The sequence below is a fragment of the Hirundo rustica genome, chromosome 10 (assembly GCF_015227805.2).
Source record: "Hirundo rustica isolate bHirRus1 chromosome 10, bHirRus1.pri.v3, whole genome shotgun sequence".
Lineage (NCBI taxonomy): Eukaryota > Metazoa > Chordata > Aves > Passeriformes > Hirundinidae > Hirundo > Hirundo rustica.
The window spans coordinates 18,750,970-18,822,623 of record NC_053459.1 but is presented as its reverse complement, the minus strand read 5'-3'; the positions used below and the strand labels follow the sequence as shown (position 1 = coordinate 18,822,623).

Genomic DNA, 71,654 nt, shown 5'->3' with positions numbered 1-71,654 from the left:
TGGCTTTTTCTGTCAGGGATTGAAAGGGCCAGAGAGGAGTGCATTTTATGGCCTGAATATTCCTCATTATGAGGGAGTCCTACCTCTTTCTCGTTAAAACAGTGTTGAGTCAGGCAAGTCTGTGCACTGGGACACAAAAAATATATGGATGTTGTTTAAGAAAGATAAATATCCCATTTCCAGTCCCTACAGGAGTGAACAGTAGGCTACCACAGTTCTGCTGCTGCAGAATTTCGTCCTTAACAAAGAGCACTCAAGGCAAATCCCATACTTTTTTTTGGATGCAGCTTCTCCAGCTCAGGTGTACTGCACTGGATGCTTTCCCTCTTTTCAGGGGAGGAATAAACACTGCCTCTGTACTGTCCCAGTAGAGCAGTCAGGCTTTGTGCTAAACCTGTCCATTATGCACTTATCATTACCTTTGCAGGTTCCTGCACTCAAAGCAGAGCTGTGTTTTTCCTACACCATCTCCATGCCAGATTTCTCAGTCCTGCTTTCAAGCTATATGGCAATCCTAATGGATGCACTAAATCATTTTGCTGTGGAAAGTGAGTCTGTTTTGTCTATTAGCTGTGATTAGCATTCCCCCTTCCTGCTTTAAATGAGCCCTCTGCTCTGGGATCCCCCTCTAAACACAACGTTTTGCTCATTTTAGGTCTTGCTTCCCTCTCTAGTAAATAGGTACCTTGAGAACTCCTCAGCTATCATAGCTCATTATTCCTCAAGACTGGGAGTTTATGATGAATTTGTACCATATTTATATAAACAATGGCTAACACAGTTGTGCAAATTATTTTGTTTTGAACTAAAGAATGGATCATTAGCGTGAACTTAAAATCTGTTAGTTTATGCTTTACACATTGAATTATCATTTATGTATATGAGATATGACTGTAAAAGTCTTCCAATGATATTCCCTTCGCCTTGTGCACCTCTAGGGATCAGCTTATGCCACATGTGAAAATAAATCCTGTTGAGATAGATAATGACCTTTTCCAGCTCCATTCTGCCATTCCAGGGAATAAGTTTACCAAAATCCCGGCATGTCTGGGGATTTCTTGTTAAACCTTGGCCCTTCAGGGTGGGAGAGTGACAAAGTGGCAGCACGTTCTTGGCTGCCTTCTGCCTCCTGTCCTTGGACTGTGATCTGGGAAATGCCCTCAGCCACAGCGTTTCCCTTTCTGCAAGAATATCCCTTTGGGGCTGTGCCAGCCCGTGATGCACCAGAGCAGCCTCTATTAGATGGCTCTGTGCCATGAAACCGAGCCAATCTCCAGCTGAAGATGAGAGTGCAGAAGATTTAAGGTCACTTTACCCAAAGCTGTGCCTGCTGAGGGCAGCTTGGAGCACTGGGGATGCTACAGAAACCTGCTGACAGCACCCTTTAAGTGTGTTTGTTATGGGACTGAAAATGCCATTGGAACACGGTCATTTACATGGGAAATGGTAACTGTGCTGATGGGCTGTTGCATTTTATTTATCCCTTTTGGGGGAATCCACTGAAATGGGTTCAGAAAAGGAAGGGTCGAAAGGAAGAATAGGAATTTGAAGGGGAAGGGGACACTTTCTTTTTTTTAGTTTTTTTTAAATGAATGTTTTCTCTTCAGTGATTGAAGGCAAAATAATTGAAGAATTGTAAAGTGAAGAAGAGGTTTGGACAGGAAAAGAAGGGCAGTGCAGAACATCCAGGCCACGAGCAGTGGGGAGCTGTGCAGAGGTGCCCTGTCACAGCTCAGGAAACATGAGATGTCAGAGCAGCAAGGTTTGGGCTGGGATTTTTAAAGTACCTCATGTGGTTTGCACTGGAGCAGATAAGCAATGCTCATCTGACCCATTTTGTTATTCCACCGCAGTGAAATCCATCTGAAGGTGACTTTACTACAGCCTAAAGCAGTGGTGGAGCACGAAGGATGCTTCTCCATGGTGGGGGAAGCTCAGAGCTGGGAGTGATCACTGCTTCAGAGACACTGTCCAAAACAAACATCTCTGCCACCATGTCCCCTGCCCTCCATAACACCTGTGCCAATCTCCACTAAATTCTGACCTCTGCAGTGACAGCTGCACCCGGGAACCAGGGAATGCAGAGATTTGGTCAGCACCAAACAGGCCTGCTTTGGATTAAATATTTACCAAAGTGTTTGCAGACAAAGGGACTGGCAGAGCTGTCTGCTCCATCTCCTGCTGTTTGCACAGTAAATTACCCAGGCATGCAGCTGTCCCCTACATACACAGGTGCTTTCAATGCAGGGAAGCACAAAGCCTGGTTTTCTGCCTGCGTGGGTGGCCTCTAAGACACAGACAAGTGAACTGATTGAGGAAATATTCAGATGTCCAAGGAAACTTCCATCCTTCATAGCTCACATCACATTTCAGAGAGACGGCTCTTCCACAGAACACCTGCTTTTTGGAGGAGGAAAGTAATTTCTGAATGCCCAAATACCTTGGTAGGCTAAAATCTAAGTAGGCATACATTAAAACACTTATAATGTAACAAAAAATATGTAATTGCCAGGTTGTATGGAAAGAAATACACAGCTTGTTAGACTCAGTGCTTTTCCTTTTTAAACAAAGCAACAGCAGGATGAACAGGCAGAACTCTGTTTTTGCACATGGCCCCAATCCCACAAGCTCAAACAGGGCAGCCTTTCCCCACGGTGGCTCTCTGCCAAGGTGATGGGCTATTGCCATGGCAAGCAGGGAAGCAGAAATAGCAGAACCCCTCAGATAACTCACTCAGCACTTGAACTGCTGTTTAAAAGCATGTCCTCAATCCTCAAGTATACAGCAAGCTCAGACAAATCTGTCCACAGCCAAAATTTTGTCCTGAAAACACTATTTGGACTAAGCTGAGGGTGGCATTAGAAGGTACTAAATATTTATTTGGTGATTCTGATGATGCTGAGGTTTTTTGTTGGTTTTTTTTTTTTTTTCTTGTGGAAGCTCCTATCCCAGTGACCGTAAATGAAGAATGGAGCAGATGGTTCAGCAGATGGTGACTTGCTCCTTTTTTAACCAGGCTTTTGTGTAAATGGAGTGTGGCATGGATCTCTGTATGCATTTTGACTTTGAGAGTGTGCATGTGTGCTTTTGGTCTTTAATAAGTATTTAGTTATGAAACCATGTATCGTGATGATGATTTGGATTTTACTGGTTTTTTAAAGACTTAATAAGTACTTGAAAATGTGGCTTTTTTACTGATTTATGAAACCAACACTATCAATGCCAAAGAGGTGTTTTGGTTCTGATTTTTAATTAAATGAGAATAGCTACAACCCTTGACTGTGGGACTGGACAAAGCAAGATTTTGTAACAGCCTTGATTTTTTTATTTTTTCTTGTTTTGGTTCTCCACCAAACTTTCCTCACTGCCCAGAGCATTAAGGTTGCAATGAACCTTAAAGAGGTAACTGAAGAAGGGTGAGGTGTGAGGTTCACTCTGCAAACAGTTCTCTCAAGCTGTCAAAAGTTCTACAGTCCCCAGCACCTACTTACCATTCCTGGGCTGGAGGGAACAGCCCCCTCAAACATGCCAGCAGCACTGCTTCTGAATGCTCCCTGGCCCATTTTATTCAAAAATTAGATGGGTTAGTGAAAAAATGTACTGTTGAACCATTTCCACTAATGTGCCTTTTTTAGACTGATAAAGGATAAGGAAAAGTCACCTAAGCAGCCTGAGCATCGGCAGATCTGAGGCAGCATAATTTCTACAGCAGGAAATCTGAGGATTTGTCATGAGGATTAGACTGAGTGGCAGGATATTGCACTGGCCCAGCTGGAACAGAAGAGCATGTCCTTTTACTGCCTAGGAGTGGCTAAACCAACACTGTGTCTTCTTAAAATTCATATTCCTGTAACTCACCTGTGTATTTACTCCTAATTTCACATCATTTCTCAAGGTCACAGGGTGGTTTTCTAGGATCCAGCTTTGTAAGTTAATGAAATTGAAGGTGGTTGCCTGTCTCTCATTTCATGTAAATTTTTTCAATCTTCTTTTACCATTAGGTGTTTGTTTTGTTGCTCATTATTGTCCCAGGTAGGAGATTGTGGAGGCAGAGTGGTGTTTCTGCTGCCAGAGCTCACAGGTTTTGCAGTCTGTTTTAAACTATGCTGAAATATATTTTGGATTCCAAGACAAAAGACAAGCTACTTGCAGAATTGTCCAGCTTTACTTTGTCTCCTGCTTGAAGTGCTTCTAAGCTGAATATAATGAAGAACTATTCTAAGAATTCCTCAGGGATCTCTTTACACAGGATCTGGAATTGATCCATGGGTTTCAACACTTTAACCAATGCACCGTCTAATATTGATTTCCTTCAGAAGTCAAAGCAATTTGTTTTTCTTCCCTGGAGACTTTGGGTTTCTACCTTTGGCTGCAGTCCTTGAATTAATATGGAAGTTGAGAACATCACTTAGGACTAGCCTCACATGCAGGCACAACGTGCAGTCTCATGGAGCCAGGTGTTGGTTCGGGCACTCAGAGGATCCCTCGGTCTCCTCTGGCAGCTGGACAACCCACACAGCTCTTTTCTCACCCTGCTCTGAGCTCTTGTCAGAGGAGCAGAACACCAAGTGACTTATTTCTGGTCTCCTTTTTTATCTTCCCTCCTTCCTTTTGGTCATTCTTTCTCATGTCACTGGAGAAAAGGCCAGCACAGTTCTCCGGAAATTTTCCTAGACTGGTGAGGTAATAGGGAGTTGATTACAAGCCAGAAGGCAGCTCCATGGAAAGCAGCCATTTCTCCCATCATTAATCCATAGTCACCCACAGGTGACTGTCTAGCAAGACAAAAGTTTCAGATTTACAGCTAAAGCCTAATACCTTTGTGCCAATGAGCCTTTCTAATCAGAGCGTGATCATCGGGCCAGGCTCCTTCCATCCCTTGGGGGCTCGAGGCTGAGGGGCTCTCACTTGCTTTACACCACATAGACCTGGAGCTGAAACCCTGGGGAGTCAGGTGTCCCATGAGGATGTTCCATGCTGGAATTCCTGGTGTGAGCCTCGGTACGACAGGGGCCTGAGGAGCTTGTGCTGTGCACGTGTGGAATCAATGGAGCACGGAAACATCCACGGCACCACGAGGGCAGGGGCACTCGTGAATTTGTCACAATGCCAAAGGAGCTGAGACAATTCCTTTGGAACACAAAGGCACGAGAGCAGGCAGGATGTAACCTGCTAGGACGATATCCAGCCTCATTTGAAGGGTAACCTCTTGGTGGTGTTAAATGACAATCTGTTCTGAATTTATCCTGCCCATATGTCATCAGTAACAACCTACAAAACACACCTCTCATTTTAGATCCAAGTTTGCATCTGTTCCAAGCAAAACATGGACCATCTCCCTGTATATTCCTAGCTAGCCTATATTAGACAACACAGGAGTAAGCTGAAACAGGAGAAATTCCTTTTGGTGTTATGGCAAAATTAATCACAAGTCACTCTCATTTTGATCTGGCTTTGCACGAATATAAAATTTCAGAGGAGAAAACATCTCAAAATACTTCCCCATGGTTCCATGGCATGTGCAGGGTTATGGTGGCTCAGGTACTGTCCCTTAGCAGAAACATTCTGATGTTTCAGCTGTGATTTGTCCATCTGTGTTTGGTTGCTGCATCGTACAGCTAAAGCACACCTTTAAAATGAGGATCTGAGCAGTGAGAAATCTATCCCTGGATACCGAGATGCCAATAGCTGATAAGGTTTATGAGAGGCTATAGCTTCAAAGGAATTGATTTATAATTGTTTTCTATTTTTAAATACATAGCTGGACATCCTGTATGATCTACAGAAGCACCTGACAGGTTTACATGCTTAATTTACATCAACTAAAACCAATGTTTAGATGCTTCTATAAATCTCCTGGCTGTTTGTCTTGATCTCTAAGCAAGTAAATGCTTTGGAAAACTGAAGAAAAAAAAAAAATTAAGGCCTGATTTTCAAAATCTCACGTCTCATATGACATCAATGGCCAGAAATTTAAAATGCTCATTTTTCAGCGTCCTGAACTCTTGCATATTATACTCATTTGCTGTCATAATTTGATATATACGTTTTCACTAATTTTGCACTTGTAATCTGAAAGAAGTCAAGCCATATTGCGCAGAAATCTGCAATTCCAGATTATAAACATTCTAACACTAGTGTTTACAATTAAATGAGGATTTTTTTTACTGTTACTGTCATGCAGAAAAAAACCCTCTAAAGTGAAATTCTGCTCTAAGTAAATCTTGTTGGTGCTTTGTTTGCTTAGCCTACTAAGTTTTCTATGTCAAACACCCTCACTTTACATTTTAAAATCTCTTTTATGAAGAGAGAAGTCAAGGAAAAAAAAATCAAATGTCTTTTCCTATGTTACTGTCAAGAACAAAACTTCTGGAGGCTGGACTCTTCAGACTTCTAGATCAATGCCATCCCCTGTGCCTTCAGGGAGACCCTCAAAGGGAGGCAATGAAAATGTAGTGATTCTTCTGTTGTACCAAAATTTTCATCCTCTCTGATGCATCAGTTCCAGGAGGAATGGGAGAGCAAAAGTTTACTTGCAGCATCTCAGTGAGACAGCAGCCTTGTTGAACAAGAAGGTGCCTCGAGAGCTCTTCAGAACAAGCCTGCCTTAAAGGGTTTAAATAACTGTTTTATTCAATATTCAGAAGAGATTTGAATTTCCAAATATTTTTCTAAGGAATACTTCTGCTGAGCTGGCACTGAAATTCCAAGCTGCAGAACCGAGGAAGTGTTTTAAGATCCAATTACAATGAAAAAAGAAAGCAAATTATGTCCTACAGAAATGCTGGCACCAGCACAAACCCAGCCATGTTCCCAAGTGCTGCCTTTGTTAATAACGTTCTTTTTTACACTTTTGTGGTATGAGGTCATGCATGATGAATTTTTTGCTGGAGTGAATATTAATGTCTTTTAGAGTTCCTTCCCTTTCCCCATCACCCCTTCTTCCTGTTAGCGTGTCAAAATGAATCAAAATTAGGCCAAAATTATTTTGATGACAAAACCTGAGTGTCAAAATTAAAATTATATTGCTGAACTGTGAAATACTCTGCCAGCTTACTGGGAGTGGCTGAAATGAGCTGCACCATTTCATCCATCTGCTCCCCAAAGTCTCCCCAGTAGGAGAGACGGAGAGATGCTACGAGCTCCTCGCTGTTTCACAAGGCTATAGTTAGGGCTGCAAGCTCCTATTTTTGGACACTTTGGTGACTACTGTGAGAATTTGTGCGATAAGGAAGGGAAAATTCACATCTTCCCAAATTAGCAGCCTCTCTGCACCCGTTTTCCTGCTCTTTGTCCCATTTTGCACGGGACCAGCTGCCCCTGCCAGGGTACAAAGGAGGTGATAGCTGAATGCAGCCAGTGTGACGTGTTGTGGGATCTAAATGGCTCCTCACAAGAGCTTCAGGGTGCCTAAGTTATAGCTAGGGTGGGGTAGCAGGAGGGTTATAGTGTGGCCTGCAATTTATTTTGTCTCTTTTGCCAGATTTTCATTGGTTCCCTGACGTTTCTCTAAAACTAGGATCAATACTTTAAAACCAGACAACACAGTCAGGAATATCTTGGGGACAGCTCCATAACTCAATAGAGAGTAAGGAAATACTCAGGAAGTTTAAAAATCCCTATTTTTCATATATTCAAAGTCCAAGTTTAGATTTTAAAATCACAGCAATTCGATTTCATTTTAATGAGATTCCAGGATATTTTCAAAATCCATAAGGACATAGAAATGGCTTCTTATTAGATGATAAGCACATATTAATGTGACTTGAGCCAGTATAAGATTTCCTAATTCAAAATAACCCAAATGCAATTTAAGCTCAATTATGCATGAAAGTGACTCAAGGAATGTAGAGTTTAATTTTTTTCAATAAATTATGTATAAAATTGAGCCATTCCACGACGTTGTTGTCACAAATGCAACATGTCAAGGACACCACGTTAAAAAAACTTGTGGATAAATATAGAAAACACAAACTATAATTGATTCTGACTGCTTTTAGACTCAGATTTTTTCTGCCTGATTAAAATTTAACTGAAATAAATTAAAAATAATGGTAAAAAGATTGCCCAGCAACCCTAAACTCCTTCCCAAGATTTGTGCACTTGATGAAGTTTTCTTCCTGTAGTTGCGTTGACTTCAAATAGATCAGAGCTGTAAATTTTCCAGCAGATAAATGTGGCATTTTTGTAAAGGTTTGATTAGGAAAAGGTGAAGAATGAGTTCTGTCCTGGCAGAGCACAAAACACTTGGGGGAATGCCCAGGCAGGAACAACGATGGGCTGAAAGGAGCAGCATCAGGCCATCTCCTCTCATACCACAGAGCCTCCTGCAGCACACGAGAGCTCCCAGCCCAGCTCACACTCCAGCACCTCTTCCCACCCTACCCAGCCCCTTGCAGTGAGATTCAGCTCTTGGTAATTCCAAATCAACACAGTCACACCCCTTTTAATAGATGGGCCCAGTCAGCTCTCCCTTCCTTCCTTCCTTGTCAAGCGGGAGCAGTTCCAGGGGTTTGTTGGTGCTCACTCTGGACTGAGAGGAGGAAAGAGTTTTGTGGCAGAAACAAAACCACCTGCAGGGAGGACGAGCTGCAGCCTAATTAAACTTAACTGTCCCCAAGTGCTTTCTTGAGAATAGTTGCTCAAAATTACCTAAACTAATCCACATTCTCAAAACCCCCTGAGGTTTTGTTTTCCTCTCCTTCACTGGGATTCTACCTTTCTAATTCCCATGATTGTGCTGGTGTTGCCTTTGATTTATGCTGAGGAACCTGCAAGCAAGATCTGGCCACTCAGCATTAAGGCTGAAATGCTCATCTTCAGACAGCTCTCAGCCTAAGGAATGTTTTCGTCCCTTGCCCACTAAGATAATCACAGAGCTCTCCATCTGATAGCACAAGGAAATTGCAAGCTAAACCCTCTATTAGAAGTTTTTGAGAATAACCAGAGTTAGGCAGTGGAAACAAAAGTTCCCACTGAATATACTATAGTAGATTCAAAGACCCAGAAAGAAAATGAAAAAAACCTTTCTTGTTAATGAGAAAATATAATTGTCTGTTTATGTAACTCCTTTTTTATTCTAGAGAGCTTCATCAGTTTGGGCTTGACCTTCTCTCTCTCCCTATTTGTTCGCCACTTAGATATTTCCTCTGCAATGTCTCACAGCTAAAGGGACTGCAAAACCAGAATTAGGCCCTTTCTAAGCGGGTAGCAATATAACTATAAATGAGTGATAATCTAGCACTTAGGAAAAGCCTTTGAGAGGGCAAAAGATCACTGCAGTGTTGTGTAAGGATTGTCACAGCTGAGTTCAGGACAAGAGGAGGAGATGCCAAATGGAAAAGGGAGAATTTAGGGGCACAGTTAAAATGAAACAAGCAAAATGACATTTGGCTGTGCTGACTTTTCAATACCAGCACGTAATAAGAGCTCATTGGAAATTTTGAGGAAGAATTTTTTTCCTTCGGAAAATGCTGATAGATTTCAACATCAAAACCTTTGGCTGGACTGTGTTCTATGGCACTGCCCTCCCCAGAAATGAGACAAGGCAGGGAGTTCTGCCACATCCTGCACAGCCCAGGCCAGAGCTCGCCCTTAGCCCAGCTCTGGGTTTTTTCCCTGAATTTCAGGCATGGACCAAAGATCCATTCTTCATGCCAGAATACAGAATTATTCATGCCTCCCTTTTTCAAGCCACTGTTAAAAGAACAGTTCAGGTGCTCATGTCCCCCATCTGACAGCATCACCACATCATCCTGTGCCATGTGGGCACATCCACAAGTTTCCTCACCCTGTCCCATGTGCTCCAAGGGGTTCTGTGTCCTTGGGAGCAAACAGAATTTGTCCGACACTGAAGAGCTGCTGGCCTGGAGAGTTTCACAGAGATGGGCCAAAAAGCTGCTTCTCAGTTATTGAAAAGATGAAGGGAATTTTCTCCCAATTTAGTAATAATAATATTAATGTTTAACCTCTCAGTAAATGTTGAAATTTATATTTCCATTAAGAATTCATAGTTTGCTTGGTGTGGGGTTTTTTTGTTTGTTTTGGTTTGGTTTGGTTTGGTTTCAGTTTTTTTATGTTTAAAAAGAATAAATTATTATTTTCAGCAAGAATTATTTCTTTGGTCTAATACCACACAATTGAGCTTCTGATTTCCTAACAATCAAGTCTCCAGACTTTTAGTCTTTCCAGAAATTCAGAGGCTTTGACCACATGTGTGTTTTTTTTAGCTTCAGGAGCAGATTATGGGTTTTATGAAGCCCGATTGATGCATATATTTGGCCCTTGCCCTCATGTTTCATTTCATTTGTATTCCATTCATTTTCCCGTGGTTTTAATGAACATATAATTTATGACCCTATTTTTACCACAGAATTGCGCTGGTATAATTTAATAATGAATTTCATCTAAGATGGTTAAATCATTGGAGAAAAACTCAGGTTTCTTTAGTTCAATTTGAGTGGTTTATTTTGTTTCATTTTATTTGAAATTGTTAGAAGTATTTTAATCTGGTTGACAACAAGCTACTCTTCTCAGTAAATAATAGGGTATTAAATCTTTTGCTTCGCTGTAATTACACTGGTAGGGAATCTGTTTATCTTATATGAATGCTGCTTTCTCATATAATCATCCTTTGTTCTCCAAAATTGTAAAGAAACTTAAAGATTCTCTTGCTTCTGATGATCTATTTGAGAACACTTGGCAATAGAAAATAAAACAGCTGTAAAAAATCTATTTTATCTGCTTGGCTGCCAATTTTCTGTTTAGGTGACCCTGAACAGTCATGCAAAGGATTTTTTTTTTTTTTCCATTTCAAATATATAGGACTGTGGCCTTGTGGACCTTTTCCTGAAATACAAGATGTATTCCTAAGCATTGTATTCTGCCCTTGAAATGTGGGTTTATACAAAGAGGTAACACTTCTGCTCACAAAAGGAAAGCCTGGTGCCATCTGCATTCACAACCACTCTCCAGCCTCAGCTGATGCAGCTCTTACAGCCTCAGAGTTTGGCAACTGGGAACATAAAGAAGATAAAGTAGAAGCAGTTGTGACCCTAACTGGTTTATGGACGCCCCTGGACACAGTTTGGTCATACAGAATGAACACTTTGTAGGAAAACATGGAGATGAGAGACACAAAGAGGATAAACACAGAACTATGCACCCAACAAACTAGAGGAGATTATTTTCCTATTTCTCAGCTGAATAGAGCTGAACCCCACTAAGTTCAGTTTCTTCGTAGTGGGATTCTCTGTGTACTTTAATCAAAACCACAGGAAACCACTAAAAAAAATACAACTCTTTCCTAGCACCCCCTGTTATTTTGACCGGCTTTGATTTCTGAGGCAGCTGTTACTTGAAAACTTTAAGAAACAGATGTGTAGTTAATAGCAAAGGAGCTAAAACTGTGAAACTCTGAAGATGTAAGAAAGAATTTTTGATAAAGGACTATAAGTTTATCTCTTCAAGACAAACACTAATATTTACCAGTTTTGTATAACATACCTGGCACACTAGGTTCTGCCTATTTCAGGAGGATTAGTTTCTGTGGCAATGCCAGATGCTAATTTTGGGAACTTAAATATCATTTTCAGGTTATGAATTGACCTGAACATCAGTAATTTCATTTTTAAATTCTTCAACTCATCAAGGTGATGCCAAGGTTTTGAAATCTGCTCTTTTCACTGATATTTCTGACCTGCTGGAGGGTTTTAGGCAAATTATTTCACCTCTGTGTAGCTTAATTTTTTGCTACTGAGGATCATCATACTTCTGTATATTACTTTGAGACCTAATGATTGCAAGTGCTGTAAAAGGCAGTGTCATTATTTTTTTTTTTATTTATATTTTTTTACAATACCTTTGAGTTGCCAATTAAAACAGTTTGGTTTTATTTCAAAGTGATAAGAGACTTAAATGGAACAGGGCAGTTTGTGGCATATGAGCTTCACATTTTTGTTAGGTAATTATTTTTCTGTATGAATTTATACTTTTCTTTGTGGATTTCTTGTATAGAAAATCTCCCTGAAAAAGGGCTCTCACCTTCCTTAGGCTGTATTTTTTTTTTTATTTCTCTGTGCAACAAGTTGGACCTTGTTTTGCATCTAATGGAATTCTTAGAAGCCTGTTTTAATAATTTCAGAGCATTGATGATAGTTTTAAAGATGAAAAATATCAAAAAGCCTGATATTAAAGTACCTAAAGAAAAAAAAAATACATTCTATGTCTCCAGCAGACAATAATCTCAGCCAAATTCTAGCTGTGAGTCGGGTAAGATTTACTCTGTTTCTCTTCACAGTCAGCAGAGAGGGAGTTTTTGCCTGTAATTAGATCCGAGGAGCTGGACTCCCATTAAGAGTTTGCTCATCAGCAAGAGCGGTGAGTTCTTGTTGCTGGCATCTTTGCTCTTCACAGCTGGGACCCGGCACTAACAAGATGTTCTGGAGGTAAACAGTGCCCTGGTGACACGAGAGGGAGCAGGAGCAGCAGCAGTGCTGTCCCAGGTAACCCTCCCCAGCCTCAGGCTGCGCTGATCAATCATCCAACACCTGGAGAGAGAGCAGCCAGCAGAGTTTGGCTCTTCATCCCTCTCTGATGATTTCCCCTCTGCCTCACGGTCGGCGCGTTTGAGTTTCGACCTCGTTAGATACGTGACTCAAAGCGTTTAAGCCTCGGAGCCCAGGCGTACAAGCAATTAATAGTGGATTTATAAATGTCACCGGCTGCTCGCCTCATTGTTGTGGCACACAAAAGGCTGTTCTGAGCTCTGGATTCCTTTAGGCACAAAATCAATGAGTAAAATGGTTTACAAAATATGAGCCCATAGAGCTTTATGTCCTTGTGGTTCTTGCCGGAGTAAAACGCATTAGTTCCCCGGGGAACTGTGGGAATCACATTAATTTCCTCAAGAGAAGAAAATTTGAAAGCCCTCAGCGAGAGCTCAGGAAATGGCACTTTGCATTTGATGCTTGGCCACAATAAAAATATTTATTTAGTGGAAAAACTGCAAGAGAACATTTTAAGAGCTTTCCTTTTTTATCTTTCTACCCAAACTTATGTCAGAGGCCTGTCAACCACCTGAAATACCCGTTACAAAGACATGTCCAGAAAGTACAAGGAAATGATTTTTTGAGACACAGGGAACTTCTGAGTTAGATTTTTTTTTTTTTTTTTTCCTTTTTTCTGTTTCCATTGTGATATTTGGAAGTCCAGGTCTGCCATTATTGGTTTGTGAGGGTGACCTGGCTGTTGACTCAGAAATGGCTCCTGAATTTGCTGTTCCAGGAAGCAGCAGAGTCTGTCAAGAGTTCAGCTGTTTGATCTCCTGCTACTAAAATCTCCATGCTCTACGCCCTGCTCTAACCTGTTTCTTATCACTTGTAGCTGAAGCTATTTTTGAGCCACTCAGCAATTGTATATTGTGTTACTTGCTACAGATCTAACTAAAATAAGACTGGTAGAGGATCTAGTTATGTTTTTCCCTTGGAAAAGTGTTTGCCTGAGCTGAAATAGGGGTAACGTGGAGGCCACAGTGGGATACATTTCAGCCCTACTTTGCCACCTAATACCAGGCTCCTGAGATCAGCTTTTCTCAAATGATTCTTTTGCTCTAAGCCACAGCAATGAGCTGAAATGGCTGCTGGCTGAAAAAGATATAACTGATACAGATATCCACTGAAACTAGATTTTAGAGAGAACATTCAGTCAATACAGAAAGGAACACCAAATTACACCTCATTAGTCATGGGTACAGTTCCATGTAAATGTTTTGAAATAAATATAGTTGTGAACTAGTGCGTTTGGGCTAAAATCACTGCTATCCCAAGTGCTGTGACTTCAGTAGTGTTTGCTATCCTCAAACTCTGACCTTCCTCTATCAGTGTTATCAGAAAAGTTGTGGAGAGTGATGTAGCTCTTGGAATCCATGGGGATTTCAGCATGTTTTGAGGAGGCCCCAGAACACTGCAAAACACACTCAGAGAAAGATCACAGGACAATGCAGAGGCCATTCCTTAACAATACATCCCTGTTCGACATCACTGCAACATATCCTTGATCCAGAGGCTTACAGATTGCACTATGATATGTCCTGATCTTTCCTGATTTGTCTTGTGTGTGATGAAGTCTGTAGGTTCTGTTGTCACATCTGACACAGAAGAGAGCCCCAGCCAGGAGAGAACTTCCCATGCTCAGGTGTCATCATGCATCTACACTTCACAAAAAAGTGGAGAGCAGTGAAGTTTCTCTAACACAATGTTCCTGAACTAATGATTCTGCCTGGGAAGCTGCTGCTCTTCATTACCTCAGACGTGGCACCTCACCAAAGGGGTTTGGTTGCTGTCAAGTTCTCAGTGCTGTGTGCACTGAGTGTCCAATGCTGATCACAGTGATGGGTTCTCCTCATAGAGTACCTCATGGAGAGCTGCCTGCAGGAATTCCGTGTAAAAGGCATATCAAAATTGAAAGAAGTATCATAGATAAGACTGTGTATTGAAGGGAGGATCCTGAATTTTGTCACAGCCCATACAGAGCCATGGGGAAGGTGTTCCCAGGGACTGGGTGACAGGCACCAAGCACAGGAGTCACATTCCAGGAGCACAGCCCACCAGCACTGCCCCAGCTCTGTGTGAGCTGTGGGCTGGGGTTGCTGTGCTGCATCACCTGGAGGCACAGCACTGGAGGTCACCGTTCATTTTTCTCGCCTGGTGTTTGGCAAAAACAAATAATAGCTGGAAGTAAAATGGTTAGCGCAGGTTTATTACCTTTGAGGGAAACAAATCACAAAAGGGTAAATTGAAATTAACTGGGTTGAACACAAGGTAAATCGATAGGATTATACCAGGTTCACAAAAAGGGAGGACTTTCTTCTATTCTGTGACCTTTTTTTGAGGACAAGTTGGAGGAAAAACACGAGAATGTAGAGAGAAGATTCTGAGCTCTAGATAAATAGCAGTAACCAGATGTTTTCAGCAGGTGCTGTAAGCCCTAAACAGTGGGATTTTACTTCATGGAGCCTTATTTGTGCAAATCCAAGAAAATACTTACACTAAGGCCAGATGGCTGCAAGTGGCCATGGGCACTGCTTCCAAAGCTCAGTGGCATCTCATTTGCTCTGGTGTGAATATGGAAAGAAAATTTCTTCTCAACAGACAACTCATCTAAAAATAACTCCCTTAAACAGATTTTCAGGCTTCTTTTTGTATGTTGATATTAAGAGGAAGTAGTTTATGACTACTGAGACAGATTTTGTTACTAGGAATTTGCATTTTAAGTTGAATTGAACTGGGGAAAATTTCCCTCTAAATTATTTTCCTCTATTTTTAGTTCCTGTTTTGAATTTTAACTTCATGATTTCAGGTCACCAGGTTATGTTATGGCTTCACAGTGCACTATAGCACTGACTACAGCTGCAAGCTTGCCAGACCTATTGCTGCAAGCAACAGTTGCTGCAGTATCTAGTACTAAAAACTGGTTGAAAGATGAACTATGAAACGATGACTATGAAATATAAAATTTTCATCTGTGCAGTGAATCATACTAATTTTCATAAATACATCTGTTCATATATACACCAAAATTGCAGAGGTTTCCATTCCTGACATAAGATTCAACTGCTGTGATACCTTTTAATGTTGCCAAATGGTTGGTTGTTTCTGAAGCTAATGGTGAGTCAAGAGAAACATCAAGATGCAGTTTGGTAAATGGATGAGTGCTGGGTTAGAATAAGGTGATTAATTGTAACTCCTGAGAAAATACAGTCACTAAGAACAGACAAAGAAGTAATTCCCATGTTAGTGAAACTTCCCTACATGTCCTTTGGATGCACTCCGGATGAGTTAGGGAAAAAGTGCAGAAAGAAACTGGGAAGCAAATAATCTGTTTCTTGGAGGTCTTAGAATCTTGATTAAAAAAAAAAAAAATTGAATTAAACCCAGAAAAATGTCAATTCATCTCAAGGAAAGGAGTTCACGTTGTACATACTAACTGTGATGGGCAAATTTGGGAAGGAGTAACGTGAAGGACTGAGAAACTGTTGGGATGCCTGTGCCCATGCAGCATTGTTCATCTGCATATAACACAGGCAGAATACATGTGTTTTTAGGTAGCTCATTACAACAAACAAACTGAGGGTCATTCAGTATAGGGCAGGAAAAACTACGGAGGGACTTCTGTATAGACAAAAAAGGAAGGTTGGAATGGATCAATATTTATAGGCTGGTGAAAAGAAGGTTAAGTGGTTGAGAACAAAGAACTTGCCAACAGCCTAACAATGGGATAAGCAGCAAGAAATAAGAGGAATTCTTTAGACTGTTCTAAGGCAGAAAGGAGGAAGAAATTAAAATTTAAGCGGAACACCGAGAAAAATACTCTGATACAGAAATGAACTCGTAAAAATCTCTCAGGGAACTATTTGAACTTCACTGCTTGAAGACTTGGACACTGTCTTGACTAAATATATTTCTGGGGATAATTCATTTCCATTGGTATCAGGACATGACCTTCTCACCAGCTCCCATTAATCTCCATTGTGTAAGTGCCTTATGAGGCAGCAGCAGGGACTGGCCGGGCTGTTAATGCTTGGCTGGGGGACAGAAAATTCCAAAAAAGTGCAGCTCAGACCCATGGCAGGGCCTGGGACCAGTCCCATCTCCCAGATGAGTCCATGTAGATTTATTGAGTGAGTATCCCCCAAAGACTTTGAAACTCATAAGTCATTTGTATTAGAATAGGATCTACAGTAATTAACTTCTCTATCTATAATAACTCCAAAGTGAAATGAGATTTAAAAAATAATGTCTGTCTTTCCTGTTTGGGAGTTTGCAGATTTTGGCTTTCCTTCTGGACTTTTTGATAACTCGATGACTTTCTGTTCTGGTCCCTAGGGATTTTCCTCATGGGAGCATTAAGTGTCTCAGTGTCTTTGCCTGGGCTTCAGAAAAACCTCCTGACTGTCATTTTCACATTCCTTTTGTGTACCAGTGGGACCTTCTTCACCAAAGAAGCTCAGCTGCTTCCTCGGGAAGGAGAAGTCTCCCTGTGGGCTAGATGGGTCTGTTGAACTTGGACACTCTTTTAAGGAATATTCTCAGACTGAAAATGCCCAAATCAAACATTTGCTGTCCATTGCTACCTCCCATAGTACTCATATCCCACCTCTAGTTCAGGCAGGTTCAGATAAAATTAAAAGCCTCCAGCCTGGTATCATGTGAAAGTAGTTGTGACCTCAAATCACGGATGATGAAGATAAAAAGTGCTAAAAGACACTGCTGTTCCTGGCACTGACTTTCAGCTCTGTTGGGAATCACAGTTAGGTGTGTCACCTAAAGATGAATCAAACACAGATTTTCCACGGGAACCTTTGCAACCTAGTAAGGAACATAAGGCCTGTGGGGGGAGGTTTTGCTGTTTGTGTTCATATGCCGAGGCTACATTGCATGTTCACCTTCACATTATTATTAAATTTAAAATAAAAGTCTATGCAATTATATCCAAAATCATTTTGGATGAGTAGCACAAAAAGAGCTGCACCTTTCTGGTGGTTTTGTGTTCTAGGACAGTGGAAGGGACCATTTTCATAGAAAGCATCTTTTTAGTTTCCCAGTATGTTTTGCCCTGTAGAAATACTCTCTGGTGTGCTTTGTTGGGGATTTTTTTAATGTCCCTGTGGGAGTACAGTGTGTGCCTGGGAGAAAATAATAACTCTTAAGATGATTAACATGTTATTAAACTCTGGGATAATCGCTGTCCTGTCAAGTGTCAGCTCTTGCATTTCATCAGCCCCATGTGACAGTGCCGGACTGCTCATTGCTTTCTTTGATCTAAGGAGAGTATTTTTCATGATCAGCTGCTGAATGTGACCCCTTTGGAACTGCAGATAGTATAAAGAAAACAAAAGTGGGTAAACATTACCAAGTCACCCAAAAAATAATACTGTTTTTATGCCAGTTGAAGTAAGCCTAAACTGACTCCTCATGTGGCAACGTATGGGTGGGACTGGTAACAGTGAACAGCTGGGGGATAACAAAGTGTGAACTTTGCAAGAAATACGGATAATTCTGCTTTTCAGACTGGCTGCTGAGTCACATACAAGCACCTGCATGATGAAATGGACCTGTGCCATCTGCTACAGATGCTTTTGCATTGGCCAAAATCTGAGCCCGAGTTTATGCCAGGGCCTTGAGTACACATCCTAATGGAGTTTAGTTGGATGAGTTAAAGGCTTTATGGGCTCAGCTCAAGATCAGCTTCTTCATTGTAAAAAACTATTATGAATAAAACTAGAAGTGAGGGCCTGTTCCTGCTTTACCTGGGTAGTTGCTGTTAAGTTGAGGGTTCAATATAATTTTCCCCGTATTATTTTGCAGCCCTGTTGCAGTTGTGTCTGCACTGAGCTCTGGCCTCCAGACTTGAACCTAGACCCAAACCCACTGGCTGCTTGTCCAGTTGGAGCTGTCTCATCGCTGAGGGCCCACTGGGCAACCACTGGGCTGTGTCTGACCCTGATCACCGTCCCCAGCCCTGATCCTGACACTCCTGTCATGCTCCTCTTCTCTTCCACTCTCAGGTGGCCTTTGCTGCTCTTGCTTTGTCACTGTTCTGATTTCATGCCTCTGAGTAACTGGGTTAACTCTGCTTGGTTTGGGCCTTCCAAATAAAATAAGTGAAGGGATGTAATAATTGCTATCCAAGGTCCATCACATGGTCAGCAGCTGAAATCAAACTTGTAAGTAACGGTGCATTTTACCCCAATAGAGGAGTGAGACCAAAAGCAGATAAAGGCACCCTGTGAAGTGGTACATTCAAACTACAGTTCACCTGCTGAGTGACTTTGATTTCTACCATCATGCTGCTGCTTCTTTTCAGCTGTGAGAGCCACTGTACAAGAGAACAGTGGCTTTCTCCACTGAAAAAATTCATTTGTTTTGTTTTTTGGGTTTTGCCAGGGAGCCAGCATTTAATCACTAAGATGTGTCATGCTGCTAAGCTGTGTGACAGCTTGATGCACCGAGGGATGCTCCCCACTGAAAATGTAAACAATTTATGCTGTGTATTTTTCCACCTAAAGAATCTACAGGTTTTTGCTAATAATGGCTTTCCCTTTTTCCTGTTACAAAGCAGTGTCCACATTATTTGCTATTAAAAAAAAAAAAAAAAAAAAAAAAAAAAAAAGGTCAGTCTTTATTTCCATTCTGGTAGTGGTGAAGTTAAACAGCTCTTGTACACTTATCTTACTTTACAATATTTTTTCTCTGTGATCATAATTTTAAAGTACAAAGCAATAATATGTTTACTTGGGGAAAAAAAATAATAAAAAAATTGTATATCAGAATAGCCAGACTGCTGTTTTCTCCTGCTCTTTCTGGCTTCTAACACAGCTATTAGAGACCGAAATGACTGTTTCATCTCTCAGCTGTGTGAGGTGCAATTTCTGAAGTTGAATGCAGAGGGTTATGGTCCATTTTAGATATCAGCAGGAACTATTTCTCAGAGCCTGCTATAATATCTTAGAGTTTCACAATAGCCCTTGTTATGTTTCAATACATTCATTTGGTCTTACCGAAAATATTGTGGATCCTGCTCTACTCTCCCTATCCTTTCCCTGTCATGTATCCTCCCTTTGCCTGCTGCTGGTAGAGTGGGGGTTTTGACAGCACTTTGCCACAACTGATTTGTCAGAGACTCTCGCTAGTTTCTGACCCTGTAAATGATCCTTACAAGAATGGATTTCTACCTCTGGGTAGGGAAGGCTTTTCCTTTTATCTTGGCACTCAGTGCCAAAACAACCCTCACAGTCTGGGGAAAATCCCTTCCCCCTTTTGATATTTCCAAACCTCTTCTGGATTGCAGGAGCCAGAACTCTCTTTGGATGCTGAAATTTATTTAAATTCACCAGCTTTGAAGAAAACCTCTTCTTCATATTTTTCAGATGTATTTTGTGACCACTCCTAGCACAAGGCAGGCTTTCCCATCTTTAAAGAAGCGAAGTGCTAAATGTACAAGATGAGATTGCAAACCAGGTTAGAGAGATGAAATATAAAAAATAATTGCAGGCTGCCTTGAGGACCTGACAATTATCTGTCTTCCCGGCTGCCACTAGAATTTCTCAGGGGCACGTTCTGGCAGGGGGGGCCAACCAGGCACCTCAAGCACATCAGCCTGAAGTGTTACTTTTCGGGACCAACCTTTTCCTGGGCTATTAACCTTCTGTTTGAACTTCCAATTGCACATTCTGTCTGGCACTACCAAAGCTTTACAGCATTATTTGAAAGTGCTACATCATTTCCTTGAAGCTTCTCAACTAAGGAAACATTGTATTGGAGCTTTGATTAACTCTTGCTGTCAGTATAGGTACAGATTAGAGCTCGAGTGGCCTGAATTGTGCTTCCAAGGGTTTTGTTGATGCCTTTTTATAGACAGTGTGCTGACATTTTGTACAGATGGAAAAATCTGGATTTCTTTCTCCCACTTACTGTTCTCCTACGCACGTACACACAGTCTCCCATGTATATATTTACCAGTTGTGGGAGGATCAGATCATCACAATTACAAGAGGGGAGTTTTAGACACCAGCGATTTAGATTTGTGTGTTTATCTCTCACTCCCAATCAAATCAGCACAGAGATACATCTGTGATTAGTAGTGGCAGCAAACAATTCCATTTGCATATGTAAAATCTTAATTTTTTGTATACTAATTATCATCCATTCTTAGCCCAGAATCACAAAGGTATTTAGATGCCTAACTTTTTTTTTTTCTTCTTTCTTTCTTTCTTTCTTTCTTTCTTTCTTTCTTTCTTTCTTTCTTTCTTTCTTTCTTTCTTTCTTTGGTGATTCCTTTTGTGATTTTAGCTGCCAATATCTTTAAAAACACAATTTGGTATCAGAGTTGTAAAATGTGATACAAGAGAGAGATGCATGGAGTGCATAACTTGCATTTCAGGTTCTCTGCATTTGGTTTGGGACACAGAATTGGAGCTTGGGATTTGTTTGGTTTGGGGTTTTTTGTAAGAAAGCAGTTCTGGCCCTTGTTGTACTTTTGGCAGGGATCCCTTTCTTCTGCTCTAAGTAATTACCTGAATACATACACATCTTTATTTCACAGTAGTATTCCTTTTTCTCACATTTCAAGCTACCTCCTCCTGTTCCTGCTTTAGATTTTCATCTGTTTCAGAGCCTCTATTCCCCATAATTATGTATTCTGTTCAACTGCCTTAATAAGACAAGAATTGGGAGGAAATCAACAGCTGTATATTTCTTATATTCCAGAAGCTCCAGCTAAACCATGTCTCGACTTTGACACTTGATTGCTCTGATTAAATCATAATTATAAACGGCAGGGAAAGCAAAGAAAGTTTAGTTACCAATTCCTGTCTTTCATGCTTGACCTGAAACCTGCTGAAGCCAGCAGCAGTCCATGAAATCTCCATCCAAAATCCCTCAGAGGCACAAAACTGCCCATTAAACCAGTGGCAGTTGTTTTTGCCTCAGCCTTTGTAATTTCTTCACTGAGCCAAAAGATGGACTGGAACATCAGGCAACAGGTTTTACTTACAGACTTAAAAAGTTTTATGATAGAAACAGGAAACCTCTAATAATAAATTACAAATAAAAGGTAATTATTAAATTCAGATCAGGTACATTTTTTTCCATAGCTTGTGAATTTACTTGCAAATCATTGCAACCTTTTGGATTTTACTCTGTGAGGAATTCACCAAATGTTTAAATAAACAAATATCATATATGTACATCAGTTTGGCTTTCCAGTGTTCCATCTGGCCTCTGATTTTGGTTGGTAGGAAAAACAAACCTGATCTGTTGAGAGACTAATGAATATCTACTTATGGTTGTTACTTATTTGAATTATAACAACCAGATAATTGTGTAATTAATTTCTCTTTCTGTTTCCTTAATCATTGCATTTCCAAAAAAATTCTTATTGAGATAAAAATTAATTGGAAATCATATCACACCAATTCAGCTTATCATTTTTTATGAGAGATTCATCTGCTAAAGACAAAAATAATTTCGGCACATTTAATTTGTTTTCAAGGTATGCTTATGCATTAAATAGGGGCAAACACAAAGGTAGTTAATCTGTATTGTGGATTTGTGTCACTATCGGTTTAGCTTTTCATAAGTTAATTAAAGCAGTTTCAAATTTTTAGTTTCAGTGTAGTTTAAATAATGACAAATTTAAAAGAAATGAGGAGGCTGCTAATTAGCTTGTGACAATGGTTACATGCCTGGTTCGTTGCAAGCAATTGAGAAAACAACTTCTGGGTTTTGTACATTGCTTTTTAGGCAGTATTTATTGCACATGTTGCACAAATAGAACATTAGAGCAACTGACCATGAGCTACATAAATAAGAGGTTGTTTTACCAGAAATAGAACTGCAACTGGTTTAGATCTTCAAAATATTTTTAGAGACTTCTTTGAACAACTTTTGAAATTTCATACATGTTCTACGACAGTTATAAAGGCACAAATTTCTGGAAAAAGCATTTTATAATGAAAACGTGAATATTACTGCTACAAATGAGAGACTTAATAACCAAGAGAAGTTGCATGCTTAAAGATATCCTTGTTGTTCTTACAGCCTTGAAGTCAAATATTCACATGGTATTTTGCTACACCCTGGAAATGTAATTTTGAGCTCTAAGTAGTGATCTACTCTGCTGACAGGAAAGTTTTGGTGCCACTTTAAGGTGCAATCACTCTGAAACTTGAAAACCAGGATGACTCCCCCTTGCTATAAAGCAGGAGGTGCTGCCAGTCTGTGGAGCGTTAAAAGCTGGAAAATACATGAAAACCTCACAAAAACCTGTCTGTTCAGCATACCTGCTGCTGAGCCTCATGTATCACAGGAATTTGCTCTGCAGGCAGGATTTCCAGATGCTGTACAGGTGGGTGCGTACATATTGTCTGTGTCGTGATTGCTGCTAAGTTGCCTGACTGGGGTTCCTGCCAAATAAGCAAACTTTCATTCAAAACAGCCTGGTTTTCACATTTCGGGTAAAAAAAAAAAAAAAAAAAAAAAAAAAAAAAAAAAAAAAAAAAAAAAAAAAAGTCAAGGGTGATGTTTCCTCCAGCAGCCTTTTCAGTTTCACCTGAAACCTCTAAGCACTTGTCACTACTCTGTAGGCATGAAACGCTGCACTGGGTGCTCAGTCTGAACTCACAGCGTACAAAGACTCAGCAGTGCCTCTGCCTGCAGCCTGACAGAAATCCACAGGACTCGGAGGGGGGTCTCCACTGACATTTCTTAACTATTATTTCCACTGTACTGTCGATTCACAGCCCCGGCAGTTTCCACAGTCTGTCTTTGCATATTTATAACATGTAACTGACTATTCTTTCTCTACATGTTTCTAGAAATCTGAGAAGTGCAAAGGACCTTGACACCAAAAACAGGCGCTGAGCGCACTCCAGTTAAGTGTACATCACTGAAACCATACTCTCTTGCAGAGACAATGAACTCGTTACAAAGGGAAATGCTTGAACGGCCGTGGCTTGGGCGGCTGCATCACTCTGAGTTTGGGGTTGTCTTCACATTTTCTCATCATATTCGGTGATTATACCTGCAGATATCTTGTTTTCCTCACAGTAGGGCTATTAACTGGCCAGCAGTTATTCTGTGTTGAGGATCCCTTTATCAGTCTTGAGCTAAAATAATATCTTGTATATTGGACAGTCTCTTTGCTGCTTCATAAATTAGCAAGTCTAGGCAGCAGGCCCGCTTTTGGCAGAATTTTCCATAAGGCTAACACAGCTGGAAGTACAACTCTTCACGTTCATTTTCATTACTACTAGTAACTTCCTCTTTCTCAGCCCAAAGGACAAATTTAGTGTCCTAAAATATATTATTTTGACTATTTCACTCCTGTTTGCAGCAGGCTAAAATTTATCTTCAAATGTGCCCACAATTTACAGAGAATAATACTTTGACATGTATGATATTGGAGAATCTAAACTTTTTGTCAGTGATAAAATGTGGCTCTGGGCACAAAATCCTTTCCTCCTTGAGATTTTCTTGTAAGCTTCACCAGTGACATTGGGTACTTGGAAATATTTGAGGAGCAGCTTGACCTTGTCGCATTCAAGCTGTGCTCACTGGATTTGGTTGAAAATCTGCTTATTATTTCACATTGCCACTTTGAAGTTTTATCATGCCTACCGGTGTTTGGGTTGTTCAGGGGCAATATCACTGTGAGTTTGACCCTGGGTTCAAAGCTGGCATGGTGTAAATTCATCATCTTTTTACTGTGGGAGTTAAAGGCTGCAGGATGGATTTTGTGAGCTGTCTTTTAGCATGCTCTGACCTGAACCGTCAGCAGATCTACATTGAGTGCACTCAGACACGCCTGGTTTCAAAGTACCTGGAGTGTTCCTCCTCCTGCAGGGTGGGATGTTGACTTGTATCCCTTTCTCCTGCAGAATCAGGACACTCCTGCCCACCCTGTGTTTACTTAGCAGATGGGATCAGGCACTACCACTCCAGGCAGTTCCTAAATCAATGGAACAGAGGATTAACAGCATATGGAGCATGCCCCTTCCTCAGGCCTGGCATCTCCTGAGCAGTGTATATAGCCATGGCTTTACTCCAAACTATTCCATTTATCTTTATCCCTGTCTGAACTGTGGTGGCTGCTATTCTCTTCTGTCAAAAACATTTCCTATCGGGCAACTGAAGTAAAGCAAGCAAAGAATGAAAAGAAAAGCAGAAAGCTTCCACCACTGAAAAGATGGAGAGATATTTTTTAAATCACAGTGAATATCCCAGAAACATCCTGTGAGAGAAAAGGATGCAAAAGCTTGTGTGTGCCTTGGATAAGGTGAAACAATGTACAATATGTCACAGCCTTACATCTCAGCTCATTACTATAACCTGGAAAATAGGAACAAAAATTACAAGTTCATGGTCACATACTGTGCTCTGGCAAAGCTGTTTCTGAAGCTGGAATTATTTGGAGTAATTTAGCTTGCTTGATTAAGATAATTTCAGGATGTGTTTGGCCCAGATAAAGAATATGAAGTTGGTCCTCATGTTCAGGGGCAACTAATCTACCTTCTGTGTATCAATGTGTTATAAATTACTGAATTTCCTGAAACACAAGTGAGTTTACACAAAGAAGAAAATGCCTGTAAGAAGAATCTGTTGTTGTAGGTGGTTGTGCTTTGTGCTTTCACAGTGATTTTTTGCTGCTGTTTTAAGTCCAGAAGTTGTAACACACTGGAAGTCTTTACTCATAATGTCTAATTTCTTGTACACTGTGCGTGTGTATCTGCATATGAGACTGAAGAAATGCTTACACAAGCAGAGTTCATGCTTCAAACTTTTTTTTTTTTTTAAGCTCTTGTATTTACTAAGCAACACCAATTAACTCTTACTCAAAATACCATTCCCTCAAATAAAACTGCCACTATTTGCAGTTGTGCCATATGGCTCAGGATGCTGCACTTGCCACATAAGTCATCCAGGAAAGGCTCCTGCGTGCACTGGATCCATGCAGGAGCATGAACCTTCCCACATCACCCTCTGTCTAATCAGTCTTAATGTCTAGAAACTTCCATCTGGTGTTAACGGTGCTTCCCCACCATGGTAACTGGCAATCTAAGAGCACACCTAGTCTCATATAGATCAGGACTTTAAATCAAAATCTTGGCAGCTGTTTGGTACATAGCAACTGTTGTGTTTCCTTTATCTTCTTTTATATTAAAACAGGGGAACATGAAATGAAACTAAAATATAAATTTGCCCTTCCAGTGTCTTCCCCAAGTCTGCTACACCAGTGATATCCCTGCTAGCTTTGAACTGAGCTTCTGAGACCAGAGTCTTTGATATGATCCTTGCCCTCTCAGTCATGCTGCTTCCTAGAGGAGTCCGTGTCCCTGATCTGCTGACATCCAGGTTGCTATTTTTGGTTCAGCATTGTACTGGGGGGAGAAATGACATTATGCTGTTTGCAGTGGGTCTTTTCCCCCATCCACCTCCCCTTTTAAAATTAATTATTAAATGCGATGCCAGGGACAAATTATTCTCGGGAGCTGAAAAACTGTGATCTTTCTAATAGATTTGGATTATTTCCAGCTGGTTTTAAGCACCTTTCTCCATTAGCTGGAGAGGTGATTAGCGTGAAGAGCCTCCTGAATGAAGTGTCTTTTTAGCATCTAAAGTTAGCTCTGGGGAGCAGGGCAGCTGAGCTCGGTGCCAGGCCCCGGCAGTAGCTTGGTTGTGCCCTCAGCTCATCGCTTCTCCCAAGAGAATCGCCTGTATTCCCAGTTTCAGTAAAGCCAGGACATTCCTGCCCGCACAGTGTCACCTGTGGGCTGTGCCGAGGGGACCCTGGCCAGGGACAGTGCCAGGAATGGGGATTGGGACATACGGAGCTGAGCCCCAGCCCCTGCCGCTGCACTGGCTCACGCTCTCGCCTTTAGCCACAGAATCACGGAACAAGTTGGGTTGGAAAAGATTTCTGGGATTATCGAGTCCAACCTGTGGCCCAACACCACCTTGTCAATTAGATCATGGAACCAAGTGCCACATCCAGTCATCCTGTAAACACCTCCCGGAACGGTGAGTCCACCACCTCCCTGGACAGCCTGTTCCAATGTCCGACCACCCTTTCCATGGAGAAATTCTTCCAAGTGTCCAACCCAAACCTCCCCTGGAGCATCTTGAGGCCGTTTCCCCTCGTCCTGTGTCTGGTTCCCTGGGAGCAGAGCCTGACACACCGGGCTGCTCCCTCCCAGAGAAGGTCCCCCCTGAGCCTCCTGTTCTCCAGCTGAGCTCCCCCAGCTCCCTCAGCAGCTCCTCACGGCACTTGTGCTCCAGCCCCTTCCCCAGCTCCGTTCTCTTTCTCGGCACTCGACTGCCGTAACTCGACACGGCCGAGAGCCGCCCGTGCTGTCCCCGGGCCGCTCCCTCAGGAGAGAACACGCTCCAGGCAGCGCCTCCTCGAGCGGCCCCGGGGCACACCCGGTTCGGCCCATGGACACCGCCGGGTTCGGGCCATGGACACCGCCGGTTCGGGCCATGGACACCGCCGGTTCGGGCCATGGACACCGCCGGTTCGGGCCATGGATACCCCCCGGTTCGGGCCATGGACACCCCCGGTTCGGGCCATGGACACCCCCGGTTCGGGCCATGGATACCCCCGGTTCGGGCCATGGATACCCCCGGGTTCGGGCCATGGATACCCCCCGGTTCGGGCCACGGACACCCCCGGTTCGGGCCACGGACACCCCCGGTTCGGGCCATGGACACCCCCGGTTCGGGCCATGGATACCCCCGGGTTCGGGCCATGGATACCCCCGGGTTCGGGCCATGGATACCCCCGGGTTCGGACCATGGACACCGCCGGTTCGAGCTCCTCTCTGGGCGCTCCGGGCCGGGGCCAGCGGGGGCGCAGCGCCCCCTCCCGGCAGTGCTGCAGCGGGCACAGCCTGCACGGGCCGCCGCTGCCGAGCCGGGCAGGATTCCCGTGGGGAAAATCTGTGTCATTTGAGCTGTGTGTTTTAATTATTCTCCCTTTAATTACTCTCTGTTTATAAACTAGAGACGCGCCCGCGAACAGGGCGGGCGGCACCGCCGCCGCTCAGCGCGGTCCTCCCGCCCGCCGGGGGCGCTGCGGCCGCCCGGTCCCGCCCCGTCGCCGTTCCCCGAGCGGCGGTTCCCGTTCCGGGCGAGGCGGCGGCGTTGGCGCCGGGATGGATCGGGAGCTGCTCCGGCAGGCGCTGAGCCACCACGGCCCCGCGCTGCTGTCGCTGCTCCGCGCCGAGCAGCACGACAACCCCGACTTCCGCGGGCTGCTGCCGCCGCCCGGGGCCGCCCCGGAGCCGCCTCGCGGGGCCCCGCCGGCCGCCTGGTGAGGGGCGCCGGGGCAGCGGCCGGGCGGGCCGTGAGGGGCCGCGGGGCGCGACTCACCGCGTTCTCCTTCCCCCAGGAAAGAGAGGGCGAGCATCGACACCGAGATAAAGCGCTTCATCGCCAAGAAGGCGGATCTGCTGTTCGCGCACTCGTGGAAACCCAACGGGCCGATCGAGGACACCATCGAGGAGAATGAGGGTGTGTGAGTTGAGGGGGCTCGCTCTGTAAGGACAACACTTGAATTCGCGGCATCTTTAGAATCAGGCTTAAAATTTTTGCTGTTGAGTTTTATGGGCCATGCGTAAGCTTCCTGTTAGCACACACGAAAAAAGAATCGTATTTTCACGTGTTTTGCCGTCAAATATGTTGGGATCTCAGGGTGTAGCGTGGCCGTTTGTAAGTGGCTGTGCCCTTGTTGCAGAGTGTTACGCTGTCATGCCGCCCCTGGAGAGGTTCTTGGAGGTGCCCAGGGAGGAGAGGAGGGAGCTGTTCTTCCGCGACATCGAGCGTGGCGATATCGTGATTGGGAGGATCACGTCTATCCGTGAATTTGGCTTTTTCATGGTGTTGATATGTCTGGGAAGTGGTGTCATACGGGAAATTGCAGATCTGGAAATCACTGTAAGATACAGCTTTGGTCAATACTTCATTTTTGACATCTGTTTATTGCCTCTTGCATCTCTTAATGAGTGGAACGTGTAAAGGTGAAACAGCTTTGGGATGATGGGTAGTGTCTGAGTTTGTGGGCAGCTTGTGATACTGTGCTCAGCCAGTGAACACGTCTTGCTGTGACCCACATTATTGGGTTGAAAAGTTCATAGTTTGTGGATGCATGGATTTTTACTTGAACCAAGCCGTATTTTAAGAATTGCAATTCTGATGTGCATTAAGCTTAAAATAATCTTTTTTTTGGCTTGAACTTGGGGTGGAAAAAACCCCCAAGCCTATGACTTCATTTATGATATTCTTGCTCTGTTCTGTTGCAGGCCCTGTGTCCTGTGAGGGATGTGCCTCCTCAGAGCAACCATGGAGATCCTCTGTCATATTATCAAACTGGAGACCTTATTCGAGGTGAGTAGCTGCAGAAGTTGCCAGGAATTGGTTTGTCTCGGGTTTGAGCCATTTCAGTAATTTTATCCTTCCCTGTGTTATTTCTGCAGCTGCACTCAAGGACGTTGACCGTTACCACGAGAAGCTGGCGGTGTCACTTTACAGCTCAGCTCTTCCACCCAACCTTTCCAGCACAAAACTGGGTGTGATCACCTCCGATGACTTCCCACTGCATTATAAGTAAGGATGTGCTGTTTGGCTGCGCTTGCTGTGTGCTGTCTGAAGAGCATCTCTGACAGGCTGGCTGTCCCTTAAACTCCTCCCTGGGCTTTCTGATTTTATTGGGTGATCACATCCTCCTTGTTATTCCTCTCTCTAGCATACTTGTGTCTGGGTATGTAGTCATGGTTGGCTTTTTAGCTTCTTTCCGAAAATATAGGGAGAGCAAAAGGCAGGGTGAGATATCTGTTGCTTTTCTACTGTGTTAACAAACAAATAAAAAAACCCCCAAACCTTGGGAGACTGTAATATGAATTCTTAGCATTTTAAAATTCCTTTTAGAAGATGGAGATGCAGCTGTCTGTAATATTTATGTAATTTTTTTGTATGTCCTGGTGATAGGAGTGTGGGTGTCCATATAGGTTTCAGAAGCTCACCTGGGGTAAAGGACATAGGGGTCAGTAAATAGCAGGAGAATACATGCCTGTAGAAGAGAACAGTTTGTGAGCAGTATTACAGATGCCAAATGGCATTTTTATTCTGAAGATGAGTGTGATGAAATAAGGTAGAGAGCCTGAGGTCTCATTTGTGTCCATTGGTGCCATTTTTAAGGCGAAGCCTGGAAGTTGCCAACACAGGAGAGACATTCGAGGAGGTTTTGCATCGTTCCCCAGGATTCGCTAATCCATCGTTAGTTGAATATTTAGCAGAAAAACTGGGGCTAAGTGAGTCAAATCCACCGTCTTTGCTGAGAAGTCTTCAGATGTAAGTGGTTTTTACATTGTTCCTCTCCTGTAGCTCTGTGCAGATTATTCTAATCCATTGAAATAGACTTGTGAGTGGGAGTACTAGACCACGTACTTAAAATTTTACATTTTGACTTGCATAACTGCAGCGTATACATCCTTAAATATTTAAAAGCAAACTCCTCTAGAGTAAAACATTTGCATTTGAAATCCTATTGCTCTGAATAAGCAAGGCACCTTACCATACACAATGCTTGATATCAGATACTTATGGAATTTATTGTGTAGCTCGTGTCAGCATCTATGGATTGAAATCCAGGATGCTGAGGTTTTAGTGTCTTCTGACGGATGTTTATTCACAGTGTTTATTTTAGTAATAGGTTTGACCCCCTTTGTCAAATATATGCAATGATTGATGCTGTGGTCTGTACATACTTTAGGCTCAAAGCAGGTGTGGACTTTGTATATTTTTGTAAAATGTACTGCAGTTGTACATTCTACAGATATAGAATGGTTTGGGTAAAACTGATTTCAGAAATACGAAAGAGCAGACCTGATTGAGGGAGAGCACTAAGGCATGGACAAATAATATTTCAGTATGCATTGCATACTTTAAGCTTAACTTTGTAGACTTAGACAGTCAGCTTGATGTTTTTCTTTGTTTGTTCCTTAAAGTAAAAATTTCAGTGAAGAAGATTTTGCCCCTGCCTTGAGGAAGAAGCAGTCTGCATCTTGGGCCTTGAAATGGTATGTGATACTTCTTCTTGTCAAAGCTGTTGGGTTACAGATTATATTTCTGCAAAGAAAACACACATTGAGACAGTTTTCCCACTGCATGTGTAGCAATGTAACCAGGATCTTATTGAAAATAAACATAAAATAAGTGGGAATGTGACAGATAAAGTCCTGAGATTCAGTTCCAAAATGTGTGTCAGTTTAAGGGAATACCTGTTCTTAAAATACTTTTAATATCCTGACCCATCCTAGAGTTGAGATTAAGATTTGTGATAGCACCAAGCACACAATTTTCTGTTTTATAATTGAGTGTTGAATGACCTCATACTTGTCAAGTCATTTAAGCCTCAGACTGTAGATGTAACAAGTGCACTTGCTGTCTTTGGAACAGCAGCCCTGACTATTTACTTTTTGCTTTTACACTATTGCAGTGTATTTGCAACATTGATTAATTGCAGAAAAGGTTGCTTATAATGTTAAATTAAATATTAATTCTTAATAGAAGTCTGTAATGAATTGTTCTGAAGATCAGCTTATATCAATCCTCTTCTAATAAGTTAAACTCTTGGAAAATGTGCAAGAAATGTTCAGGTAATGTGAAATGTAAAATATTTGTATGAGATGAGCTGCTCTGAATGTGTACCATCTGCCCATATCACCTTGTGGCATCTCTCTAATGAGGATTTTTAGCTTTGGATATAATTAAGCCTGTTCAAGGTTAATGGTGGTAGGTCACACATAGTTTTGTGTAGAAATTTGCTTAAACAATAATTCCATAAATGAAAACCAATGTAATATAGTAGCACTATCTACAGAAATGTTAAGATACTGGATTAAAGACAATACATTTTTGTGGAATTAGGTCGATATCACCTAACTGAAATGCCAGTGTGAAATACACCATAACAAGATCAGGTTTTTAACCTGTCTCGTTTGGCATTTGTGAGTAGCAGAACAATGTGCATAGACTAACTGTACTATTTTTAAAATATTTTTTCTGCAGTGTAAAGGCTGGGGTGGATTATTTTAAGGTTGGGCGCCACGTGGAAGCCATGAATGAGTACAACAAGGCTTTGGAGATTGATCCACAAAATGTTGAAGCTTTGGTAGCACGTGGAGCTCTGTAAGTCTGCTTGTTTCATTTTTTTCCCCTTTTGTGAAAGAGAAGCATCACTGTTTCATATGCAACTTTCTGTTGTTCTAGGTATGCAACCAAAGGAAGTCTGAACAAAGCCATAGGGGATTTTGAAATCGCTTTAGAAAATTGTCCTACCCATAGAAATGCGAGGAAATACCTGTGTCAGACCCTTGTGGAAAGAGGCGAGCAGTAAGTGTCGGGGTTAATGAGTTTGGTTGGTTGTTAACAAATTTTCTCATAATATATTTTTTTAATAGCATTTCAGTGAGGAAGCAGAATGGCATTTTTCCTTTCTGGCTATGTGTTTAAAGAAAAATAAAAGTCCTTGGAAATATCAATTTTTGTGTAATTGGTTTATACCTTGTCCTCTGTCCCAGTTAAAATATTTGAGGTTTAATCCTCGATATCCTTTTTAATCCTTGATACTCTTTCACTGGTAGGATACCAGGCTTGCATAAAGTCCTGTGAATTGTTTGAATATATTCCAAAAGGTTGAGGATTGTTTGGTGGTTGTTTCTTTTTTTTTTTTAAGTTTTGTAACAAAATTATGTTCTGTTACTCTGCTGAAATATTGGTGACCCACCGTAATGGAAAATTTTAGTTTTGAGTATTCAGGGAATAGATTTCTTTTAAGCCCTGTGTTAAGAAGAGAGAAAGACAGCATTTTTGAAACTAGAATTGATATTTTGAAGAATAGTGGTACAGGCCAGAATTAGGAAATTATAAGGTCCAGAAATACTGTTTTGTATTGTTAGGGAGATGAGCTGAGATGATAGAGGGGGTCGCAGAGGAATGCAGTGGTAATGTCATAGTGCAAATAAATACTTGCAAGTAAGAAAGCCTTAAAGTAAGAAATAGCTGTCAGAATCTGTATCCTAACTGTATATGAATTATCACTTGAATTTTAGGTTGGAAGAGGAAGAGAAACTGCTAAATGCTGAAAGTTATTATAAAAAAGCCTTAAGCTTGGATGAGACTTTTCAGGAAGCAGAAGAGGCCTTAACAAAACTCCGTAAGCACATGCAGGTGATTCTTTACTTTCTTTTCATATGGTGCTCTTGGTGACAATAAATGAACATGAAAAACCATATTAAATCGTCTGAACAGGGAGGGGTTAAATTGGTGGTTTGTCTTATTCTCTGCTTCCCTACTCCACAGTAAAGATTTTCTAGTGAGCATTATGGCTGTACCTACCAGAAGAAATGTACCCCTTGGTGACTCCACTGTTTTGGGATAGTAAAGAAATGCCGACAGGGGAGACCGGGAAAGAGCAAAGCAGGGATAAGAATGTCCCATTACACAGTGTGAATAATGAGGTTAATTTAAAGCATTCTGTGAATATAAATGTTCGAAGTGTAAAACGCTTCCTCAAGCCAAATAAACATTGTTACCATAACTCTGGCCAGACCTTGGTCCTTGGGGTAATTAGAGAGAGTAAGACCAGGCAAAGCTGCAGCAGAGGGAGCTCACATGAGAGGGAAATCAAAAGGTAATTTAAAGGAAAGCAGCAGGAGGTGGAGGGTGGGCGAGCAGGCAGTTTGAATATCTCAGCTTTCTCCTCTGCTATCTGGTGGTTTTTTTTCTCTCTTCCCTTGCAAGCAGCATGTTTCCCAGGTGAGCCTGCTGGGTCTCTGCTAACCTGAGTTGTTATCTTTTCCCTTTTATTTACGTCCTTTGCTTGTGTTGTCTTCCAGAGTGGGTCAAAGAGTAAAATAGAGCACTGAGGAACAGGCTTGTGTTGTTCTGTGCTTCTGCATGTGAGGATGTACGCAGGCTGGGGTAGATGGCCTTAGCCAGCAGTTCTTCAGTTGGTGGAGCCATAATGCTGACAGGATGTGTGGAAACAAGGGGGAAGAGGAGATGGGACAATCTGACAAAACTGAGCTAGACCAGAGATAAAGAGGTTATTTATGTTATTTGAGCAGTACCTGCATTTGGCTGCTTTAGAAAGAGGTGTCAGTTAAAGTGATGAAGAATATTCTCAGCAAGTAGGAGATAAATGTTACTCCTTTGACAGTTATGTTACTCCTACAGTCATTGATGCAGCAGATAAAGAATATGACAGCTGTTGTTTGTTGCTATGCATGGCCTTGGCTGCAGTGAAGGGTTTTCTTTATTATAGCTGTTAAGACAGTTGCAGAGTTTTGAAAACTGTAATCAGACTTCCTGCTCAATCTGAATAGAGCGACTCTGTAGAGCTGTAAGTGGCAGAAGTCTGATCTCTTAATGGACTTAAGTGGTTTAAGGATTATTTATCTGCTTAGATGCTCTCCTTGTAGCAGTTGATAAATCTGATACTGTCCCTGCTGTGTTCAATGGCTGAAACAACTGCAGTGTGTCTTCCTGCAATTCTGATTATGTGTTTTTCTCCAATGCATTTCCCTCTGAACGGAACTGTTGTTGCTGTGCCTGCCGTCCGGTGCTGCTCATCACCACCAAACCCCTGGAACTTGATTGCTTACGTAAACTATGCATCAAACTGCTCTGTGAAATTGTTACAAAATGGTTTGTATTCAAACGTGGCCAACTTGAATTTGTCTTCAACTGGGTTCTGTGTTCCTCTTGTAAACTACAATAATGATGACACTTTCCCTCAAACTCTTCTGTTTCGGTTGTTCGGGGGTTCTTTCCTTATTTTTCAACGTGTTGGTAATATTGGGGATTTTTGGCATATTCTCTCTATAACTTTTGGGCTCTATGTTTTCCTGGTGTGCTGGATCATGGGTACCACTGCAATGACTGGTCAAATATATTTTTTAATGGAATAAAAACTGCAATATGGTCTTTAAATATAAACCTGTCACAATGGCCACTACCAAATTCCTGAACAATACTCATTTTTGGTCTGGGAATCTTGGTAAAACATTCCTGGTGTATACATTTGGATGGGGTTGAATGGGGGTTAATACCCGTGTTAACACTGCTAATGTAATCTTTTTTATGATGCTTGGGTTCAAAAAAGAAATCTTTGGAAATGAGGGAGAAACAAGCTGCCAAAGAAGAGAGACAGAAAGCAAAGAAAATAGAAACAAGTGCAGAAAAATTGCGTAAGCTCTTAAAAGAAGAAAAAAGGTAACTGTTACATTCCGTGTACGGGTTACGTGGCAATAAGGGCAGGTGAGACTGTGAGCAATCCATCTCAACAAACAAAGCTGGGGAAAACTCCCTGGGTAAGCTGCTTTTCCCTCAGGATGTTTTTGTGGATAGTGTCCTTTAGTGCGTATGGCCTTTGATGGAGAAGCATGTGGAAGAGAAGTTGTTTAAGGAATACTTTGCAATGTGACATAATTACAAAGCATAATGCCATGTGAAACTGGGAAAGAGGTCTTTTATAACAAAATGTTCAGTGGATTTAATCTTAATTTTTTGATGAAGAAATGACATTTGAAATTGTCTTGCCAGTCAGGCTCAGTTTCTGTTCCCACCTTACAGTCCAAGCTGGGGTATGCAGATTTGCTTTCTTACATGTAGTTTTTGCCTGACACTGAAGGTTATCTCACAGGTTAATTATTTTTTTAGGTTGAAGAAGAAAAGGAAAGTATCGACTTCCTCCTCCTCTTCTTCTTCTTCTTCATCCTCCTCCTCCTCCTCCTCATCAAGCGATTCATCATCAGATGTATCAGCTTCTTCCTCCTCCTCTTCCTCTGATCACAAGAAACGTAGGAAAAAGCGTCGGCATAGATCTGAGTCTGCTCGCAGCTCCAAAAAAAGCTCATCTAGAGCTTCTTCCCATTATAAAGATCAGGATAGGAAAGAGGAGTGGTATTCCCCTCCAGCTGATACCTCTGCTTCCTTTCTTAACCAAAGTTTTGAAGTGGAAAAGCTGCTGGAAAGGCAGGACAGCGTAGCGTGCCCAAAAATGGAGGTAAAAGAGAAAGACAGACACTGTTCTTTTTCGAGGACTTCAGGTGATGATGAAGACACTTTTGGAGGTAGGTCTGAAGATTCAAGAGATTCTTACAGTAGCTCCAGAAGTCAGCCAAGTCATAGCAAAACTGAAAAATACAGTAAACCAGAGAGATTTTTCTCCAGTTGGAGGGGTCCTTCAGGTTCGTATCATAAATCAGATTATAAACCCAGGATGCATTATTACAGGAGATTTGAAAGGGATGGGGAGTGGAGAAGAGAGCAGTTTAAGAGATATGGCTCAGGTCAAGACAGGTATTACACATCCCCAGGGTCTGACTATTCTGGCAGGTCAGGGGGGAAGTACCGGTCATATTCTAGCAGCTGCTCACATGAAGGTGACAAAGGTTATGATAGTGACAGGCAGCATCAAAATGAAAGTGAGTCTAAGACTAGGAAAAGAAGTTATGAAGAGACTGATAAAACAAAGGAACCAGATGAAGAAGTGTCATTAAATGGTACAGAACAAGCAGAAAGCGGGGTTAAAAGAAACTTGCCTCAGAACTTAGTTAACATATTCAATCAGATAGCTGAATTTGAGAGGGAAAAAGGAAGTAAGCAGAAGAAACAGTGAAGTACCTGAGAATACACTACTTGGATGAGTGTAGTTATGTGAACTTTTAACTTAGTATCTTGTGAGGAAATACACACAGAGTTGAGAGAAAGGCAGAATTTTCTCTGCATTTCAGAATGTCAAAGATCATATGGTGGAAAGAGATGGAAGAATATCTTACATAAAATATCAGTTATTTAAAATACAAGTTTCCTGTGCTCTTAATTTGAGGTGTTCCTGTACAATATTCTGTCTGATGGGCTGAAATCCCTTGATACCCCTGTGCTCATGTCAAACACACACTTTAACAATTGGTTTTCCTTGGCCCTGGGTTGCTATTGACTGTTGATATTCTTCTATCAAACTTAACTTCCAGCTATAGAAAAGAGATAACAGAACGAAGTCATGTGCTATCAATGTATATAGCCCATTTGATCATTAAATTTTCTTAATTTTTCTTAATTTTTTGTGTCTGGGTTTTTGTGAACGCTGCTGGGATGTTTTATCCTGGTGCAGTTACATGTGCTGTCTGCTCCATGGAACCCTGCTGTGTCTGTGAAGCCAAATGTATTGCATAGTCCCTAAGAGTAATGTAAAAAACACACCAAAAACCCAGCTTGAAGTAGAAGAGCAAGTTTTGCAACACCATTTATTGTCTAGGTAAGCTCAAGTGGGAACCCTTGGTTTGAGCTTTGGTGAGGATTTGCTTTACAAGCACTTGGAGGCAGCGGTTGTGTTGCTGAAGAAAAGGTGACACGGTTTACAGGGAGATCTGCAAAGGTGGCTGGCTGAACTACGTGACAATTGTACTTCAGCTGCAAGTTTTCCAGGTAACTCCATGGATGTAAGTTAGTTGCAAAAACTCAGAAATCTCAACCACTGTGGCATTCAAAAATTACTTAGGGCTTCTTGTGTACAGAAGTGCCAGAGGTGCTGCCTCTGCTGGCTGGCTGTGAGCCAAGAGCTGCTGCTTCCTCAGGGGTGGGGGTAGGCAAGGTCAGCTCCACCACTTTGGCTGATGAAGCCTGACTGGAGGCTGAAGATTTTCTACCGAGGAATCTGAAAGACAAAAATTTCCTAATTAGGATACCGAAATCCCTGCATCCAAAAGAGAGCGCAAGTGTGGCTCACAACAAAGCCATGTACTAGCTGTGTTCATTCGAGGTGAAACCCCCCCTAAAAGATCCCTGGAGCCACCACCACTGAATGGCTTCAGTAACCCCTGGGAATGTTGGATCATAACAGGGTCAGCATGGCACAGGCTCTGTTTCAGTATACCTTCAACAGGGGAAGAAGGTACCAGTAAAAGCATCAATATCTTCTCTAATTAGGAAGGGGTGTTCACTCTACCAAGTGTAAAATGTGGCTCAAAACTGTGCTTTTATAACATCAAACCACCTTTTTTTAGTCAGAGCACAGTAAACAAAACTAAATGTAATTATTCTGTAATTACTGGGTTTTGTAAACTCTGATGGCTGCTGAAGTAAACTTCCTCATATACTAGAAGATGTACTAAACTTAAAGGACAGAGTAAGGAGCAAGTTTTTACAGAATCTTGAGCAAAAAGACAATTGAGATGACCTTCAAGAGTAAAGAACTTGTTCATTTAAGGACTGATTTTGCTGTTTAAACTTCATCTTACAAAAACCTCAAAGCAACCCAAGAGATAGAACTTACCTGGTAGGAGGTAGTGAGCTCTGTGGGGACTGAGGAGTTTTACTGGGAGAAGCAGCTGTAGGAAGCTCCAAATTGAACTAGAAAATTCAAAAAGAAACAAGTTGACCTGATGTATAATAGGATTGAGGTATCAGGAGCATTTATAGTGCTTGGCATTTGAAGAGGTGTTGAAAGCAGGTGAACACTTCCCTGTTTTCCCATATTGTGAGTTGTCCTTGAAAGACAGTAGTGAGTGAGAGAGCTGGAGCTCTCACTCAGGATTTTGGTGGCAGTTAACTGGAAAGCTCACCTTGTCAAAGTACATTTGAAAGGCTGCAGTTAAAGCAGGATGTGCTTCTAGAACATCAGCTATCACTTGGTCGATGGTTCTGTTGAAGCCTTTCAGTTCACGAAGATGAATGTCTCTGTCTTCCAGTGTTTCTATTCCATCTTCCCTCTGAGACCGAATTTCTCTGGAGAGTTTGGAACACTTAACACAAATATTTTTAGAGCATTATTCTTATGAAAATACACTTTTTCAGAAACCTGCTAAGTTAAAACCACACAATTTAACCCACAGAGATAACACACAAACCTGTTTGATAACCCTCGCTAGTTTTGGCTTCTGTTCTTCAATGTCTTTCTTCAGTTGCAAAATAAGAGCTTGTTTTGCCTTCTTTTGCTCTTCAAAGAGGGCCTGCTGCTTCTGTATTACATCAAAGTGTTCTTGCATGGTCTGCAAATTAATTTGAACAGTAATATTAGTTTATAAAGCAGGTTTGGTATCCTTTCACTTTTTGTATTTGTGGAAGGGTCTTTTGTCATTACTACTTGTTTCTAAATGTAGCTCAAGCAATTATTGCTAGTGTTTACTCGAAACTTTCTGCCAGTCCAACTGTGTGGTGGATACAGACCTGGACAAAGAAACTTCCAGGTAATTTTCATCTCTTTTAGAAGTACTGTTAATAAAGTTACAGCTGTCTTTTCAGATGTTTCTCATAGTGGCTACAAATTATTTACTTGGCACCCTACCAATTTCCAGCACTAGCTATCCTGAAAACAACTCAAACAATGTTTCCTGTAGGGTAAGACGGATACCTTTGACAGGAATGAATAAAATCAGCTCCATAAGGGCAGCTGGGTTTTTAAAATAAATAAATAAAGCTTTAAAAAATTAAAATACAGGAATGGGTTTGCTGTAACAACTATTATATCCCAGGACTTACTCCCGGATGGAGATCTGTGTCCCTTTTCTTTACTTTAAGAAATAAAATCTCTGAAATAAGAGCTATGTCCTGTGGTGGTAGAAAAAGCAATAGGAATGATTGTTGACTGTAGGCAGTGACTCAGGGCTTAGGACAATCATGTGGAGTATGACCACGTGCCTGTGCTTCCTTCTGCCTAATAAAACTATAACTGAAATGTCACACATCAGAAATAAGTGTTGCTGTTTCTTAAGGTCCAAGTGGCTTTTTGATAAACAGGGGAACCATGAGTGAGTCCTTGCTATGGAGCCCAAAACCACAAATTTTTGTTTGCCCGCATTTAGTGCTCAGCCTGCTAAGTTGCAAGTCAGCTAATTTAGTCTTGTTTAACTGAGGCACCCTCAGTGCTAATAAAACTGAATCTGTTCCAGAAAAATCCTCGGATGTAGGTGCCAGAGGTCCCAAGCTGTGTGGATTTTAATCTGCAGTGCTGGGCAGGGTGATACAATAGTGGTGTGTGCTGCACATGAACACAGCTGCTTTAGTGGCTGCCAGAACAGCAGCAGGCAGTGCACGTGGGATTCTGAAACTTCTAGCTGTATGTGATTAAATACCTGAAGTTTTGGTGTGATTCAAGAAGATCCAAATAATCCCTTTTTGAAAGGGGATGTAGAGCCTTCTAAAAATCATATCTTAATAAAAGAGCAAAAAAAAAAAAAAAAAAAAAAAAAAAAAAAAATTGTAGCACAATTTCCAATTATTTCTCTAGGATGACTTGCATGGATTTAGCTACCTGCTGCAGTCTTGTCTGACTGGAACTTGTATTTTACCTGGACATTTTCCTGAAGTTCCTTGATCTGTCTTTGTTTTTTTCTGTATTTTTCATCAGCATCCCTTTTGTTCTGTTCTAGTTTCAATTTTTCCTCAAGTTCCTCACCTGTGATCCCAAACAATGAAGCAGCATTATTGCTGTGCATACAACTCAATTTTCACTAGGAAATAACTGCATCTCAGAATATTATTGGTGTTGGAAGTATTTCAGTGCCTCAAGGTCTGAGAGGTTTTTAAATATTCTCCTACTAATTCCAGATCACTGTGAAAAAGTAACAGACTTCATGGGGGAGAATGACTTAAGAGCTACTTGTTCCAGAGCCAGCAGAGGGCACAAAAGTTAAATGAGTATTATTTAGAATTAAGTTCTATTTTCTAATTTCTATTTTCACATACTTGTCTCAGCAACTGCCTTGAAAGAGTTTTTGTAGTTTCTGTTCCAGTTTTTAAGTACACACAAACTGTTTTCCATAGCTGTGATTTCTTTTTGAGCTTTGCAGATCTTTGCATCCAAATCATCACCTTCTTGTCGAAGTGCTTCCTTTTCCTGTGCAGCCTGAAAGCAAACCCAATATTTCAGGTGACTGCAGACATACTGAAAATATTAAGATAATTATACAGAAAATATTTATTAACAGCAATATTTAGGGGTTAAAACCACTTGAAGTGAGATTTGGGTGCCATGGGAACTGGAAGGAGGAGTCATTTACAGTACTGAGGCCTTTCATCCACGTGCATTTCGTTATGGGTACCCTCCTCTCTGTCTGAGCTCCCTTCGTCCTGCCCAGCAGCATTCACACCCTGCACAGAGCACTGTCTGTGCCCTGCACTGCTGATGTGAACCACAGCTCGTGTTCACCTCTGCTGCCTTCACCCACACAACCCAAGATTTGAGATTGTGCGTCACACAACCACTGAGAGACTCTTAGAAGTCATCCAGTTTGGGAATTAGTCACTTGTAACCCCTCATTGATCTGACCAGTAGGTTTAAGAAACAGCCAGGAGGTGATGTCCTAGAATCTCTTGGAAGATCTGTTACAGTGAAAAATCTCCAAAGGTGGAGAGGGTATTTTATACACCCACAGTGACCACTTGGTTTCTGCAGAGGCACAAATACCATCATTAAGAAATTTAACACTTAAGAGTAAGAAAAAGATGAACTTCAGAGCCAAGCTCACAGCTGGAAGTGTGTTGCTTTAACAGGAAATCAGAGAATTTGTGGAGATCAAAATAAACAGATCTTTGTTCCAGAACCAGGGTATTGCACTTTGGATAAAGATTGATTTTTCTCTTTTTTCCAGTGAAAAGCTGCAGTATACATAGGTGATTGGTAAGTGAAAGGGGAAAGCAGACATTCTTCAAGATATAAACCCCTTAGGGTAAAATGAATACCTGGAAATAACTCTGACAGGTAGAAGAAGTTAAGGTCATGTGAGATTCCAAGAAAGTTTTTTCCAGTTGATAGTGGATTATTAGTGGATTATCACTTGACTAGTAATTCTTGTGTATTTGTAAATTAAGGAGCACTGAAGTGAAGTTTTCAAACTGCTCAGAATTAAGGCTCCATGTAAATTCTTGTGAAAATACTTTTATTACATTATGTCAGATAACATAAAAACAACTAGACTCAAAGTGGGCAGTAGGCAAGGTGGTTGTGTAAGAGCCCAGGGAAATCTACAGCTTAAATAATTGAATTATAATGAATGCTGTTGATAAAATACCTTAATTACATAGTAGGCCTGACTTTTCATCTCCTCTCCTTCAGGTGGCATCATGGAAAGGGTAAAAATTTCATATCTGCGTTTCAGTTTCTCAATTTTCCATAGGCGATCTTGAAATTCAGCACTGATTTGTTTGGGGAGAAAATAAATGGGTTGAGAAAGTGTTTGGTAGCATTTTGCGGGCAGTTCTTGCTGCAGCAGTTTAAATTCCTGGTGCTATCCCAGCAGCCTGTACCAGGAATTGTGCTGCTACAGGTCTTGGTGGTTTTCTGTGTTCTCCCAGCCACAAACATCCCTTGTTCTGGTTACCTGTGTGCCTTTTGCAGTTCTAAATGGAGTCAAATCAGTTTGCACATCCCAGATCACTGCACCCTGGGAGGCCGTGCCCCAGCCCTCTCCCCGTATTTACAGGTTTGGCTTTTCACTCGCAGAGCTGCCCCAGCTGCCCCCTGCTGATGGTACCTTAACATTCCCACGGCAGGATGAGTGTGAGGAGCAGCCCCAAATCCAATTCTCTGCAAGAGTGAGGTGATACCAGAGGAAGAGGGGCACAGTCTGTGCTCTCAGCCGCATTAAATCACCTAAATCACTCTAATTCCCATTGTGAGGGGGTGCTCAGCAGGCCAGTTCAGCTGCAGGAGTGTTCATTTTTGGCTAAATCTAGATACTGGGATTTCAGGGCTAAAACCATCCCAGATACTTTGGAGTGATTATTACAGGAGGATAACGTTATTTCTGTCACTGCTTTATAAGGGAGTGCATATGTAATTAATAAGATTTAATTTTTTATATAGGATACATAATGGAAAGCTCATTAGTTAAACAAGAAAAAGCCCAACCAAACAAAACAGACCACAAAGCAAACCAGTATTACTGTTTGAATCAAAGAAATGACAGCTTTATCAAGCAGCTGGGAGTAAACCTTCTTTAACAGCAACTTTTGTGTTTCATATACTTTGGCATACCTCCAGACACATGGTTTCACATGTCCAGATTATTTTGAAAAAGGCAGGGTTACACACACAGTGTTTACTCTAAAGAAGATGTCTGTGGCTGAGGTTTTCTCTCATTTCTGCTGAAGCTCCCCCGTCACAGCATGGCCACTGATCTCCTGTTCACCGAGGGATTAAAGCTGCAGCCTGGGGGTCACACATGGGGTCTCTTGCTGACCTCAGCTCTCTTGGTAGATAACTTTGACCAAGATTTATTTAATTTCTCTAATGGTGAAGCTGGGTAAAATACTTCTCTTTTCAGAAAGTCCCCATAAAAAAAGTTCAGTCAAAGGTACAAGTTTAATTTCTGTAAGTTACCTCATGCGATGTCGTTCCTGATCCAGCAGTCTTATCTGGGAATCCAGCATTGCCTTTTGGATCCTGATTTCCTCAGATCTCTCTGTTATGACTTTCTTTAACTCCAGTTGTTGTTTTTCCAGTGTTAGAACTTTCTCTGCTTTATTACACAGAGCATTTCGAAGGCGTTTCAGTTCTAGTTTTAAGAGATTATCTTCAACCATCATCTCCTAATAAGTGCCAAATGGTATCAAAATAAGAAATCATTTTTTAATTAAGATTATTTATAATTTTGTAAGTTAATATTTATTCATTATTTTACTTTTAATTTATAAACAACTGTAAGACTTGTTTTGCTCTGCATTTAAAAATCTTGTCATTTTCTCATTTGCTGACAGTTTAACATGGTGACTGTGATGGGGGTAGATTGTTTCCTGAATGGTCTTATAAAAATTCATCAGAATTTCTACTTCAGGCTGAGTTTTGGGTTATTAGACTTGTCCTTCTACAACTTTTTCAGTTTAGGTGGTTTCAAATAAAATAAGAGACCTTAGAAGGAGCTCACTTGGGCCATTAAAACTGTCTTGGAGTATATTCTAGATTCTGTAGATTCTGTCTACAAATCATGTAGTTACATGAGCAAATATTGAATATACCAAAGCTCATGAAAAGCAGCAAGTGGTGAACCTCATTAGCATGCAAATACATTAAATCGTTCTTTTAAATTCTCCGATGATTCCAACTCGACCAATTTTTATCCAAGCGCTTTTAGGTCATCAGCTTTTTTTGTTCCCCTAAATTTCATCCCCCCCCAAAAGTTCCATGTTTAGGAAAAGAGTTTTCATTGAGGAGGAAGTGCACAAGTTAAGTCAAAGGCAAAACTCTTTCCCCTGCTACTTAGACTCTGCTTTTTCTACTATGTTAGTGTTTCCTTTAGGAAGGCCAAAGCTTACTGCAGATAAAAACCTGTGCTATAATTGGAGGATTGGGTACTGTACTTTTCTGTTTATCAAAATGTGAGGAAAGGATTTACACTTTCTTTCTAATTCCTTAAACTAGATTATAAATTGATTCAAACAATCTGTTAGAAAAAAATGCTTACAGTTTAATAACAATACTGTGCCAAACTTATTAGTAGGCATCATAGATTGAGAGTAAAAGCAGTGTTAAGAAAAGACATCCTTGAACAGCAAATATATTTTCTATTTTAAAGGTAACTGTTTCTCAGGGAAAAAAAAAACAACAATATCCACTGACCTGGTGGATATTGTGGTATAAGTAATGTGGGATTAAATTGATATTCATCAAACTTTATGCTGTGTAGAGAGGAGAAGCAACACTTTGCCCAGTAAGATGATAGTGAGGAAGATGACTTCGAAGTTTGGGAAAGAAATGTAAACTAAAAAACTACAGGAAGTGTACTTATGGATGTGATGACGTAGCACTGTGGAAGGCAAATTACATCCTGAACAAACAAGTGTTCTGTATTAGGAATTGCAAAATAATACTGTACCTGCTTAATGTGTTTTGCTTTTCTTAACTCCTGAAGTGATCTCTCATTGAAAAGAGTTAGTTCTTCTATCTTCACTATCAAACCACTTGTTTCTTCTCTTGTCTTATCAATTGTTCTCTTGGTGATTTGGATATCATTCTGTTTTGAGAGAAGTTATGAATATATATTTTACCTGGTTATATATATTGAACTTATTTCAGTGAATGTAAATTGCAACAAAAGCTACCAGTTATTTTTCAATGAGATGTATTTAAGTTCTGGAACCAGGAACCATCATCATGATGTGTCCAATATGCTGCTCTGCAAACTGCCTGGGGACTTTGGACAACTTTAAATGCAACTGTACTTACGAATTTATGAAAACTATAAAAGTACTAGCTTTACAAAGCAACATTCTCATATTTCTGCATGGGCCTAATGATAAACTCAGACATTTGCAAGCAGGGAGTTACATGTTGATGAAAGCTCAGCTTGTCTTTCCAATACTCAAAGCTTGTCTTCATGCTAAGGTGTCTCACTTGGGCAGTAATAATCTATTTTTCTGGAAATTATAGAGAATTTATGACGTTTTCCACATGGATTACACAAAGGTCAGATTCCCTTTAGTCTAATACCAAATTCGTAATTACTAAGACCAAATCTTCTTAATTCGCGGAGGTTTCTAAATGATACACGGTCAAAACGATGTTCTAAGGAAGTTACCTGAAGTTTCCTGTACAGTGACTGTAGAACATCATATGCCTTTTTCTTTTCTTCTAAGGTTTTCTTAAGTTCAGCAACTTTTCCTTCCAAAACTTCTTTTTCATCTGAATTAACCTCCCCTTCTAACCGTGACAGCCGTCTCTGTATTTGCTGAATATAAAAATCCTGTTAAAATAAATTTGAAGAGAATTAATAGTCTGAGATAAGCAACAAACTTGGATCTAAGTGTTGGCTTTAGGACAGCCACCAAATTAAACTATTGTTTTTATAATAGTTTCTGGCTTTTAGACATCATTAGCAAAATATCTTAGATGACTGATGAGCAGTGATGGTTTGGGGTAATCTTCCATAAGAATCACAAAGCACACTCAGCACAGGCTGCTGGAGGGAGGCTTACAATGGACTTGCCATCTTGTTGCTACCAGTGGATGCTGATATAAAAGAGCAATTTTTCAAAGTGGTGCATAGGAAATGTGCACATAATCCAATTAGTAAATAACAGGATTTTGGCATGTACCTCTTGTATTGCTTTAAAAATATACCCTGAGGTGTCTGTGGTTCAGAGGGATCAAAGTAAAGAATGGATTTTAGGAATTAGTGGGAAAAGAAGCAGATCTAAAAAATAATGAAACACGCAAGTGCAAAATGTACGCAATACTTTGGCAAGTTTCAGTAATTTCAATTTTATCTGTACATCTAGAAACAGAAATAAATGCAGACTTCAAATGATACTGCATAACATTTCCAAAATGGTAAACTGTTAAAGGTTATAGAATTTAAGCAATGTGCTATCAGTAGACTCGAGAAACAATCATAGCATGAATATATATTTTACCTGGTTATATATTAATTCTTGTTGTTTTAACAGATCTGTGTCAAGTCTGCGCAGTCGACTCTTGAGATTTTTAAGTGATTTTTGACCTCCCTCAATTTCTGCCAGAACAATCTTTTCCTTATCACTCTGCACTTTTAACTCCTGAGACTTCTTGAAAAACAGATCCTTTAACTGTCTCATTTCATTTTCCTTTTCCTGGTGACAAATTGATCAAGTAGAAGAAAGAAGTAATTAATCACATCAGAATTAATTTCTGAGGGATTATTTGTTTTTATTAATCATATATAGAAAACATTATTATTACTATATCCATTAATATCAACATGGAATTTTGTAAGTCTTCAAAATGGTTGGCAAAAAAACTTATTTGACTTAAAGAGAAAGTAATACTTTTTATTCATTTTTTTTAAAATTTAATCCTGCCCTACCATTACATGACTTTTTTTCCCAGTTATAGGAATGCTACTCTTTTCAGCCTTTCAGAAAACTAAATTCCTGTCATTCTCCTTACTGCCCAGCATCTGTGAATATTTGAGAAATATAATACAAAGCCTTGCAAAGGTTTGTTAAATCTTGTAACACTCTGTGTGCACGTATATGTACGTGTGTGTTTGTCTAAGAAGGAATAATTTACATTCAGCTCAAGTCTGGTATGGAATTTGAAGATGTACATTTAAATTAATATGCAAAACACCTGAGAACTCACTTTTCTACACTGATTAACAATGTGTTTATTCTGGATTTAATATGTATGTAACTCTCTTGCTGGCTTAAATAATGGTGGAAGATAATTTAATGCCTTCTCTAAGGGTTTGTAATCACATTCTACCCAACTGAATTATTTTTTAGTTGAACTTGCTGTAAGTGCAATTCTAAATTCAAAACTCAGGATGTAAAAGGCAAGTGTCAGTTTAATATGAAATTATTTTGGACTGTTGCACATGTCACTGGGCTTTGCATCATACTTGAACAAAAGAACTTCTGGAAGCAAACTGGTTTTTAAGCACGTGCCAAATGCAGAGCTGTATTTCTGAAGCTAATGACAATTATAAATTCATCCCCTGATAATGGATCACAATTTGACCTTCACTTCATGGTTTTTATTGCATATCTAAATTAATTTATTTAACAGAAATTGTTACTCTCCCTTTAAGTGAGGTTGTTAACAGAAATAAGATATTCAATAAGCCTCGCTGTGCAACAGTGTTTTGCCACAAATTGAAGAGGGAGAAGTACCACAGAACTGGAGAGCAAAACAGTGACATTTCATCCACATTGTTCCTGTAAATATCTCTTCACAGTAAATTAACAGATGCAGCAAATAGCCATGTGTGTCTAATGGTGATGGAAGGGAGGCTTCTGACTAATGCATTACAGACATTGTTCAAGAACAGTTCATCCTAGCTAAAATATTCCCCTGCAGCCACGGAGCTGCCAAGCTCAATGTCATCTTAGGTTATCCGCCACAGTCATGGGTAAAGAAACCCTGCTAAGGCTTTTGCCACCCTGGAAACTGTCTTAAGGGGAAGCAAAGAATGAAATATTACACCATTACTTGTTTTCAAATTATCTGAAAAGCCAAAACAGTAAGGCCTGTAATTTAAGTAACTCTACAAAGGAAAGACAACCTGTCTCTATTTTCTGGAAGTATATTTAAAATGTGTGATTAATGCCTGTGAAGTTAAAAAGTTTGAAAAATGACATTCAGTCTACTGCAAGGCATTATTTAACATGCATGCTGTAGGAAACACAAAATAGGGAAGAAAACTAAAAGAGCATACATTGGTATGAAAGAGCATGCAGAGGTACAGCTTTGTTGTCAGCCACGTGGGACACCTGCTGTCACATTAATTTAACCTAGTCATTCTAGAGCAATGAAAACTTCAGCTTATCCAGTGCTCAGTTGTCCAGCAAAATGTTAAAGAATATTTCTGTTATGTTCAGTCAGAAGCTAAGTAGTGAAAATACTTTAAGAGAATTAGTAGCAAAATGACAATGCAGTATAAGCAGTTCCCGAAATGCAGGGAAGTTCAGAAGATTGCATTACAACACTGCATTTATTCAAAAGCTCTTTACAGCTAAGCAGATGATAATGAATTTTTTCCTATACTTAATTTGCAACCTAAGAAGTGGGGTTTTAATTTTATGAAAGTATTATTAGGCATGTTAAAAAAAATAGTCACCTTAATATAGCTTGTATATGCCATTTCCCAGATCAAAATCCTTATTCACAAAAATGAATCTAAAGTAAGCCAGTAATTATTTAACAGTCCACAAGATAGATGTGTCAGAGTATCTTGTCGTAGAATTAAAAACATGAAGAGCAGACCAGGTCAGCCAAATCTGCTTAAAAGATTTCTAAATATTTTTAAACTGTTAGCCAAAATCACAGCTCTTTGCAGGTTTATAAATTTAGGTGGTGTTTTACTAGAGCCAAAAAGTTTTTGGTGGCAGTGATACTGAAAAGTCATCCTGACAAGATTCTCAGTCTTTACACACCTTATTGATGGGTATCAGTACCCTGAACAAATACAGTTGGAATTACTAGGAACATTTCTTTTCCTCCGGAGTTTTCCCAGCACAGACATATCTACATGCACACTAGCTTCAGTATTTGATGAAATTGCTACATGTCATATCAATACTTTAATTTCATTTTAACAGATTTTCAAATTAAGGAAGTAATTTTAAAATATAAAGCTTGCAAAAACAAACAACTCCTCATTTCTAGAAACCACGAAAAAGATTTTACCTCAACACTTTTTTCTTCTTCTTTCAATATTTCTTCCAACCTCAAAGCTTTCTCTTCTGCACTGAGTGTCTCGTCAATCACAAGCTTCAGTTTATAAGAAAGACTTGCATTTTTTTCATTAAGAAATTTTAATCTAAACAAAATGACAGATGTTAAATGCAGATTGCCCAGACAATGCTGCCAAAAGGAAGCAGCAAATCTGACTGAGCAGTTGTCTCAGTCTAAAATTCAACCTATGATAAGCAAGGCCCAATTGTTTTTTTTCCCCACCCTTTAAAAACAAGGGTTACCAGGAGTATTTTGCCTAAATTACCAAGTGCCAAATCTGTGCAGGACATGAAGTAACCAGAAAGTTGTATTACTAATCCTTACAAATGTTATTTTTAAAGGTCTGTTTCTTACCTGGCTTGTTTTTCCTGAATTTCTTTCTTCAGAATGGTTATTTCTGTTCTCAAAGACTCTAGATCAGAAGAAGTTCTGTTCACAATGGATTTCAAAGCCTGCAGCTAATTAATTACAAAATCGAGAAAGCAAGCTCTTATTTACTTTGGTACATGTTAAGATATTTAAAATTATATTTTCCTATTTATTGGAAAGTATTCCATTACTTTTAAACAGTGCTCTCCAAATGAGGAGTGCTGCAAATTCTGAGGACCATAAATTGGCCCAGCTAGTAAATTCAATAGATTAATTACATAGTGTGAGTACCGGGGGGGAAAAAAAAAAAAAAAAAATGGAGAATATAGAATGAATTATGAGCTGCAATTCTTGTCCAACAGCATCTGTATGAGTGGAACCATGGTTTTATAGTGCACAGCTGAGTTTGCATGGATAACCTTATATATCTAATAAACATTTCTATGTCAAAGAAAAAACATGAAATTATTTTGATTAAGATCACTGCGACAAAAATACACAGATATTTAATTTGGTAAAAAATACATGACAGCATACACTCATCAAATAGGATAGGAATACTTTACAATCAGTAGCTCTTTCATCTTCACAGTATCACTTAGCAGCATAAGTTCAGTTGTTTTCACTTTCATAGATGAAGAAAACTGATCAAGGGCATGTATAGCAGGTTTCTTAGAGGTCAAAAGTTGTTGGCTGAACTGTCTCCTTCTTTCCTTGTTTCTTACATGCATCCCACAAATGTTCTAATTAGGGGAGGCTGTTCTATTATCCCATCACGGAGTATTAATTGTGAAAAACTTTAAGCCAGAATCTCACAGCTTGAGATGAAGACCAATTCTACAAACCCTCAAGCTTGCATGAATTATAGGGTAATCTAATAGCCTACCCCTTGTTTGAGCTACCTACAGTTTAATTAGGAGATCAATCTATGAAACACCTGCTACAGAAAACCTATCCAAAGTTAAGGCAACAGCAGATGCAGGGTTTTTTCAAAAATCACTAAGCTTGCTGAGTACCCCAGTGTTATCATTTTCTTGTTAAGAAAAAACTTACTCAGGTAATACAAGTGTATCCCTTCTCAGCAGAGCCATGAAACTAGAATTACTTCTTAGAAATACTTCTACAGACATTTAAGTAATTAAGCAGTGCAGCTCATTTCCAGATTTAAGTGTAGATTCAGTATGGACAGCATCAAGCATGGCTTGTTCACAGGGCAGCCCTGTCCCAAAAGCCCGGTGAAAGCACTGGGTGTTTTCCACAGGAATTGTAACCTGAATACCAGGCCACCAACACACACTTCTGAGAGCACAGGACAAGAATTGTTTGGAATCTGGAAGAGATTCCTCTCATCTTTATACAACACTGCAGGCTATATGCTAAAGGAAAGAAGTCTCCTGAGAAATCTAACAGTGTCGGACCATTTAAGAGAAAATTCATCCATTTTACACCTACACAACAGAGAATACATCCCAATCTTTTCATCACTCTCAATGACAGGATTAAGTTGAGGGTTCAGATCCCAATAAACAAGAGTTGGCTCAGAAAAGCAACATTTTGCCGAATTATTAAGAGCTTAGTATAAAACCAGAGAAAAGGAAATGCTATTCCTGTATTTCCTCCATCTGGTCCTCAGTTATAGCTTCAATCTGTTTTCCTGAACTCTTTGGTCAAGAACACTTTTGGTCCTTACCTCATCCTGCAGCTGAGCCCTGCGAGCATCCTGAGTCTGGAACTCCTTTCGGAGGCTGTTTGCTTCCCGCTCAGCAGTAAAGATTTTCTTTTCATATTCCATGTTATTAACAGTTTCATTTACTAAAAAGGTAGTCTTCTCTCTCAGCAAAATTTCTTTGTTCCGGATCTCCTGTTTTATCTCTGCAATTAGCTATCGGGATAAAAGCTTTTTAGATTTGTTTGTGTTAGTTAAGAAGTGTTAGATTAATAAAGGGTACAAGCAGAAGATCAATTCCCATTATGATTACTATTTGCCCTGAGACAGCCCAGTTATCATTCTTAAAATTACTTTATTTCATGGATACATCACACCAAACACTACAGTGGTTTTGGACTGGAAACTTCTAAAGTATTCCAATAATTTAAAAACAAAAAGACACTGTAAAAATCTTATGAAAATAAAATAGTTCTTGATTGATTGAATTGGGAAAAAAAAAAAATAGCTAAGCAAAACTTCAGGTAGATGTGAAACAGATGAAATTAAACAAGAAAATTACCAGCATTAATGATGCTTACTTTACCTGACAGATTTATAGGTACTCAGTGAAAACTCTGCATTTTGAAAGGTTAAGTAAAACATCAGCTACCCAGAAAATTATACTGCAATTTTGAGGTTAAAACCCCACATCAAACCCAAACCCCAGATATGGATCAGTTACAGCAGTTTTACCAAAGCACATTGATCAATCTCCTGATCTCTTTTCTGCATCTGATGGATTGCATTTTCCCACTGTCTGATGACTTCTTGCCTTTCTTGATGAACCCTGCGAAAATCTTCAGCTGCCCTGTCAAGCTCCATCTGTTTAAAAGAAAGCACCTCCATGATTTCTGAAGTTAAAAATGTCACAAATAAACAAGGGATCTTTGAGAACCTTAAGCACAAACCTGAGCTGTCATGGTTTCTGTAAGCTCATTATCCAGAGCTCTGCGCTTCTGGTTTGCTTCTGTGGTCAACTTTTCTATTTGAAGGGTTAATGTCTAAAATGAAAGAATGTGAAAATATTTGAAAATGAAGTATTTGAAAATAAATAGATCACATTTTATAAATTCTCAAAGGCCTGCTACAATCAGGGTTTAAATTATGGAGGCATCAGTTTTATTGCTTTAGAAAACAAAAAATTGACAGTGTAGCCTCCCAAATTTTCAGGCAATACAAGTGGCCATAAGAACCAAATTGCAGCAAGGCCAAAGTAACACTCCACTATGTGTAAATGTGTGTGTGGTGCCCTTGGCATACAGCAGTGAGAGTTTGTGTAAACCAAAGATTGTGGGTTAAGTATTTAATGAGTAAAAATCAAATTTCTCCTCACTCTAGTTGAAGGCTAAAAAGAATAATAACTAGGGTTACTTATCTCTACATTAATAATATACTTGGGAACTCACCCTTATAGACTCTGAACTTTTGACTGGAATTCCTCTCTATACAGATATATATGTTTATGTCTTCTATTATTCCAGGTAGCTTTACTGAAGTAGCTGTAATTTGTCCTCAGCAATATTAATAAATTCAGTTCTAAAGGGAAATCCCACACTATTTGCTCATACTTGGTGTGAATTTTTGAACAAATTCCTCTCAATTCAGTGGCACTGCTTTCTAGACTTTATAATCTATTTGTGCACCTTCTCAAAATATCTAAATTTAAGTCTTACCCAGATGAATAAGCAAATTAATATCTTCAATTATGTCTCTCATTATTGTAAAACCTGTTCTCTCAACTTCAAAATGAGCCTCATATGGAATTGCACTGTTGTGCTAAATGGAAACCAGTTTCAAAGCAGTGTTGTACAAAATCTTGTCTTCATTTTATCTGACTTTATGACATAACAAGGTCTTCAAGTGATAAAATGGTTCTTCCTTTGTTTTCTGAAAATTGCTGTCATTTCTACTTACTCCTAGTTTCCCTTCATCTTGCAGTGCATACTTCTGGATTGCAAGAGCATCATTATCTGTACGATTTAATTCCTTTAGCCAGCTCTCCAGAAGTTCCTCATCCAAGTTCATCTGTTGTTTTAAGTTTTCCAGCTTCTTAGTGGTTTTATTTATAGTATTCTAACAAAAGAAGAGAGAATTAAAAGGTTCAATACCAAATATATAATATCCATTGAATAGTAATTAAAGCAACCAGTTCAAGCTACTGTAACAAGTCTACCCACATCTTGTCCAAAGGATCGATAGTTTTCTTTTTTATTACTTGTGAGTTATACTTGAGGAATGCTATTGGACATCCTAGCCTTAAAGAGGAAACAAGACAGCAGGTTGCCACAAATTTAAAATGCAAATAATTTTAAACAGAGAAGTCAGCCTCTGGCAAGGTATACCCATCTGCAGGGTATTTATTCCATATAATAAACTCATCTGAGGCTTCCAAAGGTGAAGCTTCTCCCCCACTCATTAAGACCCAGTTGTTAGACTTTTATCCTGCATATCAATTTTCAAATTTGACCTCTTCACATGACTGTGAAGAGACTTCCTGACACAAAAATGAGAGAATCTAGATCCAGCTGAACGGTGTGAATATCTTCATCCTGCTGCCCATTCTGAGAGACTGGAGATTACAAACAGACTTAAGAAGAAAAAGAACAAATTAAAACCAATATAATTAAATAATTAATGAATAGAATTAAATAATTAAATATAATTAAATAATTTAATAATGAATAGAAACAAAAGGAGACAGTTCCAAACCCAGAAGACCACCTGTTAATGAGTAGCATTAGATTACTTTGTAACTTAAACCAAATCTTTGCTCTTGAAATCATGACCCAAGTTTTATTTTATGTAGAGAAGAAGATTTGCCACCAACCATTTGATTTTTAAAGCATTAGGAAAATACCTGTGAGCATTAGAAATACAGCGATATGGATGTGTGGCTGTATATCTGGCATTAAGAACAAAATTCTTTCAATATCTAATTAAAATTTGCAAAGTCTTGACCAGTCTATGCAGTAACATCCTCAGTGTCACTCTACTTGCCTACACAGGGAAGAACCCATCCAGATCATCTACTACAGTTTATAAACGTTAATTATAACTAGCTATTCTTGACTTATAATACTGTAGCTGTGTGTGCAAGTGAGGATAAGCCATAAAATTTTGCAATATAGGTGTTCCCTTCCAAAAAATTTCAAACCTTACTTCTTGAATGTTTTTCTTTTGTCTCAAGGAAGCCAGCTCATCTTTCAGTCGTTTTATGTCGTTTTTGAGACGTCCATATTCTCTCTCAGCAAGAGCTTTAAAGTGATGTTCAGTTTCAATTTCATTCTCTTTGGCTTTGTAAAGAGACTGCAGAATAATAAAGTTCAGTATTTTACAATAAACAAAAGGCATACATCAACAAACTTTTCAGAGTGTAAGACTTAGATCTTGACCATCTAACTTTATTTTTCATGTCTGTGAATTAAGTCTTCACCAGCATTTCACACCTAATTCTTCACAATTATAAAGATTATAATTTTTTCCCCCTACCCTGGTGTTTTCCTTGACTATTTTTTTTTTTTTAATTAATATCTACAAAAGTCACCATTCAGGAAGATTTCTAAAATGAACCCTTCCTGGCTTTTTCCTAGGTACAGTAATTTGCATTTGGATGGCCTTAATGACCATCAAATAATATCACTGAGGTACATAGTTCAACTTCTGTTTCCTGCGGAAATCCTGGAATAAAGGCATAACAAATTTCTGACAAAGCTGGCAAAATAAATAGGGACACCAGCCACAGAGAGATACTCAGGTTACAAAAAGGATCTACTAGAGGTGGTGATTTACCTGAGAGAAGCTTATCTCTTGTCTCACGTTTTTCAAATGAGACGCCATTGCTTCTATGCGCTCCTCAAAGTTGGTCAACTCATTCTGCAGGTTCTCTTTTTCCTTCTGCACCTTCTGCAGCTGTTGAAGAGTTAGAATCGTCAAGTTACTGTGAAATGCTTATTACCTGCAATTACCTAAAAGCAGTCATTGCAATCATTAATTAAAAAAAAAAAAAAAAAAAAAAAAAAAAAAAAAGGTAAGAAGTGGCTGCCACATTCCTCCAAAGCAGAGAAATGAGGGATTTCAGGAGAACACCCGGAGCTTTGCTATGGGAACGGACAGCTCGCACTGCTCCTCCTGCGGGGCTCGGGGGATGCGGGTGCATGGCTCCCACGGGAGGCGGGATCGCCCTCACGATTCCCTGCGTAGTTCCGCGGAACTCGTGATGTTTCCTTCTAACCCTGCATCCCTCCATCCCTGCATCCCTCCATCCCTCCCTCCGCGGCCCCGGGGGAAGGGCGGGCTCCTCTCGCTGCCGGCCGCGGCCCCGCGCTCACTTCGTTCTCCAGCGCCTTGTTCTCGGCGTTGGCCACGGGCACGGCGTAGCCGGGCTCCCACTGCAGCTCGGCCAGCACGGAGGCGGCGGAGGGGCCGTACAGGCTGTCCATGGCTGCGGGGAGGCGAACAAGGGCCGGGGCTGCGGCGGGGCCGGGGCTGAGGCGGCTCCGGGCGCTCGGCAACGGCGGCAACGGCGGCTCCGGCCGGGAGGGGCCTCGGGCGGCGCCGCCCCCGCTGCTCCGCGGGCCGCGCCGGGCCCGGGGTGCGGCCTGCGGCCCGCCGCCATGGGAGCCGCTCCTGGCGGGTCAGCGGGCCGGGTCGGGGTGTGCCGTTCGGGGCCGTGCTGCAGAGCAGGGTGTCAGCCCCAGAGCCGCTGGCAGCACCTCAGAGCCCCCGGGTTCCCTGCCAGAGCCAGCTGCACCGGGGCTGCAGCCGGCAAAGGGGCGGCTCGTCTGGCGCTGGGGACGCCAAATGGGGCTGGGGCTGACAACACCCGCCACTGATGACACCGACTGACAGGTGTCTGCGAGGGTACACTGTACACGTCCTGTTCCTGAACAGGCCTTTGGCATTGCCTCCACAGCTGACGGGTGGGTTTCCTGAGCCACGCTGCGTTCAGGTGACTGCAAACACTGATGAAATGTCCTTGTGAACTTGCCTGTCACCTTTTGAAACCGTCTGTGCTTCTGGGCTGCAAATTACCCCCTGCCACCGAGTTCCACAATCGCAGACCAAGACAGATGCAAAACTCTTGGCAGGAATCACCGAGTCCTGTATAGAATGGTTTTTGGTCGGTCTTCCACTAGACCAGGTTGCTCAGAGCCCCATCCAACCTGGCCTTGAACTCTGCTGGGGATGGGGAATCCACAGCTGCTCTGGACAACGTGTGTCAGTGTCTCACCAGCCTCACAGAAAAGAACTTCCTCCTAATATCTAATCTAAATCTTCTCTCTTTTATTTTGTATCCATTCCTCCTTGTTCTGTTACTACATACTCTTGTAAAACGTCCCTAAAAAATGAGGGGTAGCCTTGATGCAGAAGCCCTCCATTGGTGACAGCTGCCTGGCTAAAGCATCTGAAAAGACATTAAAGGAATTAATCAAAGCATGATTCAAAGGTGCCTGAGCCAAACAGCAATAAGCACTAACAAATGTTTGGGAGTTGGTTGGGAGGAGCAAGGACTTTGCAGTGAGATTTCTTACAAACATGGGCCCATGGCAGACTAGCAGCACAGACCACAGAAGACATTGGTCTTGCTGCATATCTATAAATGTACTATAGGATATTTTTAGAGAAGAAAGTTTGCTGAAGGAGAGTGAAAGTCAACCCTGATGAGGATGCACCAAAAGCATGACTTGAAGTGTTGTGCAGGTTATTGCTGCTCATTTCACTGATCATCCCCTGAGAACAGTCCTGCAATATTCTTGAAGTTTTGAAAGAAAAAAACAAACCACAATATATGGGGGCAAGAGTTTCTTAAAAAATAAAGGAATGGTACAGGGCTCAGTGCCTCAATCTACCTGTGAAAAAAATATAGAAGTCATGAGGAAGATCTTTTTTGCCTCTTGCCTTACCCAGCATGGTTGGTTGTGGATGCCTGTAAGACGTGCTGAATAATATTTCTGAAGAATCAAGGAAAATGTAGTGTGTTGAGACAGTAATTGGCAGCAAGCAGCCTCCTGTCACCTTCCTGTTTGCCCTCTGGGAGGTACAAAGTTGTGCTGGCTGGTGTCCTGTGTTTTGATCTTGCTGTACACTTTTGCAGTCTGCAGCTCAGTGATGATGTGTCTGACTGTGAGAAAGATGTGCTGAGTACAGTTAGTGTCTTCCAGAGGAACGTGGGATGATTGGACCTTCGTTACCGATGTGGGCAAGACAAAGATTTAGATTATGCAGAAAGATAGCTGAGATACATGGCCATTTAGAAGAAAGGAAACTTCTACAGGCAGAAAATTCAGACTTAAGATAAATATATAGATATATGTAGATAGATAGATATATTCCTGATTCTAGCATACATGGAGGAGACTTCTAGAAGCTGGACATCTGTAACCAGGTGTCTTTTCAAAACGAAATCTTAGGACCAGCAGCTCACAGCACTGTGTCAGAAATGGGGATCAGCACAAAGGGATCAGTGCAGAGGTGGTGGAGGGGTGTGACGACAAGGAGGGAGCCTCAGCTGAGCCTCAGCTGCTTGGGCAGTGTCGAATGAGTGCCTGGCCTGGAGAGGACTGAGCCTTTTGGCTGTCTCAGGGGTGGTGTGCCAAGAGCCACCTATTGCAGAGTGCAGTGAGGTGGCCTGGCTCAGTGGAAAGGTGGAATTCCAGACACTACAAGCTACTAGAGAGACAGCAGAGACTGCAATGGCACATCTCTGTGTGCATATTAGGGTCCCCTTCCTTTCCTATCCAAAATGAGAAGCTCCTTTTACTCACTATGTGTGAAGAATAAATGCAATTTTCCTTGCAGGGGTTTTAAACTGACACCTGTAATTCATTGTGGCTTTGCAGTGATGAGCTCCTGATAATCTTGTATTATCCAAGCTGAGCTTGTGTGTGAAAGAATATGAGACCATGAGGCCTGAGAAGAAGAAAGCAAATGATTGGAAAACTGTTATTAGGTGAGCAATCAGTCCTGTTCACTAAGCAAGGCCTCCAGTGAAAAAATTGTAATTTATAAACACGTTCCTTAATGAATGCATGAAAGAAATAAAATTAAATAAATCTTTATGCAGTTAGTTAAATTACATACCAAACTCTTGAATTTTTGTCAACGTAAGTGTACTGTTCACATATTTTTGAGCCCAGATTAATACATAGTATCTGAAAAGTATAAAGTGATATATGAGTAGAGAGCATTATTTCACAATTTTCATGGAAATTCCACCCTCCTCTCTTTCTCTTGCCCGAGGCTGACTAAACAAATCTCGGTGATATGCATTTTTGTTCGTATGGTTTCTCCCTTCTCCTTCCTGTGGAAATGTGTTCAGTAAATGCAGAACTGTTTGCCAGACGTGCTGATCCACCAGATGGTGCTGCGTGTCTGTGGATTCACTGGGGTTTTGTTGGTGTCCCTTTTTAAAATAGCACCAGTCAGTTATCGACTCTTCAGTTAAAAGGAAATATAAAATTCCTGTTCTTATATATACACACACACACACACACACACACACACACACAGAGAGAGAAGGTTGTTTTGTTTAGTTTTATTTTTTAAATTGTATCTTATTTTTAAAGATGCTAGAGGAACAGGAGTACTTGTAACATGACAAACTGGTTTTCTTCAGCATTCCCTTTTGGGCTGAATTTTCGTTTATATAGACCACACTGTCCATTTGTTCAAAAGACTTAAATGTAAAACCACTGTTTCTGGCCTTCAAAAGATTTGAAGGTCCCCCTGTAGCTGTTAAAAACACATAATTTTTGTTTGTTTATGCCCAATCTCCTTAAAAAAATTATCTGTGTGAAATAAAAAATTTCAAGTATAGATTTCTTTCTAATACATGACAATTTTGTTATGTAAACTATGGGAAGATAATATTCCTGAGAAGAAATTCCACACCTGACTGTACATCTAAGCCATCCTCTGAAAAAAGCCTCATTTAAGTGATTATTGGATTATTTATAGCTAACCCAGTTGGTGTCAGTTAATCATTGTTGATAATCAATTTCCCATGTGAACCTGCAAGTGGCAGGGTGTTTGATAATGGGATGTAATGGCCCACAGTGTATCTTCCCTTTCAGATGGGTGCACTAAGGCTGCTGGCACAATGGAAGGAGCAAAAATAGGAAGAGAGATTGAGGGGACCACACAAGTGAGTGTGAGATCAGGACACGCAGGGAGTCTGAAGGATGGAGGATCTGGCATGATAAGAACTGAAGTATTGACTAAAAGCCCAATGTCTTTATTGAAACCTGGACCTCCTGACCTGGGTAGGAGAAGCACAACTGCATAAAAAGGAGAATTGCTTGTAATTCGGGTTGGATGTGTTATCAGTTACGTTTGCTCTATCGCTAACCATTAAATGATCTAAATTAACTGCAATTTAATACATTGGTCTTGGGGGAAAAAGACAAATATGAGCCAGAATCAAATACTTTTTAAGTCAGAGGAAGCTTAAATTTGTTCTCTTTATCCTGTTCTACACTTTTTGCATAGTTATGCTGGCAAAGGCTGCAATATTGCTGGTACAGTGCAGTGGCTTTTTTTGTGCTGAAGATAGGTGTGAAGGACAAAAAAACCCCATCCTTTTGCTGCAATATCCATTTGAAAAGTTACTGTAAGACAACGTGCCATAGGGTAATTTATTTTACTTGCAGGTCCCGGGGTTCAGCGAGCCCTGGGAGGGCAGCTGTGAGAGCAATGCCTTTGGTAAGGCAGGAGCGATTTGTGGAGGGGCAGAGCAGCCCCTCCGTGCCCCGCCCGGCAAAGGCGCTGCCCGGCGGGGCGGGGTGTGCCTCCTCCAAACACTGCTCAGAAAACGTTCATGTAAAACCATTACCGGGTTTTATTTAATAACCTCCTAACCCTCTCTCTCTCTCCTCCTCCTCCCCTCTGTTCCTCTAATGCCTTTTACAGCTCTTGCTGCACAGCGTGAAGCCTCAGAGCTGTATTCATCAATGACTCACACCCTTGCTTAGGGGCCAATTTTCATGGAAGCTATACAGGGAAATTTTGAAATGCACCTATCTCATGCAGGGCACAAGATGATTTCTCTATTCATTACTATTCCAAAAGGACTTGTTGTCCTTTGGAAATGTTCACATATTACTTACATTTGTGTGTGCGCGCATATATGTGCAGAGCTAACTTGCCTTTAGATTTGAGTGGTCGAAAAATAAAAATGTATTGTTATTATCATTGACACTAGTCAGCTGAAGGGTCACTAAGGGCCTGCTTACACTGAGTGAAAGCAGACAAATGCTAAGGAAAATGCAGCATTGTGCATTAGGTGAGAAAATTCTACAGACTCAAGCACAAAACTTGTTAAAAACCACTCTTTTGTTTGATGCCATGAGTAGCAGCTTTCTGAGGAATTTGGGAGTAAAGCCAAGGACTTACTCTGAGAAACTAAACTGCAGTTTTGCCTCTGAAAGCTTTTTGTGTTGGTCAAGGTTATAATGCCTTTCAAAAACACTCCAAGAAAACATGTTCGTTTTCTGTAAGACACCATGAGTTAACTCAAGTTTGAACTTTGAGGGGAAAGAGAGGTAAAATCATAGAAATTATTGTCCAAAATGACCTTTCATTTTAAAACCCATTTGACAGGAGAGGAATTGTTACTGAAAATTTGCCATAGCCTAATTGCATTTTCAGGGGTTACTAATTATATCCAAAATTACTTTAAAGTTTTGGGGAAGAGACTGAGACTTACTGCTTAGCATAAAGCAGTTTATTTACGCATGTACCAAGTAGCTTACATCCCAAGGGATTAAACCAATTTCAATATTTTACTGTAAGTTGTGGTAAAAATTGTGTCATGCAATGATGAATCAGAACTGGTAGGAAAAAAGAGGGCAAAATATACTTATGTTTTTCATAATTTTTCCACCAGGCGTTTCAAATTGTGATTCTAAAAATAACGTTTTCCTTCACTTCCACGCTTAAACAGAATGGAAAAATCTCTTTCTGCAGATCAGGCCCATCCACTGACATTAATTTCTACCTGCTGTCTGTGCAGGTGAGTTCCTCAAGAATGTGTTAAAAGTCAGATTTGGGTTTTCCTTATTTGTTGATGTTTTGCTGAATGAATTTTGCCAACAAAACTTTTTGCTTGACAGATGAGTTTGTGCATGGCCTAAAAAGAGAGCACTGTCTTACAGGAATGCACAGAATTACCAAGCTCCACATGATCTGTGTATGTTACACAGATCAGAAAAATTCACAGCCCTGTCAGAGCCAAAAAAAACCAGCAGTGAGTCCTGTGAAGGCAGTAGTGTGATCCTTGTTCTAGAGGTGACAAAACAGAAGCATGAAGGGGTTAAGTAAATTCCCTCATATTGCCCAGAATGCCAAGTAGGAAATTAGAATTTTTTTATTTGTGTTTTATTTCCAGGCACAGCTTTAGCACCTCTGGGGAAATAATGGCTGTTTTGTTTACCATGGGTAGCCTGTATCCAGTTCTTCCTTCCCAAAGTCCATTTGTGCTGTAGAGAATATGTAGGGATTGTGAATGTACTCGTAAGTAGCATTCCACAGTTGAACTAATTGCCAGGCCAAGCGAAGGGACCACAGTAAATGGGTGAATAATTTGATCCAAGATGGATTTGTACTCTACCAACACAGCCTGAAATCTTCTAATGCTTTTGGATTTGACTGTGAGCTGTTCATTGTTGTTTGAGCCTGTTCTTTTCTATTACCATATTTTCTCTGGATATCATTTCTGTGTACTTTATCTTTGTATAAAAGACCACATCTTTACCATATTTCCAGGGAGTAGTCAGTAGAGGCATACAAAATTTACTACTGTAGACCAAAATATGACAGATAAAGGTAGTGCATTACAAAGTTCTTGCCCTCAATCATGCAGAGGGCTCTCTGTGCTTCTGTGAGCAGTGGCACAAATGTGGCTGCACTGTAATGGGAGAAGGGTTAACAGCAAACCAAGACATTTTCTGCAGCAAAAAGAGATGGAATCTTCTCCAAGCAATTACCTTTTATGTAATAAACAATGTCAGTGGTCAATAGAGGGAGTTTTCTTACCCTAATCCCCTTCCCTTTAGCTTAAAATAGAAGCGCTATTAGTTGGACTAGCAGGTTGGTGTATCATGAAGCCTGGTCATACCTGGTTGCATGTTAAATTTAACTGCTAGCAGAAAGATTGCTCCAGTATCTTTTGTCTATGCTTTCCTTGAATAAAATACAATAATGCATGCTAGAGCTTCAGCGGTGTTAGGTGCTTTTGTCAGATGTTTCTATTGATATGCTGCAGCCTTTTGGAATACAGAGTGCTTTGCTTTTTATTACAGATTTTATTGGCATCATGAAGTTGTGAGTAGCTTCTCCTGTACTTTTAGCTTCTATTGGCTCTGAAAATCTAGCTCTAATTACTAATGGATACTTTCCAAAATATTTTATTTCTGGTAAAGGATGCACATAATCTGTTATCATTAGATATCTGCTGGCAGTACACACAGCTTGTGCTTCGGCTAACCCTTGAAGAAGGGGAAGGTTTGATGAGTGAGAAAAGCCAAAAGCTTTTGTGCTTATGTGTGCTAAAGGTAAGGAGGAATTTAAAGAATACAACAGCATATCTGTCCTTCTGCATACGAGCTGAGGCTTTCAATGGGTGTGATGTTCCTCATGGATGCAGTGAGGTGTGACAGAATGGTCACACAGCTGAGTATTCCATGGCTGAGGAGCCCTCAGCTCAGTCACAGGACACAGAAGAACAGAGCTTCAAGGCACCATGTTTCCTTTGTGTTACACGCAAACAACACCTCTGTCAGCTGTCCTTTCTAGTGGAGTGCAGCTACTGTGATCTCTTCCTGACCATCAGTTTCCTTGTGTCTTCTTTTTTGCTTCACAATTACATTTATTTGAAGCAGAGTTGAAGTAAACTAATAAAAATGTGGCACAAAATTAGAAATAAAAGAAGTTAGTCCTATCTAATATTATGAAAGCTTATACGTGAAAGCATTGAAAATTGCAAACCTTTAAAAATTTCTTTTATTGTTGTTTTTTATTCTGTTTTAGTTTTTGCTTTTATCACCTCCTTTATAAAGAGTGCAATGGTAAAGCAAAGGCAGTGCCATGGAAGGCCAGAGGTCTTCCAGTTACAGAAGGGTGATCAAGGAGGAGAGCCTTAGCCTGACCTTAGCCACAGCCATTCCCAGCTCTTTGCTGAAATCTCGAGCAACTGCAATTTCTTCTTTTCCTTACTTGTGGTTGTGAGTTCTCAGTGCTTGAATCCTGCTGCTTCTGGCTTGTTAAATCCTGTGTCTGTAGCAAGTTTCTTCATTTTCTTTCTGATTTTGGCACTACTGAAGGAGTCAGACACTTTTAATTGTTTATTCCTTAACAGTTCTGTATTTTGTGGAAGGAAATTGGCCTTCCTCCTGCCAGCGTCCATGGAGCCAGAGAATACCCCAGAGTTGTCAAGGCAACAGCTTTTGCTTGGGGAGCTGCAAAAGAGAAAGGGACAGGAATGTCCTCTGGAGAACCAAGGGCTTTTGTTGCAGGGGCACAGAAACATGTTTGTGGTCCCTTTGCTGCAAACACCATCCATGGGTGGGTCAGGGAAAGAAGGAGTCAGTCACAGTGCAACAAAGTGAGGTGGAGCTTCTGAGAACAGCGTCCTGATGTGCAGTCAGGTCTGGAATCACAGACCCAGACTGGGCTTCTCTTCAAGTGTGTTTGTTCTGTTGTGCAGGGCCATATTGAAACACTGGCATGAATCAAGTGGTATTAGGCTTTTGGGAGGGAAAGGGAGCTTGGTTCTCTTTACTACCTAGAACTTTTAGCAAGCAAAGCTTTCTATTTAAAAATTTTATCACTATTCAGTGCTTCAGAAGTGTCTACTGGTCTAATTACTAAATGGATCCCTGTGGTGATCTTGCTTGCCTCTGCCAGGAGATTTGCTCCTCATGCTGAACAAACCTCACAGTGAACAAGATCCTTCACTAGAATAAGGCACAGGGCTCACCTGAACCAACAGACCTATGCTAAAATTTACCTGGTGCAGACTCTGAGCTGCACGATTTCAACAGACAATGCCATTGCAAGAGCTCTAGAAATGCATACAACCAAGCAGAAGTTCCTTCATTCTGTCCCAAGGACAGGATCCAAGGATTCTGTCTGCGTTGTAGCATTCCTGGGGTTTCTTCTGCTTCAACAGCCAGCAGTTAGAAAATCTTACACCTGTACATTATAGTTGGAATACTCAATGCGCATTTCTATGGAGGCATGAAAAATCGTTCATTTCCCATTAGACATACAACGAGGCTCTCAAGGGTTTAACGAAGTGTTTTGGGTGGGGAGATCAGATGGCCCCAAGACTTGTTGCTGTGCTTAGTGTTTGGCACGCAGTGTCACCCTCTTCATGCAGTAGCTACTTGATATCTCTGAAGTGCATATTCGCTGTCATGTTACTGCTGTGTGCATAGTAAAATGCTATATAGGACATAGCATAATCTTGTTTGATATTATGATCCTGTAATTTACTTTAAAAAGATTAATCTTGTAAATACTGTAAAGTTAATGTTAGTAGTTGCAGTAAGCTGTTTAAGATTTATGCAGCAGTATTATTTATATTTATAGTCAGTGACCTTGATACCTTCTACTTAGAGTTGAGATATTTTTCTGTTACTTTGTTTCTTTATGTTCTTGGCCTTGGTTTAAAAAAAAAAAAAAAAAAAAAAAAAAAAAAAAAAAATCACCCCCCAAAAATAAACAAAAACACTTTTTTATTAAAAAAAAAAATCTCCCAAACTTTTACAAACTGTGATGCTCAGTGATTTTGGAGGTTTTTTAGCCATTTCATGTAGTCATTTTAGTCATTAGGGCGTAAGTAAGGTACACTTAGAGAGACAGGACATTATCTATGTATTGGCCTCTTTGAAGTGCATTTTATTGTATCAGTCACTCCAGAAAAAGGTTCTGAGCCTAAGAGCCCAGATGAAAATGTATACAATCCCTTTAAAAGGTGGAATATTTGAATTTAGCTTGCAACATAGTTGCATGAAATTATCAGTCCTGTCATGTCAGCTGAAATATCAGAAATCCTGTTTCTAATCCCTTGCATGTAATGTGGCACAGGACACAGATACACATCAGCCACCAAGGGAGGCAGCACAGCCTTTCCGACAGACTCCGCAGGCTGCCTGCAATTCAATTCCCCTTCCCCAGCCTCTCCACCCACCAGTCGAACCTCTTGTTGCCCTTCCAACACCTAATGCACTGCTGACACAATGGAGGGAGGGCAGGAGCAGTGTGGTGAAAAATCAGACACTGCAGACAAAAACTTGACAGACTGTCTTCCTCCCAGTGCCACAATATGAACTGGCCAAGTGAAAAGTGATGGGCATTATCCCGTGACACTGAGTGACTTAAATGACTTACAGCCACATGCAGAGAAAGTTTTTTTGGACTATTTCCATGGGGGGGTTTAATTTAATTTGCATTATAAGGTGTGGAAGGTAGTTTTACAGTTTGAGGCAGCTTCATTTTACTCTGACTCCTGTGTAAAGTAAGAATAATTTCACCAAAGTCATCGGAGTAACTTCATTATCAAATGGATGTTGGGAGAGCGCTTTTACAGTCCTTAGGCAACTTTCCAGTCATTGCTCCTCAGTGCTCACCATAAGCTCCAATTTACCTCTTCCCTGAGGCTGAGGGTTCTGGGCAGGCTGGGCACTCATCCAGCACTGCACGTCTCAGGAAAGATGGTTCCTGAGGGATTGCTCAGTGTTGTACAGGACATAACCTGAGAAAGCAGCCGGGAGTCTCATGCACCCGAGCAACTTCTGTATTGAGGACAATCTAGAAAATGTAAGTGCTCTAATAAGCACAATGTTGCATTTAAAGCTTTACAAATGCTGCCTCAGGTTCACGTGAACGATTTGTCTTTGACATTCCAGGCTAATACCTCTATCCTGGGATGCTGGCCGCGCATCTCTTTCTTTGCTTTGTCACAAATCTTGACTTGAGATACTTTTCTCTCTGAAAGTTTTGCTAAAATGGATAAACTCTCATGAAAAGTTTCAAGTCAGAGAACTGATTTCTTGTAGAATTCCCAGCAAGTTCTTTACAAAAGCTCTGACAAAAGCAACTGCTCTCTGCCTCCCTGTCCAGTGACTCCAACTAACTCAAAAGCATTTCTATGGGCTTGAGAAGAGCAGCTGTAACAGCAGAAGCAGCCAGAGTCTACATACAAGCAGAGGAGATGGAGCAGGATCTTCTACAATTACAGAATTGTTGTATCGCATGGGAACTCGAGGCACCAAGCCTGGCTGTTCCATTTTGTGTGCTACAGCTTCTGGAGCCTGACCTGACCAGCAAATCCTTTAATTATTTATAATTAGGCCATGCTTTTATACCTGTCCAAAGCCAGGAGAAGGCTGCTTGGACCCATTCACCAGTTGCTGTCAGTGTGTACAGCTGGTAGAAAGCACACATGGAGCAGCCAGGAAGTATGACTTGAGAGGCAACAGAAGATGCTGCTTGTCCTGTCTTTATCCCTAATGTAGATAAGATACTGTAAATAATGGCAAGCCAAGAAAAAAAATTATACTTTTGCAAGTGCAACATACCAGAAGCTGCTTTTTTTGCTTTGCAGCGGATATGCATTTAGCAATCTCTTCCCATTTACTATTTCTGATGGCAGCAAAATCTTATCACATAATAAGACAATATTTCATATATCTGAATCCATGTTCATCCTTCCAGAAGCATCCTCCATCTTTTCTCCCTTCCTTTTCTTCTTTTGGAATTTGTGGTTAGGCAGCATTTATAGTGAAAAAATATTTTGATGAATTATTACTTGCAGAAAATCAAGAAATAATGTGTGCTCTTTTTCATTTTTTTCCCACCTTTGTTCTGATGTGCTAAAATCATGGGGTTTGGCAGTTGAGCACTCTGTTGATGAAGCCTGAAGTACATGACAATGTGAGTGAAATTCATTATCAAGCAAAGAGTGTAGTGAACTTTGCAGCAAATCATCACAAAGTAATCTTGCTTTTCTCTCTGGTCTTACTCTAAATGTGATTTGCACTCTTATGGAAAGGACTTTGTGCTGGTTTTGATGTTACATACAAATAGTCTGGCTTTGTAAAATTCCCATTATTCCTGTTTACGTTTAGCAGCAGTGCTATTGATTCAAGCTGTACTGATTGGAAAGCAGAAGTCTTTAATGCTAAGCCCCATCAAAGTTTTTCATAAATTTGTGGCATTTTTCCAGCGTTGCTCCCAAAACAGCATAGAGCTGCTGGAAGGAAATGCTCCAGCTGCAGGGATAAGTGGAGCCAAAAAGTAACGTCCAAATAGGAATTATCCAGTTCGTGATTTCACTTTGATCACCAGATGTTTGCCATGTGACTTCAGCATTCAAGAACACAAGAGAGGAGAATGTGATGGTGTGGTATTTATCTTAAATCTAACACAAGGGCTCATAGCTCAGCCATAGATATACACAAACTGTTATTGGCTTTTTCCAGTTTTTGAGAAATTTCTCTCTTTATCATGATTACAGCAAACTATGTCCTCTTGCCAGGCTTTGCTTTGGTTTTTCAATTCTTTAAACTCTGAAAGACTGTGGAAGCAGAGCAAGATTCACTCCAGATTAATTGTGTAGTTTACTCTGGTTTGGCTGGTAATTTGTCTCTGTGAAGACCCTGGTTAGTGATGTTAGCAAGTCATATAGAGCATTATTCTCCACCTCTAACGGTTTCAGATTTACATTTGTATATTTTTTCTAGTTTTAGCAGTAGATGTCATTTAATTTAACTGTGTCCAATACAATGTACTTGAAGGAGATTTTTCAGCTGTTAGTTAAGAATTAGTTGAGGCATTTCAAAATGCACAGAATTGGAAGGACAATTTAGAGTTTTCAAGCTGTAACCCTTTATCACCTTTGTCAACCATCCCTTACAGTGCACAGCTCCATCTAAAATCTTCTTACAATTTTTGCTCTTATTAACCTCACAGGATGACTGGTGAAAGTTTTGGGTGCTTCAGAGAATAAAATGTCTCTTGAAATGTCCATTCTAAACTTACCCAGGGTCTGTTTATAGCCACTTTTTCTCATAATTGGAAAATTATGTGATGCAATGCCATAGAATTTCTAAGTGAATTTGGATGAATGACTGGATCTCTATGTATGACTTATCCCAAAGCAGGAGTTTTTGCCCTTGCATCTGTTCCCACCTGGACATGCATTTTTGTCTCTTGCTGCCTCAGGTATTTGGCAGTTCCTTTGCTGATCTATGTCAGCACCTTACTGTGCCTGGTCTTGAAGGGATATTTTTATGCTGGAATAGTGAATTAGGACAGCTCAGCAAATGGCCTGAGGAGCACACAGAAGGCATGGCCTGGCATTTACACTTCTGGTTTAGCTTGCTCTGGAACTACAGCCTCAATTCTAGATTGATAAAGGTATGATAATTCTTTCTTTCCCAACATTTTGAATGATAATTCTTCCTTTTCCAACATCTATACCAAATTATATGTTTAGATTTTAAGTTCTGCAGATCAGAGACTGTCTTCTAGTGACTTGCACAGTGACAACCCCAGTGGATCCTCACATTTAGATATCAAGACAGTGCAGATACAAGACCAACACAGAGAATTTTTATTGCTGCAAATGTATCCAGCCTCACTGAAAACAGATTATATTCTCTGTCATTTGCTTCCAGCTTAAAATTTATCCTCATATATGATATAATGTGAATTTTTAATTAAGTCGACTTCATTTTTCATTAGTGCAACAGCGTCAATTTCATTAACCATATAAAGTCCTACTTTTCTTCATTACATGGAATTTTCTTACTTGTGAACTTCCTTGACCTACTTAGCAGTCCTAACAGTGAATAGCATTGATCCTCTTTATCTATTAACCTCTGAAATGTGTGATATTGACTTATAACATAGGTTTTAATGTAAGATGAAATAATGCCACCTATTATTTTGGAACCTGGACAAAAAAATGTTTTATAATCGGTTCTTTTATGTGAAACGAAGTGTTCTTAACATTTTTAACAATTTCTGAATGTACTGTCTCCACCCTTCACTATAGTATTTTGCATATATGTGTGATTTTTGGGTCTGTTTCTCACAGCAGTGTTGAGAAAATTTCATGCTTTCACATTTTTCAGCTGTAATACTATTTACTTTGAAGAGAACTGAATATCCTCTAGTATTCTGCTAGGTCCCTCTCTAGACTTCCACACTGAGGTAGTTTTACTTGATCCTTTTATGTGAAAGATTAAATTTCCTTGTGTTGTATGGTGAGATACCAGTGCATATTTTCAGGGAATTATCTCATGGGATGTTCTGTGTTCTAAATTATTTGCACCCAAATCCAAAATGCCAGGAGCCTTTGTTTCAGTAGCAGAACATCTGATTTGCTCTTGTAGATCCAGGGGAAGTTCATTCCCCAGTATTTACATATGTTCTCCATCTTCCATTAAGGAGTCAACCCCTTAATTCTTACTTAGAAAAAAATGCAAATTATAGTTATTAATGTTCTAAAGATAAATGGATAAACTTACATTGAGTCAATTGCTGGGAAGGAATTCACTGAGAAATTTTGAATGTTCATTGGTTTTCAGGTCTATGAGCTTAAACTGATCTTAAGGCATTTTTCCAAATCTTTATGCAATTTAGTAATTCTTGACCTTCTGAAATGTTCATTTTATTTACTGCATGGATGCCATAGGTATTTCAGAGCCTGATCACACTTTCTGTGTTCAGACAAATATCCACTGTCTCCAATGAGGAAATTTACATTGTGATGTAAAGTTTTGGCTGAGGGGAGCTGGATCAGTCTCACATGTTGTAGAGACTTATAATCAGGAATTAATATGCAGCAGAGCTATGACACTGGCTTTAATTCTACTCACATTAATTTTCACTGTTATTATTAATTAAACCCTGAAAATCAGGGATTTAATGGAAACTCTGACAGACCTTTAATTATAGCATTTCAACAGACTTATAGTATAGGATGTCCTCTACTAGTGCACAGGACATTCTGTACTTGAGAGGGTATAAAAAAAGTCATCGTTTTTGGTGTACTTCATGTTCAGAACATTTTTAAATTCTTGATTGGCTTTTACTCAGTGCTGTCTGCTGCATCTGGGTATGAGTGAATACTTTAACTGTTGTGTTCAAGAAAAGTTTGGAAACATATTTTTAAATCTTTTTACTACAGTTGTTCGTTACTGTTCAGAACCATTGGTCATTGTTTTAGGAGAATCGGTTTCTCATCAGCTATTTGTGTAGCAGATTGCATTATGCTCACAGATATGTCTGCAAGTCAAAATTATTTGGATTGTAAGTTTCTGACAGGAAGAACAACCTTTTTTTTTCCCTGTTTGTATGTCATCTACCATAGTGGGGTCCTGACCAGAATTCCTATGTGTACCCATAATAGAAGCCATAAATTCCAGTTGGCCATCCCACATCATTTGTACCCCTGTGACTCAAGTCTTTGCATTATGTGTGTTCCACTGAGGCCTCAGGATGAACGTCTTAGGCCTTGGCTGTGCAGGGTGAGAGTTCTGTCAAAGTGATTTACAGACATGGAACTTTCAGGAGGGAGAGGAAGCTCTCAGATATTGTGGGCAGCAGTGTTCTGTAATGTTTAGTACATCATAATTCGATTTGTCCAAGAATACAACCATATAATGAGTACTTTTTTTGTGTGTGTGAAAATCACTATTATACCCTACTGGCTAATTTTTAGTTTCGCCACGGATTTTGCAGCATACTTTCTAACAAAGAATGTTCCTGGATTCACAGGGATCTATGATAATTGAAAATGTCATTGAAGTGTGGAGAGAAATGGATATAAAGCTTTAACCCTGGAAGAGGTACAGTCTAAAAATGAAGGAGATACAATCTAAAAAAATTGATATCAGAGACATATTTGAGGTACTTGTGGTTATTTGCAATAATTATAGCTAAAACAAATAATGATTTTGGAGCAGCTGAGTAATGAGTTTTTAAATAATTTTGATACCGGTAAAAACTGGTGTATAATCAGTTAGCCACCAGTTCTCTTGATTAGATGACTGTCCAAACCATAAGAAACAAGTAAAGATGTGTAAAATTAACAGGGAAAAGAATTTGAGGATGTTCTATAAAAGAAAGGATTTCAACTTTTCTTAACTAATTCTGATATTTCTAAATTTGTATAGTATACAATGAAGTTTGGATTTATATGTTTGCTTATACATGATCCACTTCTAGAAGCATTTTAGGCAGCTAAAAAAAGTACTTTTTGCTAGGCATCTAGTGAAAACTGTGTGTATTTGCATTGCATGTTCTATCCAAATATACCATGCACGAGATCTGTTCAATTTAGTTCACTTTTATAGATCTATATGAGAATGAATGTGAATCACTGAATAGAACCAGTGATTCACTCTGCGTCGAAAGCCACAAGTGAGAGGAAATGCTCCCATGAATTAAAAACTGGATTACCTTAGGGGTGATAAACACGAGTGGCTGTGATCAGTTCTTCTCTGAGAAAGTCCCAAGCACTCAGGTTGGCTTTTCTCACATGATTACCCTGAGTGAGGCAGAAGTTACTGATGTGAATAAAGCTTTAACAGACACATGAAAGCAGAACTATTCTCTTCTCCACAGGCAGGATGTCTGCTGGCCATGCACAGAAGTGGATTAAAACTCAGCTGAAGTTCTTGAGCGCTGGCCCAGGGGTTCACTTCAGCACAGGGCAAGATTGTCCAGAAACCAAAGAAGGATCGCTATGCTCTGTGCCACCTGCCAGAGGGAAAACCCAGGGCTGAGCACCTCCTGCTCA

The 71,654-nt window shown here is 40.5% G+C and overlaps 2 protein-coding genes across 2 annotated transcripts; one reads left to right on the top strand and one right to left on the bottom strand.

Annotated features, from left to right (window-relative positions):
- Window positions 1-27,709: 27,709 nt before the first annotated feature.
- Window positions 27,710-36,678, top strand: TTC14 (tetratricopeptide repeat domain 14). The gene is made up of 12 exons (XM_040074510.2): window positions 27,710-27,867; window positions 27,946-28,067; window positions 28,291-28,490; window positions 28,856-28,940; window positions 29,030-29,159; window positions 29,751-29,903; window positions 30,560-30,631; window positions 31,623-31,742; window positions 31,824-31,946; window positions 32,666-32,783; window positions 34,720-34,829; window positions 35,277-36,678. The coding sequence occupies exons 1-12, from the start codon at window positions 27,710-27,712 to the stop codon at window positions 36,235-36,237; spliced, it is 2,352 nt and encodes a 783-aa protein (XP_039930444.1). The 3' UTR covers window positions 36,238-36,678.
- Window positions 36,679-36,830: 152 nt separating this feature from the next.
- Window positions 36,831-55,325, bottom strand: CCDC39 (coiled-coil domain containing 39). The gene is made up of 20 exons (XM_040074183.2): window positions 55,174-55,325; window positions 54,635-54,754; window positions 54,005-54,151; window positions 52,760-52,918; window positions 51,754-51,846; window positions 51,539-51,667; window positions 50,828-51,019; window positions 49,123-49,226; window positions 48,721-48,853; window positions 45,969-46,163; window positions 45,134-45,298; window positions 44,432-44,569; window positions 42,940-43,148; window positions 41,630-41,753; window positions 40,305-40,464; window positions 39,908-40,014; window positions 38,468-38,608; window positions 38,183-38,362; window positions 37,894-37,970; window positions 36,831-37,275 (listed from the first exon to the last, which is right to left on the bottom strand). Exons 1-20 carry the CDS (start codon window positions 55,282-55,284, stop codon window positions 37,116-37,118), a joined length of 2,844 nt encoding a protein of 947 aa, XP_039930117.1. The 5' UTR covers window positions 55,285-55,325; the 3' UTR covers window positions 36,831-37,115.
- Window positions 55,326-71,654: the final 16,329 nt, after the last annotated feature.

Bases quoted from the DNA above. Each gene is read 5' to 3' on its own strand.
- TTC14 (XM_040074510.2), top strand. From the start codon at position 27,710: ATGGATCGGGAGCTGCTCCGGCAGGCGCTGAGCCACCACGGCCCCGCG. The intron at 30,632-31,622 runs GTATGTGATACT...TTTTTTCTGCAG, and splicing joins GCATCTTGGGCCTTGAAATG to TGTAAAGGCTGGGGTGGATT. The intron at 31,947-32,665 runs GTAAGTGTCGGG...CTTGAATTTTAG, and splicing joins CTTGTGGAAAGAGGCGAGCA to GTTGGAAGAGGAAGAGAAAC.
- CCDC39 (XM_040074183.2), bottom strand. From the start codon at position 55,284: ATGGACAGCCTGTACGGCCCCTCCGCCGCCTCCGTGCTGGCCGAGCTG. The intron at 51,020-51,538 runs GTAAAACTGCTG...TTATCCCGATAG, and splicing joins AGATTGATCAATGTGCTTTG to CTAATTGCAGAGATAAAACA. The intron at 45,299-45,968 runs GTAAAATATATA...TTATTTTAACAG, and splicing joins AAGAATTAATATATAACCAG to GATTTTTATATTCAGCAAAT.